The 72089-nt window shown below is 36.7% G+C and overlaps 2 protein-coding genes and 1 pseudogene across 2 annotated transcripts; all 3 read right to left on the minus strand.

The window, feature by feature from the left end:
- Positions 1 to 15656: 15656 nt before the first annotated feature.
- Positions 15657 to 16354, minus strand: LOC149163629 (uncharacterized). Its single transcript, XM_089429216.1, has 3 exons — positions 16233 to 16354; positions 16024 to 16148; positions 15657 to 15781 (listed from the first exon to the last, which is right to left on the minus strand). Exons 1-3 carry the CDS (start codon positions 16352 to 16354, stop codon positions 15672 to 15674), a joined length of 357 nt encoding a protein of 118 aa, XP_089285342.1. The 3' UTR covers positions 15657 to 15671.
- Positions 16355 to 34698: 18344 nt separating this feature from the next.
- LOC149163630 (nematode resistance protein-like HSPRO2 pseudogene) lies at positions 34699 to 35991 on the minus strand (annotated as a pseudogene).
- Positions 35992 to 47693: 11702 nt separating this feature from the next.
- Positions 47694 to 58212, minus strand: LOC149163631 (uncharacterized). The gene is made up of 3 exons (XM_089430778.1): positions 57886 to 58212; positions 49135 to 49664; positions 47694 to 49010 (listed from the first exon to the last, which is right to left on the minus strand). The coding sequence occupies exons 2-3, from the start codon at positions 49653 to 49655 to the stop codon at positions 47978 to 47980; spliced, it is 1554 nt and encodes a 517-aa protein (XP_089286904.1). The 5' UTR covers positions 49656 to 49664; positions 57886 to 58212; the 3' UTR covers positions 47694 to 47977.
- Positions 58213 to 72089: the final 13877 nt, after the last annotated feature.

Here is a 72089-nt window from a genome sequence, read left to right on the forward strand (position 1 = left end):
CCTCTCCTCATAATCCTCTAAGGACTCATCATTTCCCATGGACATCCGAAAGATTTCCCCCTTTGTTTCCTTGGACCTACAGTAATCCCGGTACTTGGTGTTGAAAGCTTGTTGCATCTGAGCCCAAGTGGTGATACTATTCCCAGGCAAGCCCATGAACCAGCGTAGTGCTACATCCTTAAGAGTGGAAGGGAAAAGTTTCAACTTTTGCTCATCTTCAGTATAGTCATAGGTTCTACAAAGGACAACAAACTCAAACAGGAAGGTATCCGGATCTTCAGTGGTCAGCCCATGGAAGTGAGGTAAGGCGGAGGGGCTAATGTTCTTCATTTTCATCTCTCCATTGGTCTCTCGGATGGGAAAGGCACCTTCTATTCTCTCATCTTCTCTTCTATTGTTAGCCATAGCTTCAGATGGAGTGGTCTCTAACTCTTCTTCTACTATAGGGTCTTTGGATATCTCAGGATGTTCACTTATAGGTTCTTCTGGGTCACTGTCACCAAAGAAGAGAGAAGGGTGACTCAGTGATGTGGTGGGGGTGTTTGGTAGGAATTTGCGTGATCTATCTTGGTTCCTACGAGGCATGAAATGGAAAAGACTTTCTTTTTCTTTTGATTGCTTTTGCTTTGCTTTTCTTTTGGTACCTGCAAAACTGAGACAGATTGATCTACAACTAACTATGAAAGATGCGAAATTAAACTGAAAGTAGGAAAGAACTATTCTACTTTGCTCAAATGAAATTGCAGAAAGGAAATGCTAGTCTACGCTTGCAGAAAGGAAATGTTAATCTAAGAAAGCAGGAAATGCTAATCTATGAAAGCAGGAAATGCTAATCTATGAAAGCAGGAAATGCTAATCTATGAAAGCAGGAAATGTCTATGCTACTTTTGCGGAATGGAAATGAAGTAAACTACTTAGCAGAAGGCAAGAGTAAGAAAATAGAAGAAAAACAACAATTACTAATACTCTGACGCTTCCCTGGCAACGGCGCCAAAAAGATGGTGGGCTCCAGTATTGTAGCAATAATGCTACAACTCCTGGAGCTTCTTGTCTCTAATTTTATCAACCCGGTAGTTCGTACAAACTTGGAAGCGACGGTGCTGTATGCACAAGTACTAGCTCTTGTCGCAGCTGTCACTTGGTCAGTTGGCACAAGTCCGCTAGGGCTCAAGCCAACTTCTATAGGCTCACAGAAGAAGCCTTATGAATGATGGACGAAAGCTAACTCAAAGGAGACTAATCTATCTGCAGAAAGAAACTGAAAGCCAACAAAGCATGAAAACCCTAGTAAACCCTAATTTGACTAGACTAGACCCTAACTATGCAAAACTGTGAATGAAACTACTACCACTAATGCCATTACTTGCAGTGAACTGAAATACATGCATCTAAGCTACTTGCATCTGAAAAGTCATGTTTTTGTACTTTTTCATTAAGTGGTTGGATTTATTGTGATGATGCTTTTGATTAGGGTTTGGTTGTGCAGGAGCGGTTGGAATGGAAGGAAAGCATGGGCAAGGTCAGGATGGCTAAGGAAGGTCCCAGAGGGTCTCCAACATCACTCCACAGAAGCCTACCACGTTCGGATGCTCAGCAACCGAGTTTGCAGGTTTCTACAGGAAGTCTGCAGGGGATCCTACAGGAAACTCAGGGGTTTCTACAGGAAGTCTGTGCAATTCTACAGGATGTTTGGCCGTGGAAGTTTTGGGAGATGGTGGAGTGTTGGAGTGGTGTGGGAGGATAGGTGAGATGGAGATGGAGCTGGTGATGGCTCAGGAGCAGAGAAATCAGATGGAGGAAGAGTGCATGCAGTGGGTTGATGGTTGGAAGGATGGGATCAACGAAAGTTTAAGTAGATGGAGCTATGTGAGAAATGGGAGAGCTGGAAGGTAAATGAGCTGGACAGAGGCCGAGTAGGGCTTGAGGAGAGATCAAGAAGAAGAAGAAGGAAATGGAATGATAAGGAGCAGCGTAAATGAAACAAATGACTTATGCACCAAAACGAGAAATTCATTAACCTATGATAACTGTGCCATGAAACCTATGAACAACAATGGAAAACCAAGAAATGAGACTCGTGCATGGAAGTGAAGTGTAGAAGTATGGTTCAATGTCAAAAGTGCATGGATGGATCTTCAACGAAAATGTCTATGTTGCAGCTTGCATGGAAGCGAGAAGAACTGCGTTTCTTTTTGGTGGTTGGTTATGGACTGCACCCCAATCCCTAACAGAGATGGCAGTGAGCTTTAACAACCTTTTGCTGGAGCTCCAATAATTTATAACTATCCTCCTATCGAATCTAAGCAACTGAAAACAAATTCACCATAAACTAATCCTATCTAAGCTCATGAAAAAGACTAAATTAACAAACTGTAAATTCGAATTGCATGTCAAAGTAAACAAACTCAAAGTGCTGGAACGAAATGCAAATAACATTACAACACCGAGGAGATCTATTGCTCTCAGGTTGGGCCCTAACCTGAGAGCTATAGCTCCCTTAGAAACTCAGAATGAGATCAAAATCTGCCTGCCTTTATTCATAAACAAAAGTCTGATGACATGCCAAAATTGGCTTACAAAAGGAACAAAAATCGAGTTTTAGCTCGTACTTCCAAATTACAAGAGTAATACAAAAGTTCAAAAAGCCCCTATCCAAGGCTACGGCCTCAGTATTTATGCAAAATGATCATCCAACAGGTGTCCTTGATTTGAGGAGCTCAGTTGTCCAACTGAAGTTTAAACTGCTGATCCTGTAGGACAATCATAACTGTTGTTCCTGTAGAACAGTTATAACCGCTGTTCCTGTAGAACAGTTGGCTGCCTCTAAGCTCGGTGGGGAGATGGATTGGAGCTCGGAGCTATGGTGGGAATCACGAGGAAGGTCCCCAAGACTGTGGACATCCTCTCCTAAAAACCAGCAGTGCCACCTCATTGTCTCCTTGTCTCCTTTTTCGTGATCTTTGCTCCCTTTTTAATGCAAAAAACCTGAAAGCATCATGCATTAGTCACGTAGATAGAATGCCTACCCTTCTTCCTACAAACAACACGAATAAACCAAGAAATGAATGCATAAGCAATAAAAAATGAATGGTTTGAGCAGAGCAAGTAGGCCAAATGAGCCCAAATTGTACCAAAAATTGGGGCTCATCAGTTATGTGCTCTGTTGTTCTCTTGTGGCGTTTCAGGTCGATTGCTCATTAAGGAGAAGGAAACAGAAGCTGGAGCAGCGCAACTAAACTTCATCAACCACCGATTTGAGGTAGGCCTCCAATGATGACTATTTAAGGGGATCAATTATTGTTTTGTCTTTGTTGTGACTAGACCCACTCTAGGGATAGAGGGGTTGCCTCTATCTGCAAAGGGAACACTTTCCTACTTCATAAGTTGGTGACTCCGCTGGGGAGTCCTTTGTATGTTTTTTCTCTTGTTTTCTCTTGTTTGGTTTTGATTTAGTGTGTTTTGAATTTTGGGGTTAAACCATTAGTTTTTTGGGTTACCTGGGTCAATCTGGGAATTCCCCTTACTACTTGGAAGGTTAATCTGATGTTATTTAGGTGATTTTACTTTGTCTTATGCTTAAGTAGGATCGTCGTTGAAGATAGCCTAACAGTCGCGATGACATCGTTGATGTTCTAGCTTTGTACCTGCGACTATTTGGCTTTCGTCTTGGGTTTTTAGTTTAATTCCTGCGACGACACCTGAAATCAGACCGTCTTTGAAAACAGGTGTACTTTAGCGACTAGTATCTAGTTGTTAGTGTAACACTTGCGACAACGTATCTAGTTGTCAGTGTAACACTTGCGACTAGTCTCTAGTTTTCAATGTAACACTTGCGACGGTTCCTGTAAAGTTTTTTTTACAACTTTACCTCCTGAATCCATTAGTCTTGTTTATCCCCTGTTTTTTCTTGTCTCTCATTAGCTTGTTTTGATTGCTTTTGGTTAAGGTATTGTCTCGTTGAGTTAATTTGAGTGAATCTTGTGTTTTTAGACCCCGTGACCTGGCTCTCTTAAGCGTTTCAAACCATTTTCTTGGGTTACTTGTCTGCCCAAGGTTCATCGACAACCGTCTTATTGATTTGCTTGAGGCCTTTTCGTTGCTTGCTTTCGTGCTGGTTCATTTTTAGTGTCGATTATTGAACCAATTTTTGATATTGATTCGATTTCTTCATTACCAAGCATAGATCACAATTGTTTGGATCGATCAGTTCACACTTGCTTGTTTGTCTCTTTAAATTCAAAAAAAAACTTAGGGATTGCATTCATTTGATATACGAAAGTGAAAGTATATGTGAATTTCAAATTTTCATGTTTGATAAATTGAAAAGCGGACTCTAAATCTTTCATTAGTAGTATCGATGCATCGTGAGATTAGTGTATTGATGCATTATGTTTCTTAGTGTTTGCATTCGCTTGTGTTTGCTTGGGAATGAACTTTCTACCCTCCTTTAAGTAGGTGTTCATTGAAATGAAAGATGCTTTACTCATTCTAGTTGCATCCTAGGGTTTTTGATATACATACAGTAGGGCCTGAAATCTGAAACCTAATTCAAGATCAACTCTAAAATTAACTGAATGAACTTAACAATGAATTGAAAATTAACGCACATTATTTAGAGGTTTAGGCTAGAGACATGCTCTGACGTCGTTTAACCTAGTCACTATTGCTTTCGCTTAAGGTTGGGTGATTCCTCCTTCTGTGACTCAATAGCTACTAGTACGGACTTATGCTCTCGGTACCGTCGAGTATATGTCGGGAGACCGCACTAGGTTACCATCCTATATCTTTAGGAAGCCGTGTTTTCCGCCTTGCAAACCGTAACGCACCGAACACAACATTCAGGATGATTGACTGCAGTACGGAAAGTCCTTGGTTCTCATATGATTTCCAAGGTGTATACGCAGTTTTACGGGTTGTTTGGTAAATCTTTTGCCTAGCTCTCCAGAGTAGTCACTTTCATTCCTTTTCGACTCCCTAAAGGAAAAGGTCCATCTGAGCACTTATCCTTTCAAGCTCATTAAACCTTGAAAGAGATAGAGTCACCTTTTCGTCCTTTTCTTGACTCTTGAAACATGAAAAGGTCCAGTTTTGTTCCTGTGTCATAAAATTTACTGCCCACAAAATATTCCTGGTAACAGTTCGAGTTCTTGGTTATGGTACAAGTGTTTTTCAGGCTCGTTCCTGATGGCAACATTCCCCAAGTCTACCAACCAAGTTCCACCCCCAGATGGAAATCTTGGTCCGTTTCCACCTTTTGGAAATGTCGGTGCTCCGTATATGGCAACATTGTCCTTGCCTGGGTTAACCATCGGTTTGCCCGTTTGGTTGTTTTCAACCTCGGTGGTCCCGAGCGTCATGACTCCTGTTCCACCGTCTCCTTCGTCTGAACCACGACATGTTGATTCCAAGGTTGAGCCTACGCCTTCTCCCCTTGTTTCTTCACCTTCATCTCCTCCTTCGCCTAGTGAAAGTTTCACATCTAGTAACCAGGAAACTAAGAAGAAGATGAAGAAGATGATGAAGAAGAAGAAGTCTGATCAACGCAAGGTTACCTGTGCCGCTATTGCTCTGAGTGCATCTCAAGTCGGAACACCCTATGCTCCTTCGCAGAAGGTTAAGTTTCCTTGTAAATTGTGCAAGGGTGACCATCTTCTTCGTGATTGTCTTGGCATCCCTAGGATCTTAGAAGTATGGTCTCACAATCTGGCTCGTTCCTCGTCATCCTTTGAAGCTCATGATGATGCTACCCTATCAACTGGAAGCGGTAAGAAGAAAGGGAAGATTCGATTCCCTTGTAAACTGTGTGAAGGCAACCATCCCCTTCACCTTTGTCTGCTCATGGATAAAGTTTCCGCCGTTTTGGAAAGTATTACAGCTTCTTCACCTCAACTTCATGTTGGTTATCAGAGGCTCTCTTCAGACCCTCTCCCTGTTGACAAAGAGATTGACTTAGATTCTTCTCTTGTCCGTCCCCCTCTTTTCGAACCTGGCTGTGCTAAGCCTGTTCCCGACCAACCATTGGTTGGAGAGAGTGTTGACTTGGATTCACTGCCTATTGATCACTCTGTTCCGAAAGAGCATCATGATTATACTACTCATGTTCTTCTCGTCTTGTTAGATTCTCATGAGTCCGAGAACGAACCTCCTATCCCAGCTGATTCAGAGAGTCCTTCTTCGGTGCCCATTGAGCATGGGGACAATTATATGATACCCCCACCAAGTAGTTCAGTCGTTTCCTTCGACTGGAGCCATTTTACTGCTTTCGGCCTTCCATCCTATGTGCCTTTTCAGATTACAGTACATGCCTATGATAAGGCAGTACCTGGCACTATCTTGGATGAGGGTGCGTCAGTTAGCCTCATGCCTTTCACTACTTGGCAAGATTTGGGCTCCCCATAGCTTGTGCCAGTCACGTAGAATCTGTTGGCATTTGACGGAGGAACCAGTCAGCCTTTAGGGATCCTTCCAAAGTTCCCTGTTACTTTTGGAGGCAAAATTGTCTATATAGACGTGATGGTTGTCCAAGGGGCTTTAGATTTCAGTCTTCTCCTTGGCTGTGATTATATTTATGCCATGGGGGCTCTTATTTCTTCGCTCTTCCATGTGGTTTGTTTTCCACACGATGGAATAATGGTGACTATAGATCAATTTTCATTCTTTAGTCCCGTTGTGCCTCCTGTACCACCATCATCGCCCATTGGTCCTAGTTCGCAACCAAGACCTTCCTTGCCACAGGTCAATTATGTGGCTACCTTCCGCCTCCGCATTTGTTGATGAGCATGCAGATGGTCTCGTACATCATGTACTGGGGGCATTGGAACCCGATCTGTCATTAGTACCTCATGACATGCATTCCTCCTAGAATGTGTTTCTTCCAACCCGCGAAGACCTCTTGGGAGCCATGTTCTCATATGGCCCATGAACAGGAGTCCCGATGATAGTTTGACCCTATGTCAACCTCGTTAAAAATGAAACAAGGGGTGTGGAGCATAGTTCCTTGTCTTGTGTCAAGCTCGTTAAAAAATGAAATAAGGAGTGCTGAGGAGAGTTCTTTTCTTGTGTCGACCTCGTTAAAAAATGAAACAAGGAGTCCCGAGGATAGTTCTAATCTTGTGTTGACCTCGTTAAAAAATGAAGCAAGGGCCTGAGGAGAGTTATTTTCTTGTGTCGACTTCGTTAAAAAAAGAAACAAGGAGTTTTGAGGAAAGTTCTTGATCTTGTGTCAACCTCGTTAACAAATGAAACAAGGGTTATGAGGATAGTTCTTTTACCGTGTCAACCTCATTAAAAAAAATGAAACCACTCCCTTTCCAAATCGAGTCTTTGCTTAAGATCTCGTAAAATCCAAGTCGAGTCTTTCCAAGATCTCAAAAGTGAACCTTCATTGCATCCACCTCGTTGAATGCAATGAATCTTGGGGGGCATGTAGCTCGATTTGTGTCATTATGCTGGGGGCATGCGAACTTATAACAAGCATAGTTTTTCGTTTCAAGCTAGTGTAAACATGAAACCGAATCCAACCAGAGTTCTCCGTGGTTTAAGCTTGTGTAAACATGAACCCATACCTAATTTACATCTCGTGATTATCGTTTTTATCTACTAAATTCTGCTAGATGAGCCTTGGTTGTTTCATTCCATCACCACCATCTCTTTGGCCGATCATATGCTTTCACTTGGTTGTTTTTCCCTTCCTAAGGAACCGCAACGATGAGTGGTTTTATTAGCCAGCCTCTTGACCATTACATGTTTTGAGTAGTTTGACCATTGTCGGAACCAGTTGCTACCCTTTATACCACTTGTTCCTCTAGGACGAGTCACCTTTAAGCTCTTTTCTAACTCGTAAAATATGAAAAGATTGCCGAGTTTTTCCCTTTTTGACTCGTTAAAAGAAATAAAAAGGCGGTCCACTTTCAGCTCTTTTCCGACCGTATAAACGTGAAAAGATTGCCGGACTGTTGTCGTTTCAAGTTCGATTATGGTTATGAAACGACGTGTCTTCGATCGCTTTTTTACTTTTTCAAATCGAGACCACTAATTACAAAAAGTACTCTTTGATCGTAATGGTCAAGCAGTTCTCGAGTATTATTTTATACTTTTTTGGGCTCGAGAGACACAAATTTATGAAAAAAGACCCCCTGGAGTTTTCTTTTTCGTGTCTTTTTCAAACTCTCTAAACATGAAAAAGTCTCCGAGTTTTCCCTGTGTCGGACTCGTTAAACCTTGATGACATTGGACTCATCACCATGACGAGACTCGAGCTTCTCCTCCCTAGGGCTCGTTAAACTATTACTAGGTTGGATTCGTCTGAAGGTCGAACTTATATTACAAGCATATGCTATCCCCTTCAAGCTTGTTTTAAAAAATAATTGGGGTACTCACCAGAAATGGTGGGGGAAAATTTGAAAGTCGTCATTGGTTACCTGCGGTAGCTAGTCACTCTTGAACATCAACACTTTTTCTTCTTGTCGGGTTGGGATATCCACACATCATCATTTGGCCTTCTGGGGTTTTGGGTTGCCATTTTGCCTCACTCCATCCGATCCATGTTGTTTCCATCAAACCTCCGATCCCTTGGTACCAAAATGCTGCCACATTCCGGAGTTGTGTCATCGATATGTTCAATAGTATAATCCTTCTGCAGTTCACACCCTTACCTCCTCCTCTGATACTCTGTTTCACCATCTACCACTTGTTCCTTATCTCGCATTATTGATGGGGGAAACATTATGGCCCTCTTGCGACAGATCGTCTCCTGTCGACACCAACTCATTATCCAGGAGATTGGTCTAGAGATACCCTTCGGTACCTTGGAGCTTGCATGCCTCAATGGCAAGTTCTTCGCGCCTAACAACAGATTTTCATCACTTGTCTTCGATTGGGTGATTCCACGAGTGTTCGACTTTAGCTCATTTTTTCACACTTAGTGGATTGTACTAGACAGTACCTTGAGAGCCATTGGCATTATTGGTGGTTTCTCTCGTGCTTGTTAACGGTTTTCATTATTGACCGGTAATCAAGAAACTTTCTATCATGCTCGACCTCAGCACATCTGTTCGCATGCTAGAATTTGTACTAAGATCGGTTAGAGTTTCAAGACGCCAAACTAAGATTACATATGTTCGGGCTGCATGGCTTGGTTCGTGATTACATACATGACTCTTTGATTGGATGGCCGTGACCATACCTAAGTCTTCATGGACGGCTGCGACCATACCTTTATCATTATATATGGTCTTATCAACTGGGTGGTTGCGTCCATACCACAGACCAAGTTTCATATGTCTTTTGGATGGCTGCGCCCATGCCTAGACTACATGTATTTCACTATCAGAGATATCAGTTGTACTTGCACCTGCAGGTCCTTTAAGGTGGTGTTCCAGTTTGGTCATGGTTTTGTAAAGCATTTCACCCCTCCCACTCTCTCGAGCTTCATGCTTTAGGGGGCATCTGTTACACAGTAATTTGTCACTCTCTTCATCTCAGTCCCTTTGTTGTGTCATGTATCAAATAAACATGTCCATGTCTTCCAACTCATCTCTCTGATGTTGCAAGTTGACCCTTATTCCCTAAGTTTCTGCCTCGTCGCAAGTAAGCCCTTAATATACGCGACGGTCCCCTGTCATAAATGGTCTCATTGCAACCCCGTCGCAAGTGTACACCTGTTTCCTGCGACAGTTGAATTTCGAGGCCCGGCGCGAGGCTGTTAATTATTTATCGCGACGATTAGTCTACATGCATTGCCTCCTTGCGATGCCGTCGCAAATACTTAGTTTACGACTAGCGACGATCCAGATTGGGTGAATTTGTTCCAACAGTTCGCCTTCTAGATGTCTCTAAACCTAGTTGTTGGGTCAGTTTGGGTTGCCCTTCCCTCCCTGGGATGGTAGTTCCGTCTTTTGTGCTACCTTCCTTAAGGATAAGCTCCCTCTCCCCCATTTCATGGAGACTCCTTCTCCTATAAAATCACTCACCATTGCTATGATCTGCTATTTCTTTTGGTTGGACAGTGCTGCTGGTGATTTTGAGTTTGGTAGATAGCTTTGGTGTGAGTGTGACAAGTGTAGGATTGCTAATAGTTTGTAAGAGGTTGTGGAGTGCCCTTAACCTTGTATTAAAGCTTGTGAGTGAGAGAGAGATATTATTGGTTGAGATACCCATCCTTGAGAGTGAATGCTTGAAGAAACATACTGGCTAGACCCTCTGAGAAGGCTTGTGACGTCAAGACTTGGTTGTAAGCTTTGCTCTTGACTCATTATTAATACAATCAATGATGATTTCCTATGTCTTGTATGCAATTTACTTGATAGCTCATGATTTCTTGACTTTATGAGTAAATAGATTATTGTTGTTCTCGGTTACGTGCTCTGTTGTTCTCTTATGGTGTTTCAGGTCGATTGTTCAATAAGGAGAAGGAAACAGAAGCTGGAGCAGCGCAATAGAATTTCATCAACCACTGATTTGAGGTAGGCCTCCAACGATGACTATTTAAGGGGATCAATTATTGTTTTCTATTTGCTGTGACTAGACCCACTCTAGGGCTAGAGGGGTTGCCTCTATTGCTAGATCAACAAATGCTCTCTGATGTTGCAAGTTGACCCTTATTCCCTAAGTTTCTGCCTCGTCGCAAGTAAGCCCTTAATATAAGTGACGGTCCCCTGTCATAAACAGTCTCATTGCAACCCCATCGCAGGTGTACACCTGTTTCCCGCGACGGACGAATTTCAAGGCCCGTTGTGAGGCTATTAATTATTTATCGCGATGATTGGTCTGCATGCATTGCCTCCTTGCGATGTTGTCGCGGATACTTAGTTTACAGCTAACGACGATCCAGATTGGGCGAATTTGTTCCAATAGTAGGCCTTATGGATGTCTCTAGACCTGGTTGTTGGGTCAGTTTTGGTCGCCCTTCCCTCCCTGGGATGGTAGTTCCATCTTTTGTGCTACCTTCCTTGAGGATAAGCTCCCTCTCCCTCATTTCATGGAGACTCTTTCTCCTATAAAATTACTCACCATTGCTATGATCTGCTAGTTCTTTTGGTTGGACAATGCTGCTGGTGCTTTTGAGTTTGGTAGATAGCTTTGGTGTGAGTGTGATAAGTGTGAGATTGCTAATAGTTTGTAAGAGGTTGTGGAGTGCCCTTAACCTTGTATTAAAGCTTGTGAGTGAGAAAGAGATATTGTTGGTTGAGAGACCCATCCTTGAGAGTGAATGCTTGAAGAAACATACTAGTTGGACCCTCCGAGAAGGCTTGCGACGTTAAGACTTGGTTGTAAGCTTTGCTCTTGATTCATTATTAATACAACCAATGATGATTTCCTATGTCTTGTCTGCAATTTACATGATAGCTCATGATTTCTTGACTTTATGAGTAAATAGATCATTGTTGTTTTCAGTTACGTGCTCTGGTGTTCTCTTGTGGTGTTTCAGGTCGATTGCTCATTAAGAAGAAGGAAACGGAAGCTGGAGCAATGCAACGAAACTTCATCAACCACCGGTTTGAGGTAGGCCTCCAACGATTACTATTTAAGGGGATCAATTATTGTTTTGTCTTTGCTGTGACTAGACCCACGCTAGGGTTAGAGGGGTTGCCTCTGTCCGCAGAGGGAACACTTTCCTACTTCACAGTATTCAACCCAAACTCTTTGTTGTTCTATTAATTGAGAAAAAACTCAACTCTCCAAGCTCACAATGAAGCTCACAAAAGCTCCAAATGAGATGTGTGAGGCAAATGAGAGGAGAGAGTGTTACGAATATAATTTAGATAAAAATAAAATAAATAAAAATAAATGTAAATAATAAATAATCATAGTAATGATTATTTAAATACTCATTAGTTAAATGAAAAAGCATGTCTAAATACATGCCCAAACATGAAGGGGCACTTGCCTAGGTATATAAGCGGGCCCTCATTGTAACATTCATCCACTCTTGTACATTCATCTTATTAATAAAAATATTACTTACAATACATTGTGTGTTTTACATATTAAAAGCACAAACAATTCTAAGTTTTGTCGCTTTAGTGTTATCAGAGCCACTCAAGCCTTTGGATGTTATTTGCTGCACAAATCTGCCATTAACTTTAGGTCATGAAAATCATGGAATTAAGTGAATATCATAAATCTAAACTGTTAAAGGAAATTGGAGAAGCATTACAACAACTAAAACAAATAAAAAGATCATTTGCAGAATCAACAAAACATCTTGAAGCATATGCAACATGTCTAACAAAAGAGAACATTGACATGAGAGAGACTAATGATAAATAATGCTTTAACCAAGGAAATGATGTTGAACATGCTGATTTAGGATCTCCTCAGGGTGACTTTAATAAGGCTGATAATCAAAGTGGAGTTTCATCAGATATCTCAAAGGAGGAAAATCAGACTATACCCAAGAAACCAAAGTATGAAACAAAGAAAAAGAGACACGGTCCAAATGTTGCTGATGTTGTGGCAGTTGAGCAAGTTGTAGTAACTACAGATCATGATGCCCCAGATGACAACCACCTACTAGAAGAGGCAGGTGCAATGGAGGTTGAGTCTGTTGAGATTAAGCCAGACGTAGAAATAGAAGAGGAGGAAGATGTGGGCGAAACCAATAGGAAACCAAAACTAGATATCCATGAAGAAGAGCGTCAGGAAAGAGATTCAAATATAGGTCAACTCATAAAGCAGAGGTCGTTCATCCCAAGAGGAATTAAAGATGTTAGTGAGACATGTTTCATAAGCGTAGCTCTGCAATGTTTCTTAGCCATGGTTAATATAAGGGAGAGATATGTGAAGCCATGGGATCAAATCTCAGATTAAAATTTTATCACATACCAAATTTGTAAGCTTTTTGCTCATAGATGTCCCATGATGGGCTGTTTCGATTTTCAATTACTAGGGCCCAATCCCTCTAAGGCACCCTCTGGGCTTCAGAATAATTTATATCCTAATCAAGAGAAGAACCATGATGGTGTAACTATGCTGAAAATCGTGAATGGGTTAGATGAAGAAAACGAGAAATCCAAGGTGTAAGAAGGTTCCAAAATTAGGTTGCTTATAAAATATTTTACTATAAATTTTCAAACAAAAGTAACTTGCTCCAAATTTCCACAGTTGTTTGCAGAAGTTAGGGGATAATCGGTCAAAGTGGATGAAATTAGAGGATCTCTTTCCATTCATAGGATTACAACAGAAGAAATATACACCTTTAAAGTGTTGTAGTAAATGCAAGTTAGAAATTTCGATTGATAAAGCTCGCATTCTGGTGATTGCATGGATGGCTGAGTGTTCCATTCATCCTGATGAGGAGAAAATGGCATAGGTTAAGTCTGTAATTCTTGATGGATTTCCCCCATCTTGGGATGGAGAGGAATCTAAAATCAACCATGAAAGTTACAATGGTAAAATATCTAAAATTGGGAATTTTGAAACCATTGCTATTGCGGCAATACTTAGCAGTAGTGATTTTGAAATCATCAACGAGAAAAATAAAATTGCAATGACAAGACTCCTTGTCCCGTTAAACCAGATTATGTGCTTGCTTGGAAAGGGTGGCATAATTATTGTTGAGATGTTATTCCTTCTGTCTCCTAAGAGAAAGGAAGAAGTGATCAAGTTGATTGAAGATTCTGCCCATTTTCTCACTCACAAAATGTTTGTGGATTAGACATCCATCAAATCAATCACACTTGTGCAATGGTGGCGCATAAGGGAGAATCCTCAAAACCGAAAGGAACCAAAAGGGATTTCAACGCTGCTATTTTAGAGTGGAAGAAGGCTCCAAATCACCTTTTTGCTGATGAGGGTATCAATGACGATAACTTTGTGGTATATCAACATCTGAACACCATGGAAAAATTACAGCTCTTCCATGCAGATACAATTCTTATCAAGTGAAAGAAGAGAAAGGATACGATTTGTATTTCTCTTGCTGATGAGACGTGTGAAGAGCCCGAGATTAGAATGAAAAAGGTTGTGCATTCAGATCTAAGGGTTCAACTCAGTGATTTTGTTTCGGTTCATCAGGGCAAGTGCTATTTCATGGACTATAGCATCATTAATGCACCAGATTGCCGTCACCCGGAGAGCCCATCGCATGCATGGATGCATGGATGCACATCTCATCACTCAGCTGCGGCAATGCCCGTTCCTGCCCGCGTCCGGCGCCGGTGTCCCTGCCCGCCTCCGGTTTGAGGACATAATCAGTTCACCAACCTATCCATTAATGGAATTAAACTCTGCCGGCGCCTCCGTAGTTTACCAACTCAACCCGCGCATTAACGGTGCCGGGATCCATAAACTCCATACGCTATCGAGATTTCAACCCACGCAATTACCGGTGCTGGGATCCATAAACTCCATACGCTATCGAGATTTCAGACCCACGAAGAAGAACACGGCAGAGCAGCCCATGCAACCAGCGAAGAAGAACACGGCTCTGCAGCGGCGAACAGAGATTGGTGATCACGGGTGACTTCCATTGCCACGGTATTAAAACCTTTACGATCATAATTGTTCAATACTTTGTGATTATATATAGAAGGGTTATATAATTCCTTCATGGTGTATGCCCTAAAATGGCTAGATGAATTAGATTTAATTTTTGGGTTTGTTTTGGATGTTGTCACTCTGATCTCAATAATATATCTCAAGGTAATTTCTTGATTAGTAAGCCATCGATCCATAATTTTTCCCTTCTGTGAAGAAATATTTACGTTGTGCCATCTGTGCTTAAAAGTTGCATAGATCATATATATATTCTTGTCTGCGTGCTTGAAAATTGCATAGATCATATATTCTGGTGTGTTGGTCTCCCAAGTCCAACACTGTTAAACCGATCTATTACAAGTAAAACGAGAAACAATGAAGAAAAGAAAAAGCACGAGGCATTAAGCTTTTGAAGAATGAAATTCTGAAAGTTTATTGAAACTAAGAGACGAGAATTTAGCAAACTTGGTTATCTTCAACCATAGCGAGGACCCTGTAACTAAGAGAAGAGAATTTAGCGAACTTGGTTATCTTGAACCATCGAAATCAGCATTAATATTCGTTCTGGTCTCTGATTTTTCGAGCGCCACGGTTCATATCGTCAAATCCAGCTTGATATCGTTCTGATCTTGAAAGCTATTATAGTTTAATGAGAGAAGACCGCTTTCTCTTGGGCATGATGTTTTTGTTTTGTTATATGTTGTACTAAGGCTAAGTGATAGATTAGTAATATCAACTGTCTCATGAAATGGATTTTCATCTTTTTCATCTTCCCATTTTCCATTTCCTTGGCATAATCTTCCTGTCAATTGCAGTTCAGAAGGGTATCTCAATGGCTCCTGGGGCTTATCCATCGCATTACTTTGTTCATGTCGCAGTAATAAGATGTGAACTAGATGTTCGACCTCATTCCCCTGTCCACGAAGGAAAAAACAAGATCAACAAAATTTCATAGTTTCACTTACAAATTAATTGTAAAATGAATTTTTGCAAAAGAACTGTGTTGGCTAACTTAGTTGGTCAAACATTTCAGTACACGTCAATAAATGTGTAACAAACTAATTATTTTCCAAAAATTCATCTCACAATAAAAATCTACATCAAAAAAATTATACATTATCAAATTTAAAAAGCTTCTTGCACTGCACAGTAACTCGGAAAATTTATCTAATTAATTAATTTAGTAAAATGAACTAATTATTTAGGGTTTTTTCGCTGACCTTCAAACTTGTCTGTGATCTGCAGTCGGAGTTTCCTTTGTTAAAAATATCAGTTGGAGTTGGAGTTTCTTCCGCGATATGACCTGAGAAATGAAAACACTTTGCTTTCAAGCCAGCAATTTAACTATTTCAAAATGTCAAACATGGTTCATGTCTAAATATTAGAGTATTTGTTACTCAGACATACATTTACAAAACAGGTTTTTATAGAAAAGGTCAAAAGAATCTTCAAACGAATGAAATAAATATATTCATCATCAAACTATGATATCTTAGAATTGTAAATTAGACTGAAAACTATTATGAAATTTTCCAACCAAGTTACCATGACGACCAGTGCCAGGTTGTATGGAATCACTCCAGGTTGGCTGCTGTTCAATTGAATTTACATGATCGAGAGCACTTCGTTCACTGGCCATGATAAAAGAGTCCGTATCTCCCATCCAAAGCCTGTAATTTTGCAGTCTTGAATTCACACATTCTTGAAAATCCAAAATTTCAAAATTAAGAAGGATTTATGGTTACAGTGCTTACCTATTATGAGTTGTTCCAAGTGAATACGCAGAGGAGCACGTAGATGTTTTTGAAAAATCAGAACACAGATCCTCTTCACCATCGTTATCTGTGATATGTTGCTTCTGGCCATTTGTTGGCATAGGTTGTTGTTGGCAGTTTTGGGTTTGGGATTCTGTAAGCCCAAAGTTGTTATTGTATTGACAAAAGTAGAATTCAATAAAAAATAGTGTAGAAAAGAAGAACTAAACTAAATTAATTACCATGGTTGCGTTGGTTGTTCTTTTCAGTACGGTACATCTGGAAAACATCACAGAATATTCCATTAAATACAATGTCAAACTTTTGTTCTGGAAAAACAATAACTCTGCAGCTTGGAATTAAAAAGCAATGAGTGCATACCTGCAGATGGCTTTTGACATGGGAAATCGTAAGCCCTCTCACATTCATCAGCTGAAGAACAAGCTTTGGGGTTGCCTCTGCAAAATATCAGCACATTTATATGCCCAGTTAACCCTCTTGCTCCATTTTTTAAAAAGTAAAGCCCAGTAATTTTTATTTTTTTTCCAAAAACTGTTTTGATACATCTGTAAATCTAAATCTCTGAAGCAATTAAAGGTTTGCAGCGCCGAAGGATTTTAAATTTCCAAGTCTGTAAATTTTCTCATGGATGCATGGATGCACATAACTCGTTTATCCCCTGGAAATATTTCAGTTTTATTTAATTATCTCAAAAAAAAAAAGTTCATGTAATTTTAATTTTCGGATGTTTTTTTGTCTTCTTTAGGGTAATTATTCTCATGGAAATTTGGGACCTCTTAGAATCTTAATTTTCAAATTTGATAGTTCTTAACATTCCATGTTTTAGTGATATAATTTGCATATTTCAAATTTTAACTAACCTGTCGTAACTGTTATCAAATCAATTCAGTTCCCCATTATTTTCAGTTTATCCATTATTCTTCGAAAATAAAATTTGTTCAAATTATGTGTCATGTTTATATTTTTATTTTGAAGGTAGATCTCATATTTATTTAGGGGTAAAAATGAGAATAATGGGTTTACTTCAATTTTATCCATGAAATCTTGGAAATATTTCAGTTTTATTTAAAAGTTGATAGTTATGATAACCACAAAAAAATATATATGAATATTGATTTTTATTTTAAAGTGTTTTTATGATGTTTTTAACAACAATATTGTTTACATATTCATTATAAGGAAGTAAGAAAATGGAGGACAATAGACATGAATGGGAGGTAACTATCAAAGGCACCAAGCAATTGTTCATTTGTCTTGTTGGTGATTGTGCGGGAAACTTGAGTCGATCTAAGCTATCTGGCCTTAATCATCATCGGGCTACCAACCACAATCTCCCACCAATTCCTCCACGTCAAAGAGGTCGAGTAAGAGATGCAAATGCTATATGGGCGGTTAAATCTACAAGTGTAGTAAAAAGGCAAAATGCCAAAATACAATATGATTTAGATGCAAGGCTATGTCATGCACGACAACAAGCATATAAAAGATTTGTTAATGAAGAAATTCTTTCAGCTGTAAGTATTTATTAGTATTTATTTGTATATGCTTTTTTATTAATATTGTCAATGATGAAATTCTTTCAGCTGTAAGTATTTATTAGTATTTATCTGTATATGTTTTTTATTAGTATTAATTTATTGTTGTGGACTAAATTCATTGAAACTTGTTTTCACAGTCAGTTGTTACATTTGATTAGCTTAATGATACTTCAAAGCAAAGGATTTGTGAAAAAATTCAACGTTGGGATCAAAGTCTACCTCGTAGATGTATGGAGACAATGAAGCGCATAGACATTGCTTTAAAAGAGAAAGCAAGGACTGAGGTTCCTGATGATGTGGGGGAAGAAAGATTAGATGGGCACAACTATATATTAAACTTTGATGAAACTAATCAAGACAATGACAACACAGTTGAGTCCATTTTTTTGCGTATATTAATTTTTTAGACATTTTAACATTAAATAATATTTATATTTATTATACTCATTGTTATTGATATGCGTAGCCTAATCAACAAAATTCCCCAAGTTCAAGCCACCAACTATTACGCCGCTCACCTAGATTTCAAGGTTTTCAAGGGGTTATTGGGCCAGTAAGTTTTTAATCCATATAACCTATTCCACTAAAAACATTAATATATAAATTGTTATGTTTTACCATAATGATGGGGTGAGAAATGTATGTTTTGTATTATATATCGTTATCCTTGATTTGTTTTGATTATGTGTGTGTGTGTTATTTCTTATTTATGGTGCAGGTGTTCCCTTTGGAACCATCACAATCAATGAAAACCCCTTGTCGAAGTCTTAAGAAGAATGGAAATGAAATGTTTCAAATGCTAGAACCATCTTCACGTCCAATGTCACAATGCAAGGTAAGCTATTTATACTCTTGTAAATTTAGCATATTTTTACATTTAATTTTATTTGATTCATACTTATATCTATGTATAATCTAATGTTCAGAGTAATGAATATACATTTCCCAAAACACCTTTGCACATGTATGATGGTGGACATGATACTCACCAAAAATCACATTCTCCTCAACCATTGTGGCATTCACCTAGACTTCAAGATAAATTAAGAGAGGTAAGTTATATACTACATATCTTAGCTCATAATAACATTGACATATATTTTTATGACTAGTTAATGCATTTTCTTTTCATATTCGTTACATGTTCCCCATATTCTCATTATATCTATATAGATTTTGATATTTGTTGATAGCTAGTCAATGCATTGTCTTTTCATATTCGTTACATGGTCCGCATATTTTCATTATATCTATGTGGATTTTGATATTTATTGATAATGTTTTAATTTCCACAGAAAACAAAAAAGATAAATGTTGATGCTATGGTTAAAAGGACCAAAATCACGCCAAAGGACTTGAAAGCACGTGGGTTCAAGTCACGCAAACAATACATAGAGCATATATGCTCAACTAGCATTGCTCTCACTAAACCCACTAGGCTTGCTACTTTGAAGGCTAAACATTCCAGCAAGTTGTGATTGGAGGAAGTTACAAGCTTGAATCTTAGAAATAAATGTTAAATTTACCTTGTTATTGAATTTACATAATATATGTATTTACTTGATATAGCAATTGCAATTTGTGAAAGAAATATCCTCGCTGTCAAATCTTTGAAATCAACGTTGAATATTTGCAAATATACTCTGGCGAACAAGCTTGTCATTGAATTTTCTTAATATGTGGATTTGTTTGACCAACCTTCGTCTTTGAATTTGCTTATTAGATAGATTTATTTGATATTTCATTCACTCCATTTGACAGAGTTGTCAACATTGTTGTTAAATTCCCAAAAAAATTTAGATTTCGGTAAACGAGTGATATGAACCCAGCACAATTTTAATATTTTCTATTTTGTAAACGATTTTAATAAAGTGATTTTAAAATATTATTGCGAGAGTTGATAATCATCTTTTTAATTTGGGTTCAAGTTTTTTTTTCTCATTCAAGTTATTCTTTTGTAATTGTGGCCAGTGTTGTGAAATGTATTATGTATATATACAAACAATTTTAATAGTTGAAAGGGTAATGATATTTTTTATTCATATTTATATAGGTATTATTTTATTTTTATTTTGAATTGTAAAATAAATTCTATAAGTAAATGGGTTATTTTGGAAATATTTTAAGAAAATGTATTTAAAAATAAATTTCTATTTGAAAAAAATTACATTATTTATATAAAAATATTTATCATATAAATCGATTATTATCAAAATATTTATGATTCAAGCAATGTTCTTAAATGTTATATTAGCTAGTTTACATTGAGTATAGCATGAAACATTTTTTTTTTTTTTATAAAAAAATGTAATGTATTATAATAAATAAGATACATATGGAAATTTGGTATCCCTAAGTTAGTTAAGTGGTTAGTGAATTACTTTAAATGGTTAACTGTTTTGAATTTTATATGGCCAGTATTGTGAAATGTATTATGTATATATACAAACAATTTTAATAGTTGAAAGGCTAATGATATTTTTTATTCATATTTATATAGGTATTATTTTATTTTCATTTTGAATTGTAAACTAAATTCTATAAGTAAATGGGTTATATACAAACAATTTTAATAGTTGAAAGGTAATGATATTTTTTATTCATATTTATATAGGTATTATTTTATTTTTATTTTGAATTGTAAAATAAATTCTATAAGTAAATGGGTTATTTTGGAAATATTTTAAGAAAATGTATTTAAAAATAAATTTTTATTTTAAAAAAATTACATTATCTATATAAAAATATTTATCATATAAATCGATTATTATCAAAATATTTATGATTCAAGCAATGTTCTTAAATGGTATATTAGCTAGTTTACATTGAGTATCACATGAAACATTTTTTATTTTTTATAAAAAAATGTAATGTATTATAATAAATAAGATACATATGGAAATTTGGTATCCCTAAGTTAGTTAAGTGGTTAGTGAATTACTTTAAATGGTTAACTGTTTTGAATTTTATATGGTTTCTATCTCCAAAACAAATGCATTTCAAGCTAATGAAATGTTACATGGTGCTAATTATTATTCTAAAAATGTTTATCCAAATGAATTTTAATTTTTATTCATATCTTTTTCCTTTTTTTCTTTTTCCTACTTTTTTAACACCCCATATAATAGGTTTTACAATGCACATTTAAATTTATTTTGAATGAGACTTCTTTTTCTTATTATTGGCTTGATTTATTTCTAAACTCTATCATAGGGAAACATAGGCAAAGTCTTCTACCCTATAAGTTGGAGAACCACATTGACCTCTATCAAGGAGGTGCTCTTCCAAATGTGTCATTTCATAAGACTACCATGATTCTCATCTCACATGATATTCATCTAGCATTTGAGATTGAGATGGATTCTTATAAACATGCCATATGGGTGGTATTAATTAAATGTTCAAGATCCATCACCAACATATGTATATTTTGGTTTAAGTAGTGAACATTCACTACAATATTTACTCAAGAAATAAACTATTGTTCACAATGATAATAAGCACCTTGAAATTCCACAAACATAGAATAGCATTATGATGAATGTTACGTGAAGTCAATCACTTATTTGTTAGTATAAATTAAACATCATGATTAATTACCCAAAGGAAAGCACAAATAATGACACTGATCTCCTATCATGGTGACTATCAATTGAATTGATGATGGTTTTGCAATTTAACACTATGGTTTAAATGTTTTCAAATAAGCTTAATTGTGTCTATACTTTATATGCATATACAAATTCTATGGAATTTTATGATAACAACAAAACATGAATAACTATAAGACAACCTAGAAAAAAAAAACATTTTGTTAAAGTTGAATTCTGTTTGTGCTACTTCAAGATTTCACATATTACCACTATTGCATGAGGAACACCATTCTCAAAAATATCAAACATGGTCAATGGGGTCTAGCATGGGTGGTTAAAGTAGTGTGTGATTTTCCTTTGTATCTAAGTTTGATTACCTATGAAGTACATGCTTGTTTCTCATGGCTAATTTGCCTCCACAAGGAACCACTTCATATGGATGGAGATCAATGCACTTTCTGGTAAATTTGGAAAAATATATCATCCCTAGCCATGATCAATTAGATTTTTTTTCTCATTTACAAGTTATATGTTAAATTTACATTCTTGGTGAATAAATTTCAAACAAATAAAATATTAGGAAACTTTGGGGTGGAGAAGAATACCATACTATAAATATATTTCTTATTTTCATAGATGACACAAATGGTAACCACATTTTTCAAATATTGTTTTCTCTGAATAACATTTAATTCAATAATTTAAAAATTGTGAAAATTTCTTGGAGTTTTATTAATGAGAAAATCGTGGGAATTAATTTTAATATATTTATTGAATGTTTGTTGACCATTAATAGGGATAATGACTATCTTATCTTAGTTGTGGATCACTTCAATGAAATTATCATGATGATACCATATAAAAAAAATACTTTTAGTCCTTTATGTATAAAAATATACTTTTAATGCATTACGTCAAATACTTATTCTATGATAAGGTGTGGATGTATTTTTGTTTACCATTAATAACTGTAACATGATTATGAGAGTAGATGACACAACTAGATTTCACCAACATTGTTGTCATTAAATAACACCAATAAGAAGAAGTGTATCACATGTGAGAAATACCATTACACCAAATACTAATAATAAAAAATACAAGAAAGAAAAAAAAATGGTTTGAAGAACTTGCTCCACAAGTAGGAATGACTTAAAAGTCTTAAAAACGTGGACAAATCCATGTTCAAAAAGGTATTTAAATGTGTAATTATATTTTATTTTTACTAATAGAAGGATGATACGAGTTAAGGGGAACACCCTATCGATTTAGATGAAAGAGGGATACTAAATCCGTAACTTGTACTCCAAATTGATTCAATGGGTAGTGAGGATTTATTACACTAATTAAAATACTAAACATGGCAATGATCTATTTGAGGTCTTATGTAATAAAAATCTATTTATAAGAAATATCAAATGACTAAAAATAAATATTATTGTTGAAAATATGAATCGATATACAAAATATCTAATCATAAACTTACTTTTATACATCACTCTCCTAATAGATCCTTGCCTCTAAATCTTGAGGGAAAAAGAGCAGCTCATGCTATATGGGGTCCTTTTCCTACCTTTTTCAAATTTTGTTTGTGTATGACCAATTGCACTTAACTTTAATGGATAAGAGGTTTTAAGATGACCATCAGTAACGAGGACAAATAACTCAGTATCCTATTATATTGAAGATGCTTAATATGGTGATAAGAGTAAATATTGCTCAATGCACATACTATGAATCATATGATTAGTAATTCCATCCCACATAAATGCAAAATATAGTTGTAACAAAGAAGATAATTTTTCTTATAGAGAATGTTCAAGTCGAAAAAGCTCAAACAATCCGATTCATGGCTTTCCTCAATGAATTCTACTTGCATTTCTGCTCACAAATAGTCATGAAAAGTGTGGATTTAGATTGTGATATGAAATATATATATAATATACACAATTATAATCCCCTTATTCTTGTTGCCAAAGATTTTTATTAACTATATCTATAAGGTCATCAGAATTATTGTTTCATAGTTAGCATCAACACAACAAATGGAGTGTTATCACCAAAAAATTGATCATCTAGCCCAGTTTTCGTATATGCGCACATCTTCCGTATATGCCCAGTTTCCGTATATGCGCACATCTTCCGTATATGCCCAGTTTCCGTATATGCGCACATCTTTCGTATATGCCCAGTTTCCGTATATGCACACATCTTCCGTATATGCCCAGTTTCCGTATATGCGCAGTTTTTGTATATGCACACATCTTCCGTATATGCCCAATTTCCGTATATGCACAGTTTCCGTATATGCGCACATCTTCCGTATTTGCGCAGTTTCCGTATATGCGCACATCTTCTGTATATGCCCAGTTTCCGTATATGCGCAGTTTTTGTATATGCGCACAGTTTCTGTATATACCCAGTTTCCGTATATGCACAGTTTCTGTATATGCGCACATCTTCCGTATATGCCCAGTTTCCGTATATGCACACATCTTCCGTATATGCCCAGTTTCCGTATATGCGCACATCTTCCGTATATGCCCAATTTCCGTATCTGCACACATCTTCCGTATATGCCCAGTTTCCGTATATGCACACATCTTCCGTATATGCCCAGTTTCTGTATATGCACACATCTTCCGTATATGCCCAATTTCCGTATATGCGCAATTTTTGTATATGCGCACATCTTCCGTATATGCCCAGTTTCAGTATATGCACAGTTTCCATATATGCGCATATCTTCCATATATGCCCAGTTTCCGTATATGCGCACATCTTCCGTATATGCCCAGTTTCCGTATATGCACACATCTTCCGTATATGCCCAGTTTCTGTATATGCGCACATCTTCCATATATGCCTAGTTTCTGTATATGCACAGTTTCCGTATATGCGCACATCTTCTGTATATGCCCAGTTTCCGTATATGCGCACATCTTCCGAATATGCCCAGTTTCCGTATATGCGCACATCTTCCGTATATGCCCAGTTTCCGTATATGCACAGTTTCCGTATATGCGCACATCTTCCGGATATGCACACATCTTGCGTATATGCACATTTTCCGTATATGCGCACATCTTCCGTATATGCCCAGTTTCCGTATATGCACACATCTTCCGTATATGCCCAGTTTCCGTATATGCGCACATCTTCCGTATATGCCCAGTTTCCGTATATGCACATCTTCCGTATATGCGCACATCTTCCGTATATGCCCAGTTTCCGTATATGCGCACATCTTCCGAATATGCCCAGTTTCCGTATATGCGCACATGTTCCGTATATACCCAGTTTCCGTATATGCACAGTTTCCGTATATGCGCACATCTTCCGTATATGCGCACATCTTGCGTATATGCACATTTTCCGTATATGCGCACATCTTCCGTATATGCCCAGTTTCCGTATATGCACACATCTTTCGTATATGCCCAGTTTCCGTATATGCACACATCTTCCGTATATGCCCAGTTTCCGTATATGCACACATCTTTCGTATATGCCCAGTTTCCGTATATGCGCACATCTTCCGTATATGCACACATCTTCCGTATATGCCCAGTTTCCGTATATGCGCACATCTTCCGTATATGCCCAGTTCCGTATATGCGCACATCTTCCGTATATGCCCATTTTCGTATATGCGCACATCTTCCGTATATGCCCAGTTTCCGAATATGCACACATCTTCCGTATATGCCCAGTTTCCGTATATGCGCAGTTTTTGTATATGCGCAGTTTTTGTATATGCACACATCTTCCGTATATGCGCAGTTTTTGTATATGCACACATCTTCCGTATATGCCCAGTTTCCGTATATGCACAGTTTCCGTATATGCGCACATCTTCCGTATTTGCCCAGTTTTCGTATATGCGCACATCTTCCGTATATGCCCAGTTTCCGTATATGCACAGTTTCCGTATATGCACACATCTTCCGTATATGCCCAGTTTCTGTATATGCGCACATCTTCCATATATGCCCAGTTTCCGTATATGCAGTTTCCGTATATGCACACATCTTCCGTATATGCCCCGTTTCCATATCTGTCCAGTTTCTGTATATGCGCACATCTTCCGTATATGCCCAATTTCCGTATATGCGCACATCTTCCGTATATGCCCAGTTTCCGTATATGCGCACATCTTCCGTATATGCACATCTTCCGTATATGCCCAGTTTCCGTATATGCGCATTTTTTGTATATACACACATCTTCCGTATATGCCCAGTTTCCATATATGCACAGTTTCCGTATATGCGCACATCTTCCGTATTTGCCCAGTTTCCGTATATGCGTACATCTTCCGTATATGCCCAGTTTCCGTATATGCGCAGTTTTTGTATATGCGCACAATTTCCGTATATACCTAGTTTCCGTATATGCACACATCTTCCGTATATGCCCAGTTTCCGTATATGCGCATTTTTTGTATATGCACACATCTTCCGTATATGCCCAGTTTCCGTATATGCACAGTTTCCGTATATGCGCACATCTTCCGTATTTTCCCAGTTTCCGTATATGCGCACATCTTCCGTATATGCCCAGTTTCCGTATATGCGCAGTTTTTGTATATGCGCACAGTTTCCGTATATGCCTAGTTTCCGTATATGCACACATCTTCCGTATATACCCAGTTTCCGTATATGCGCACATCTTCCGTATATGCCCAGTTTCTGTATCTGCACACATCTTCCGTATATGCCCAGTTTCCGTATATGCACACATCTTCCGTATATGCCCAGTTTCCGTATATGCGCACATCTTCCGTATATGGCCAGTTTCCGTATATGCGCAGTTTCCGTATATGCGCACATCTTCCGTATATGCCCAGTTTCCGTATATGCACACATCTTCCGTATATGCACAGTTTCCGTATATGCGCAGTTTTTGTATATGCACAGTTTCCGTATATGCCCAGTTTCCGTATATGCGCACATCTTCCGTATATGCCCAGTTTCCGTATATGCATACATCTTCCGTATATGCCCAGTTTCCGTATATGCCCAGTTTCCGTATATGCGCAATTTTTGTATATGCACACATCTTCCGTATATGCCCAGTTTCCGTATATGCACACCGTAAATGCGCACATCTTCCGTATTTGCCCAGTTTCCGTATATGCGCACATCTTCCGTATATGCCCAGTTTTTGTATATGCGCACATCTTCCGTATATACCCAGTTTCTGTATATGCCCAGTTTCTGTATATATGCACATCTTCCATATATGCCCAGTTTCCATATATGCACACATCTTCTGTATATGCCCAGTTTCCGTATATGCGCACATCTTCCGTATATGTCCAGTTTCCATATATGCACACATCTTCCGTATATGCCCAGTTTCCGTATATGCCAAGTTTCCGTATATGCGCACATCTTCCGTATATGCACACATCTTGCGTATATGCACAGTTTCCGTATATGCGCACATCTTCCGTATATGCCCAGTTTTCGTATATGCAGACATCTTCCGTATATGCCCAGTTTCCGTATATGCAGACATCTTCCGTATATGCCCAGTTTCCGTATATGCGCACATCTTCCGTATATGCCCAGTTTCCGTATATGCGCACATCTTCTGTATATGCACACATCTTCCGTATATGCCCAGTTTCCGTATATGCACAGTTTCCGTATATGCGCACATCTTCCGTATATGCCAAGTTTCCGTATATGCGCACATCTTCCGTATATGCTCAGTTTCCGTATATGCGCACATCTTCCGTATATGCCCAGTTTCCGTATATGCACACATCTTCCGTATATGCCCAGTTTCCATATATGCACAGTTTTTGTATATGCACACATCCTCCGTATATGCCCAGTTTCCGTATATGCGCACATCTTCCGAAGATGTGTACAAATTCCATTTACGGAAACTGGGCATATACGGAATATGTGCGCATATACGGAAACTGGGCATATACGGGTGATGTGTGCATATACGGAAACTGGGCATATACGGAAGATGTGCGCATATACGGAAACTGGGCATATACGGAAGATGTGCGCATATACGGAAACTGTGCATATACGGAAGATGTGCACATTTACGGAAACTGGGCATATACGGAAGATGTGCGCATATACAGAAACTGGGCATATACGGAAGATGTGCGCATATACGGAAACTGGGCATATACGGAAGATGTGCGCATGTACGGAAACTGGGCATATACGGAAGATGTGCGCATGTACGGAAACTGGGCATAGACGGAAGACACGCGCATATCTTCCATATATGCCCAGTTTCCGTATATGCGCACATCTTCCGTATATGCCCAGTTTCCGTATATGCGCACATCTTCCGTATATGCCCAGTTTCCGTATATGCATAGTTTCAATAAAGGTTAAAGAGGTTAAATAACAAGTACATGTTTATTAAATGGGTTGATTCTCACATGTAAAATCTATGGAATATGAACATAAACCATAAACTATAATTCATATGTAAAGAAATAAATGAATATTCTAGGGTCGAGGATGTGAAAATATATTTAAGCTGTCATATTTTTTTCGATATATATTTTGTGTATACTTAAGAGTCGTTATTGTATGGTAGCTTATGATAAAAATATCTATGGTTACATATTTGTTAAGAGACTTTGTAAGAATATTTTTAAAGTGATATTGGATTGTAATGTGTGGTTATTGTTTTTTATCTAGTATCAAGTTAGAAAGGCTTATGTATTTTTAGACAGATTAATCTTGAGGTGCGAGGTATAAGTCTTAAGATTACATTTTAAACATCAAATAAGATATAAATATATAAGTAACTTAACTTATAAACTTGATAATTTGTAAATAATAAACGAAAAATCTAGTATCAAGTTAGAAAGGCTTATGTATTTTTAGACAGATTAATCTTGAGGTGCGAGGTATAAGTCTTAAGATTACATTTTAAACATCAAATAAGATATAAATATATAAGTAACTTAACTTATAAACTTGATAATTTGTAAATAATAAACGAAAAATCTATTACAACTATTCATCAAAAGTAATGTAACATTGATAGAATATAACATCGCATCCACATAACGATTTAAAATTCAATGAAAATGTTGTCATCAACACAAGTATAAATTTATGTATTTTTATTCAAAATAGGTCCAACTATACATGTTTCTTTTTTACAAAATAGAACATCATTTCCAACATAAATAATGGAATCTCATGCCCATAAATGACATAATGGAAAAACAACATCATGATCGATCTAAAGTATGGATCTATAAGTCACCCTCGTCCCTCTTGGCACTCCCAGGTGGATTTCCAAATTGATATCTCTGCAAAAAAATACAATAATCAATTAGTTGTAAAAATTGAAAGGAATTTAATCAATTTCATTAATTCACGATGATATTTTGATCAAATACTCGTTCTCACCGTGAGGTTTTGAGGCAATGGAGAAGACAGCCCTTCCTGAGTAGATGGCGGAGCACTTGGTGACAAATATAGGCATGGTTCAGGGGTGCTAGATAAAGGCATGGTGGATGTGAAATAGGGAAAAGGTAGTGGGTGTGGGCGACAATACACCCCCACCGGTTGTACGATAGTGGGAATCACTGTAGGCCGGGGGATTAACCTAGGGGGGGAAATTGGAATGTTAAGGGTGGACGATTGAAAAGATGAGAATGGTTGATGACTGAAGGGTAGGGGTGAGCATTGGGAAGGTATTAGAGAGGTGGTTATAGGCATGGAAGAATTTATGGAGGAAAAAGGTGGTGGGTGTGGGCGATGATACATCCTAATTGGTTCAGCAATAGGGGGAGCACCCTTGGGGAGGATATTGGGGTGTTAATGGCTGAAGTCGTGTTCTCAATGCTAGATCTTTTTTCAATAGCATGTTCATCAAATAAACGAATTCGACAACTTGGAATGTTGTGAAATGTGGGTCCCTCAGCTGTAACAATAAAAATAGTTCATATAGTCATGCAAATGTGTTGAACATGCTAATATATCGCATTTAACATAAAACAATGCATAGCATGAAATTTCCATACCAATATTGGGTATAATAGAATCTTGTATTATCTCAGGCGCGTGGTCCACATTTCTTTGTTTTTGAGAAGCTGACCCCAATTGTTCATCCATTCTTTTTTTCCTTGCATGAACTCGTCCAACCCTTTCAAATTGTAGATTATCTGTCCCTGATTTTGACTTGCGACCACATGGGCCTACCGATTGCATCTGTCCCATGACAAATAACATTGGATTTATCAATATGTCTACATGTAGTATATGTTATTACAGCATCATCTGGTCTCATTTGAAGTCGTCGCACAAAGAAGTGACATTGGCAACCAACTTTAATACTTTCATGTCGATTGCGGTTTGTCTTTGGATCTGATGATGCACTCCTAATTATCCTTGTTGACTCCGGGCCATATGAACACCAATAACTGTACGTAAAAAAATTACTACAAATTAGATATAATATTTATGCATATTGAAAAAATTATACGTATCTTGAAAAAGCATATAGAGACTCACACACTGTACTCCAGGTATGTTGAGTAATTGGTGCGTGTGATATCCTCTATTCCTCTACTTCGATGTTTCTTGAGAAGAAATCGAGTGGGTGCACTTTCATTTGATTCCTCTCCACTTATGAAATCATCAAGTCGACAATATGGAATCACCGCAACTTGGTCCCCCCCAATCTCTGTCCATGTTAAGTCTTCTGCTGAAAATTGTATCATATCTTCTGGGTCTTCAACTTCCAACTCGTTAATCTTCCCCCACTTACTCATTCTTAAAATACCTGTACGAATTGCATTGAAAATAATTTAGTTTGAGTAAATATTATGGTCTTGATCAATGCATAGCGTACCACTTTGGGATTAAGTAATATTCAGGGGATCTTAGATGACATTGTACGATAAGTAAGATATTAATAAGCTTAAATATCTCTGACAAGTTTAGATTAACCATGTACAGAGAAAATTTTAAGAACCCCTCCTAAATTTATATATATAATAAATGGGCGAATCTCCATGTTATATAGGAAAAATGGAAGGCCATTTTATCAATAATATAATATGTATATATAATTTTTTGGCGAATCTCTCACCAGGCATGGCGAATATTTTACTCAATTATAAAATCTTGTGTTTATTGAATACACAAATGAAATCATTGCATTTCTTTAAAATATCTTTTGAAATAAAAATTACCGAAATTACATATCGATAACCTAGTGGGTGTAGGATAAAATTCACCCATGTCATTCACAGAAAACATGAGAGAAAACCTAATACTATATATAAAACCAATAAAAATTCAAATTCATCACTTCTAGGGACCTCATAGCCACCCTGCCAATACACAAGTACGTTCCTATTTGCAGTTAGAAAAATTACCCAAATTACAATCTGTTTACTCCAGCATGTGTTGGAAAGTTATAGAAGGATGACTAGTGCAATAGCAATCAAACCAGAAGGAAGATTTTCGGTGATAACTCTTTCTACCCTTGGTGAATCCGGAACACTAGAAGTAGGAGTAACAGGTTCAGATACGTCAGGTTCTTCGCCTATATCACTAGCAGATGAAAAACTACCAGTAAGCTCTGAAACTGCAACAGCTTCAGGATTATAACATGTTTCTAAACCTTGGTAATCCAGATGAACTACCACTGAAGACTGTCCTTCTTCAGGTGAACCTCCTTCTTCAGGTGAACCTACTCTACTGCCACTAGGATTTACAAGGAATTTCCAACCTTCGAAATGACTCGGGACCTCTTCGGGAGGTTGGCCTCGAAGTCTATGAGACCTCCTCAACAAATCGGCCACGGTGACAACTTCAGGAGACTTGCCCCGACTGGTAGGGGACTGTCTCGGTAATTCAGCCACAGTTAAAAACTTTTAAACTACTGCACACGCAGACAAAGTAGAAACTCAAATCAAACCACCTAAAGTCTCTAAAGAACCAAACAAATTTGAATCAGACGCCTAAAGAATCTAGGGCGTCAAACCATACGCAAACAGTAACCTTCTAGACCGAAAACACTGGTTGGTGATGAAATCCAACGTCGTCGAATTCAGTGCAGAAGTGGTGGGTGAAACAGTTACCCCGACAACCTGCTTAATGAATAGACTGGACCAAGTTCCTCCACTTTTAACTGTCTCGAGTGAAGTGAACCCCCAGAAAATCCAAGTGAGTCTAGCCGACGTCTGTTCCAGGTACAGTGGGATCTTCCCTCCACCGTCACCTCGGGTAGAGCCCTAAAGATTATGGTCACTAAGGTCACCAATAGCAACAAATACACCTGGGGGAACAGTCTACGATCCGATACACACGCAAGGGCAGAGTAGCAAGCTCAATCCCCTTGCCGGCTCCTTGACAATAATCCAAGGTTTACCGACAAGTGACCCCAGGCTCCTCGACAATAATCCGAGGTTTACCGTTTGTAGTACGTGTATATCTGGCGTCGTTCCCAATGAAGGAGGATTGATCCCCTCACTGGTTCGGACACGATCTCGTGCTTCTCCTTTAAGAGGAGCTTTCCCAGAGCGTAATTGTAACAATTGGATTTATCCTACCACAAGATGAGCTACTTGTTTGGTTTTACTGTCTTGGAGAGTTAATTACTCTCCTACTCCAAGACACTAGCCTGATCTATATTGGTGTTTCAGAGCCCTAGTAAATAAAAAGTTACTACGTCAATTTTACTTTAAGCGTTAATTTTATGGTTGTTCTTTAAGTCAAAAGGTAGTGTAAATGAAACTGAATGGTGTGTAGACTCGACTCAAATCCACTAAAAAATGCACCTAGGATGATTTAAACTATTTTGCCTTTTTCAATGAATATCCTAACTAAGAGAGTTGAGAGAATGCAAAATTTATAAAATGACAACTTTCGTAGCAAAGACAATCAAAGAAACAATCTCTTTATCTTTTCCGACGCATACAACTCATGACCACTAATTATCTCACGAAAATTTCCTTTTTCTTTCAAAAACTCCAAACACTACTTAAAGCAAACTTTTTCCAAAAGAATTTTTATATTTTTCCTATACTAAGAAAACATATAAAACTATGTTATCAAAAATCAATTTTAACAAATCTATGAAAATCAAAGCAATTTTACTTGGATTATGGCCACTTACTTTTCCCCTTAATTAAGCTATGTGTGAAATGTAAAAATTTTAAAGTAAAGGCTAAGTAATTGCCCTACTAATATTGATTATTAAAACAATCCGAACTATATGGAAAAAAATTGCAGAGGTGAAGGCAATTCACTAAAGTTTGCCAGTCACCCACTAAAGAAAAATTACAATGATTGTTTTTGTTCTCTGTAAACCGTGGGGTTAGGCTCTGCACAAGCGAGCAAATGGTGTGTCAATCTGCAAGAAAATGATAATTGTTAAGCCAAATTATAGATATTAGGAGAGAGAATGATTATAAGCAATATGCATTATCAATGTTCTAAATTTAAACTTATATGATTAAAGAACAACATATTTTATAAATGATACTATACTATAAATAATTTGACTAAAATTTACAATCTCACTAAAACAAATTAGTATTGAAGAACAAAATTTATTTATACATTCAAAAATCTAATTTACCCAATAAAAAATTGCATTATAAAATTTTTGAATATAATTTAATAAAAAACCTACAATCTTATAAAAAAACAAAAATCATTAAATTTTAGGCCAAAAATAAAATAAATTAATTATTATCTTCACCCACAATTATAACTATGTACATTAACCCTTATAGGCATATCTACTACCTTCCCTCCAATACCATGGTCATTAAACTCATATTTGAGGACTCATTTTTTAGGACAGTACTCCTTTTCAACCACTGCACCTATATTATAATTTAGTTGGGTTGGGATGAAAGTTGGGGCGCTTTACCTTTGGTCTCAACTATAACCGTGTACATTAACACTTACAACCATATTTGCAACTTTCTTTGAAACACCCTGCACATTAAATTGATTTACCGAGCAAGCATTCCTTTTCAGAAACTGGAAGTAATATTATACTTTAGCTGGGATGGGCGGCTCTTGGAAAATAAAAAAGAGGGATTAGATATTATAGTTAATTTATAATTTAGATTAGTTGAGGATGAGATATATGGTTAAGATATTGTTTATAATTTTTTTTTACTAAATTTGTGTTTCACTTAGACTTATATCAAACAGATATAAACACGCCCCCCCAACACACACACACACACACACACACACATATATATATACCAAGTGCTAAAAACAAGTGTGGCATTTACAACTAAAACAAACAAAAGAAATATGTCTTATGTTTGTTCGAATTCCATTGCTGGGACGTTCGGTATCCTCGTTTTAAAAGGTGCCATATAAAAGAAAAAGTATTTATTTAGAAGGATGACATAATATTTTCCAATACCACTGTTGCGTTTATGAAGTGGCATCCACAAATCTAGTTGAGCTACGTCAGTATATTCGCGGAGGTATTGAAACTTGAATTTTATGAAGCATATTAAATTTAAATTTTAGGTAGCCTTAGATAATTGTAGGAAGGCTTGATATTGAAATTAACAGGTTTTTAATTAAGGTTAAAATTTCTCTGTATTTATCTGTAGAGTAAAAATTTATTTAACCATTACCAAAACAGTGTCAAATTTTTTTGTAATAGTCTATCAGAAATAAATCTCTCTTATTGAATTCCATAACATTATCATGATTTTGCATTATTTCTCAATCCTTGTAATTCCTATTATCTAACTTGATAATAGCTATCATGAAAATGCAGGAAATGCAATTTTTTTTTACAATCATGGCCATATAAAACTTATAGTTCTTTTTTATAATTTTATTAATATAATTTATTTTTTTCTTACAATCTTTTTATATAATGAATTATATAAATATCATTAAACTCATCATAGAATTTAGGTAAAGAATTATAAAATTATAAAAAGAAACAACTCGTAAAATTTAATAATTTTAATAATTACCTTTTTAATTTTGGACAATCTTTTACAGTATTTAACAAAGGAGGAATTGCACACTATGATTCCTTAGTATCCTATCCATGTTGTAGAGGGGAAAAAAATTGTTCAAATTTCTAGCACTGTTCTATTGATTGCTCCTACTGATGGGGATGAACAAAAATTAGTCTAATCCTATATCCAATATAATTCTATGTATAGTATTCAAAACTATCAATGTAAAAAGTGTATGTATGAATTTGGGGTAATACATTGAAAAATTGAAGGCACTGTTCTTTCTCTTGTAAACTTCACTTGATTTGTCTGTAGATCTTCCAGTGTACCATCCACCATAGTTGTAACTTTTAGTGCCAAAAGTAACCCAAAAATGTCTTTGCACCATCCACACTAGGGAAATAAGGTGGTTCAAAATATATCTGACGTAGGGCATCACAAGCACCTAGATATGATGGACCATTCATTTCAGTGCTACCCATGGTTGTTACTACCAGCTGTTGATATGAGAAGAAAAACCTTTTCACCGCGGCTTCTATTGCCTGGAAGGCCAACAGAACATGTATTGTTGCAACATGGTAAGCACCTGAAGTGTCATGTGAGCGCAGTCCATGTGAATGAAACAAATGCATAAGTGCCTCCTGGAGCCTTGGTCCACCCTTTGGATCAGCCTCAACACCGATGACTTTGGGCACCAGATGCCTTAGTTCCTTGCATGCATTTGTAAGGTCTCTAAGGGGGGCAGACCGAAGGCAATATGCGCCTGCAAGCGTACTAGTGCTGCTAATTGCCAACTGGTGTTTAAGGCAAAGGAAATCATCAGGGTCCATCACTAGAAGCAAGTTCACAATTTCTGTGAGCATGTTCCACATCCTTTCAACCATCCAACAGTCTTTGGATGCTCCTACGAAATCCCCAGAGTCTATTCTTTCATATACTCTCTGCAACAATTCTTGGCCTACAAATACCCAGGCCTCAAAGATCTGGAGGACATTGCAAAGTTTGGCATCTTCTAGATTATGGAACTGTTTATGTTGTTTTAAAGAGTGCAAATATCTTGGCTTGCAGATTCTATCATATTCAAGAAGAGGCTTACCTGACATATTTGGTTCCCCCAGACCTAAAGTGAAGGGAGTCCTCTGCATATGGCCTTCAATGGCAAGCCATATTCTAGAAACCATAGCTTCAGCGCTTTTCCATCTACCCAAACGAGGAAGTAAGCTCTCTTCACTTGTTCTGCTAACCACAGGTAAAGCACCAGGTCTCTGCCATACCTCGTGGAAAACTTTCCTAGCAAGAATACCACTACTTACTGACAACTGAAGAGTGGGAACCTGCTTGTCATTTTCACAAATCATTGAAATCAACTCAATCTGGGAACTAATTAAGGATTCAAGCCTTCTCTTCCATTCCTCTTTGTCAATGTAAGTCCTTGTGTCACAGAGGACAGACGGAACAAACCGAAAAGTAATCTCCAATGACTGTAAGGCAGCCTTTACCAACCCCTCTCTAGACCAACCAGGCCATTCCTTGAATTTCCACATGGCACTGAGCTCGGGGAGATGCACATACTGCTCGTAACCCGCACACTCCATGGGGGAGGGCTCTATAGAGTCTTCAACAAAGGAAAAATAAGATGCCATTTATTTACAGGACATATTTTTTCCCTGCAAACATAACCAAGAGAGTAAAGACACTAATTCTCTCCATATACCATAATCTAAAAAGAACAACATAATAATAGAATAAACACTAAAATCCATTTTAAACACTAAAATTTTGAAAACTGGAATAGAATAAAATGTTCTTAAATCCTTGATATATTTCAAAAGTTTTATATAATATGTTACTGGATAGAAAGCATATCTATTTGTTGCAACTCAACTTTTTCTGTATACGATAAAAACTTAACACATAAATTATCTTGCGGTTGCCGAGCCTCACTTATAAGCCTTATGGCGATGTTAATGCCGTTATGACTACACAGAGATCCGGAAATAATCCCATCACCAGAAAATAATCAATAGAAGGGTATAATCAGTTCATATCGGAACTGAGTTAATCTAATGGAAACAATGCAAAACATGGCCTATATCGATGTGAGACACAAACTACCTGTTGTGATATATGTAAGCCGTGGAATTTTCTCTAATCTAGCAGAAGGACATGGTGCATCGATCTTCAAATCGATAAAATTAGAGGTGATAGGAGGGCACTCTATTGAATGGCTGTGCCATATTGCATTTTCTATGTTTTTAGTATCGTCTTATGAAGAAGATTTTTGATACGGTAATAAATTCTGTAAGTTTTGTTTCTTTATATTCAGTGGCCCTTTTTAGACTGGTTACAGGAATAGTTCTGAACAATGTGTATGTGGATGGGAAGCTTAGTATATCTTTTTATTTTGGCAAATATGGGAGAGATATGAATAGCATGTACTATTAAAATAGGTGATGGGTCCACTTGATGTATTATGTTATTTTATTAATTCAAAAAATGATTGAATCATTGGAGCATTGTTGAGAGTTCGACGTTAGAAGAAGTAGACTGAATTGAATGAGTTAACACTTCGATCATTATTTAATGTTTAAAAAAATAATTTATATTAAAATTTTGAAAGAATGGTCAACAACTTATGCATTTTTAAAGATGTAAACTGAAGTAAATGATTTAACACTTCGATTATTATTCGATTTTTAAAAAATAAATTATATTAAAATTTTGAAATTAAATGTTAATAGTGAAACGGGTTTTTATTTAAATTTATATGTATTTTTACATTTATGTAATATTGATTTAAAAAATTAATATTATTAATAGAAAAATATTTTAAGAATTCCAATAAAAATATTTAAAATAGTTCAAATTAAAAAGGAACAGAGAAATTATGTTCCTTATATAACAATAGTTCAAATATAGGAAACTTAGGGTCTGTATACCAAATTTAGAGTTCATAGACACTAAAAATATTACATGTTAAGTAAAGTATTAAAAGAAATGTTTTAAAACAAGAACACATATTGGATAAACGAGTTATGTGCATCCATGCATCCATGAGAAAATTTACAGACTTGGAAATTTAAAATCCTTCGGCGCTGCAAACCTTTAATTGCTTCAGAGATTTAGATTTACAGATGTATCAAAACAGTTTTTGGAAAAAAAATAAAAATCACTGGGCTTTACTTTTTAAAAAATGGAGCAAGAGGGTTAACTGGGCATATAAATGTGCTGATATTTTGCAGAGGCAACCCCAAAACTTGTTCTTCAGCTGATGAATGTGAGAGGGCTTACGATTTCCCATGTCAAAAGCCATCTGCAGGTATGCACTCGTTGCTTTTTAATTCCAAGCTGCAGAGTTATTGTTTTTCCAGAACAAAAGTTTGACATTGTATTTAATGGAATATTCTATGATGTTTTCCAGATGTACCGTACTGAAAAGAACAACCAACACAACCATGGTAATTAATTTAGTTTAGTTCTTCTTTTCTACACTATTTTTTATTGAATTCTACTTTTGTCAATACAGTAACAACTTTGGGCTTACAGAATCCCAAACCCAAAACTGCCAACAACAATCTATGCCAACAAATGGCCAGAAGCAACATATCACAGATAACGATGGTGAAGAGGATCTGTGTTCTGATTTTTCAAAAACATCTACGTGCTCCTCTGCGTATTCACTTGGAACAACTCATAATAGGTAAGCACTATAACCATAAATCCTTCTTAATTTTGAAATTTTGGATTTTCAAGAATGTGTGAATTCAAGACTGCAAAATTACAGGCTTTGGATGGGAGACACAGACTCTTTTATCATGGCCAGTGAACGAAGTGCTCTCGATCATGTAAATTCAATTGAACAGCAGCCAACCTGGAGTGATTCCATACAACCTGGCACTGGTCGTCATGGTAACTTGGTTGGAAAATTTCATAATAGTTTACAATTCTAAGATATCATAGTTTGATGATGAATATATTTATTTCATTCGTTTGAAGATTCTTTTGACCTTTTCTATAAAAACCTGTTTTGTAAATGTATGTCTGAGTAACAAATACTCTAATATTTAGACATGAACCATGTTTGACATTTTGAAATAGTTAAATTGTTGGCTTGAAAGCAAAGTGTTTTCATTTCTCAGGTCATATCGCGGAAGAAACTCCAACTCCAACTGATATTTTTAACAAAGGAAACTCTGACTGCAGATCACAGACAAGTTTGAAGGTCAGCGAAAAAAACCCTAAATAATTAGTTCATTTTACTAAATTAATTAATTAGATAAATTTTCCGAGTTACTGTGCAGTGCAAGAAGCTTTTTAAATTTGATAATGTATAATTTTTTTGATGTAGATTTTTATTGTGAGATGAATTTTTGGAAAATAATTAGTTTGTTACACATTTATTGACGTGTACTGAAATGTTTGACCAACTAAGTTAGCCAACACAGTTCTTTTGCAAAAAATCATTTTACAATTAATTTGTAAGTGAAACTATGAAATTTTGTTGATCTTGTTTTTTCCTTCGTGGACAGGGGAATGAGGTCGAACATCTGGTTCACATCTTATTACTGCGACATGAACAAAGTAATGCGATGGATAAGCCCCAGGAGCCATTGAGATACCCTTTTGAACTGCAATTGACAGGAAGATTATGCCAAGGAAATGGGAAATGGGAAGATGAAAAAGATGAAAATCCATTTCATGAGACAGTTGATATTACTAATCTATCACTTAGCCTTAGTACAACATATAACAAAACAAAAACATCATGCCCAAGAGAAAGCGGTCTTCTCTCATTAAACTATAATAGCTTTCAAGATCAGAACGATATCAAGCTGGATTTGACGATATGAACCGTGGCGCTTGAAAAATCAGAGACCAGAACGAATATTAATGCTGATTTCGATGGTTCAAGATAACCAAGTTCGCTAAATTCTCTTCTCTTAGTTACAGGGTCCTCGCTATGGTTGAAGATAACCAAGTTTGCTAAATTCTCGTCTCTTAGTTTCAATAAACTTTCAGAATTTCATTCTTCAAAAGCTTAATGCCTCGTGCTTTTTCTTTTCTTCATTGTTTCTCGTTTTACTTGTAATAGATCGGTTTAACAGTGTTGGACTTGGGAGACCAACACACCAGAATATATGATCTATGCAATTTTCAAGCACACAGACAAGAATATATATATGATCTATGCAACTTTTAAGCACAGATGGCACAGCGTAAATATTTCTTCACAGAAGGGAAAAATTATGGATCGATGGCTTACTAATCAAGAAATTACCTTGAGATATATTATTGAGATCAGAGTGACAACATCCAAAACAAACCCAAAAATTAAATCTAATTCATCTAGCCATTTTAGGGCATACATCATGAAGGAATTATATAACCCTTCTATATATAATCACAAAGTATTGAACAATTATGATCGTAAAGGTTTTAATACCGTGGCAATGGAAGTCACCCGTGATCACCAATCTCTGTTCGCCGCTGCAGAGCCGTGTTCTTCTTCGCTGGTTGCAGGGGCTGCTCTGCCGTGTTCTTCTTCGCGGGTCTTAAATCTTGATAGCGTATGGAGTTTATGGATCCCAGCACCAGTAATTGCGTGGGTTGAAATCTCGATAGCGTATGGAGTTTATGGATCCCGGCACCGTTAATGCGCGGGTTGAGTTGGTAAACTACGGAGGCGCCGGCAGAATTTAAGTCCATTAATGGATAGGTTGGTGAACTGGTTATGTCCTCAAACTGGAGGCGGGCAGGGACATCGGCACCGGACGCGGGCAGGAACGGGCATTGCCACAGCTGAGTGATGAGATATGCATCCATGCATCCATGCATGTGATGGGCTCTCCGGGTGACGGCAATCTGGTGCATTAATGATGCTATAGTCCATGAAATAGCACTTGCCGGTTCATCAGTGCCTCGATGTAAAGTACGAAAAGCGTGTGCATATCCTGCCTATTAATGATACCGTCAAGGGTGTTACTGACAATCTGTTCGATGCATATTTAAAGCCCTATTTCATGGAGGGATATCACCAAGTAAGGAAAGGAGACCTTTTCCTTGTTATAGGTGGAATGCATAGTGTAGAGTTCAAAGTATTGAGACGGACCGAGGGGAATATTGTGTTGTTTCTCCTGATACTGAGATCTTTTGTGAGGGAGAGTCTGTGAAGCGGGAGGATGAAGATAGATTGGATGAAGTTGGTTATGACAATGTTAGTGATGTAAGGAGGAAATGGCCCAGATTCTGAATTGGTTGAGCTTCCACTTAGGCACTCGATAATTCAAAGGAAAGCACGTGTTATATGTGATGCTAATGGGTAAACACATTTATGAGAGCCCCGACAGGAACTACAAGGCTAACCATTCACGAAAAACATTGAATGGACACGACAATACCATTCACATTTAAAAAAAAGGAAATTTAATTAAGTGAATTTAAAAAAAAGGATTAATCAATTAATAATCATAAGTGACTTATGAAATTATAATAAAGTTACTTTATTCAATTATAAAGTCACTTTATTTATTAATTTTATTAACTTACTTTTCTTAATAACATTATATATATAAAATAAAATGATATTAAAAAATGAATAAGAATATTATATTAAAAATATATATAATTAACAAAAAAAAAGGAATTCAATAACACTTCCTACACATGCTGACGTGGGTGAGTGAAGAAATTGTCAGCGATTAAGCTTTGAGGACAAAGTTTTTTGAAGAGAGAGGCAATGTTAAGAATATAATTTAGATAAAAATAAATGTAAATAATAAATAATCAAAGTAATGATTATTTAAATAGTCATTAGTTAAATTAAAAGGCATGTCTAAAGACATGCTAAGTCATAAAGGGGCACCTACCTAGGTATATAAGTGGGCTCTCATTGTAACATTCATTCACTCTTGTACATTCATCTTATTAATACAAATATTACTTACAATACATTATGTATTTTACATATTAAAAGCACAAACAATTCTAAGTTCTGTCGCTTTAGAGAGATCTTTTTAAAGGCTTGGAGGGGTTGTTTATGAAGGGAAACAACCCCTAGTTTCCCTCAAAACCACTTGAAAAAACGTGAAACAACCTTCTGAGGGGTCTGCTACTGCCCTGACAATAAATTGGTTGGTTTATGACGAAACTGACTGGTTTCATCATAAACTAGCTGCTTTATGGCCGTTTAGGCCCAAAAACTGGGAATCTGCTCCAAAAAACCAATTTTTCAACCGGTTCAATGGCTGAGGCTAATGAACTGACGAGTTTGACCGATTTACAATTTGAATTGGATGGTTTTGAATATTATGGCTACAAATTGTTCATAAAGGCTATGAGCTCATTATGGTCATTGTGTTGATCTCGAGCTAATTTCTCTACTAACAGAGTGACATGACACAACTGAGCTTTAATAAAATCAAATGGGGGAGGAAGTTCCACTTTTCTAGGAGAATTAGCCTGCTGGTCTACCTCCTCTCTAATGTCCCATTGATCCATAGAATGCATTGTCCCATGCCTCGAGGGTCGACACCCCTACGTGCATGTCATCTTTGTCTTTGCATTTCCTTCCGCATACCCCTTTCAACTAGAATTCCTAAGGTCCCACACCCCACGATCCATTTCAAGAAACCCTCCTTGCTGGCCCAACCCTTGGATCTACGTCACAGAACTGGAAACTGACCTCTGCCTCACCTCAACCCTACACATAAAATATGCTCACCCACCCCTTGCACTGAGAACCACTAAGCATACACGACATGAATCCACCCTCTGGAGTCATTGGACCACCTCCAATATAGCTTCCCCATAGGCCTAGTATCCGTTGGTTGACAACTAATCCCTTCAAAGAAAATGTTACTAGCCACAATGAAACCCAAACCAACAACTATGGCCATGAGGGTAGTGGAGCTAGTCAAATCATAACATCAGATGAAAAAGACAAAATAGGCGAAACCATAAGAATTTACCTGCACCATAGTGAATTTGGGAAACCCCCAAACCAAGCTACAAAAATTCTCCAATCTACAAAATCTATGCCTAACTCACATTGCAACGCTTTCCCACAAACCACTTCCCGCCACAATGTCCCAGGATCCCAGGTAGCTACCTTAAGAACCAACTCCATAGCCAGTGACACACTATACCGTATGAAAATGTAACCCCTCTTGACAGTTTGCAAACAAGGAGTGTGGCATGGCTTGAGGATTAAGCCATCCTGCGCACCTAAAGAGCTAATACTTGCCATAGTCTCCACCTTCATCTCTTACGACACACAAACGAGTCCCTCGACTAGGCAAATGGTGATTAAACCCCAAACATTCTCCATAACCTTCACTAGGCTCTCGCTAGATGAGGCGTTTTCAACACACTTTCGAATCATTAATGACACTTGGTGGTGGTATTATCAGCCCATCCTGAGCCACCAATCTCCTGCCTGACACCACCATTGGGGGATGTTAAATTATCATTATTATTAATTATAAAAAGGAATATATATAACAAGACTTTCAACCATGGAGATTCACCCAATTTTATCATGGAGATTCTTAATTTGTAAACAAGATTTGTTACAATACCATGGCTTACTAATACCACATGCCCAAGAAAACCATAATTCATATTCATATGACTTATTTTTAATTAATCAATTTAATTAAAAGGTAAAAAAATGACATAACTAACTTTGAGATAAATCTCAACCTTTGATTTGTGAATAATACTAAGAATATTCTAGAATATTCTACAGAGGTTAAGTCCCTACCATCTGCCTAATAATTATTGATAATTAAAATAAAATTATGGAAGCGCTATTCCAAAATAGATACATTGAGTTACCTTTTAATTAAATTGATTAATTAAAAAATGTCATGTGAACAAGTGCCATATGAAATGAATAATGATTTTTTGGCATGTGGTATTCATAAACTATGGCATTGTAACAAATCTTACTCATAAATTAAGAATCTTCACCATAAAGTGATGGTAAATCTCCATAATTAAGAATCTTGTTACATTCTTTTAAAAAATGTAAATATGTGTAACTTATCAATTAATTATTTTTACAATAATAATAATAATAATTTAAAATCAAATTATAATTTACTTAATTTTTGTTACTTTTTATAACCGAAGATATATCAAGAATTAAATGTAGTGTTTTAAGGCCTATTGGCATTTACCAACCATTTAATTTATATGACAACCATATAAATTAAATGGTTGGTACACTTCATGATACATCTCACATGACCAAGATTAAAAAATAAAAATAAATATTAATTAGATTATAACTTTATTCTAAATTATTATCATTACTACTAAGAGAATTAATATATGAGTTAAACATATATATATTTTTAATCATGGAGATTCAATCCCACTTTATCATAGATATTTTCAATTCATAGATAGACTTTGTTACAATACTATGGGCCAATACATTCTCTTAAATTAATCAAACTATAAGTTAAATCCCCATGATCCATTTAATAATTGTTGAAAAATAAATTAAGACTTTGGAAGCCCTATTCTAAAACAACACACTTATGAGTGTGATTATCGACAATTAAATTAAAACACTGAAAATCTTATAATTAGTAATTAAATTAAAATTTTGAAAATTCGATTTCAACATAATTATTATATGAAGGAGATATCATTAATTATTAAGATGAGAAGACTCATGTCTACCTTCAATGTAATAGGGAGATATGCATGTTCCCCTTTGCATAAGTAAACCAGTGTAGATCCATCTTAATTTCTAATCTATCAAATGCATTGAGGGATCAAATCCCTCAAGGTGAAAACCTCTTTTTTGAGTGCAAAACTTGAGGGGAAGTTTTTGAGAGCTTTGATCCCTCTAGACTTTTGATAGATATGGAATTAAGATGGACATAGGCTAGTTTAAATATTAATAATTATAATTATAATTATTAATATTACTATTTAATTTAATTTAATTTAATTTTTAATTTTATGTAATTTTAGTGAGTCAAAATGTTTATACAACATAACATAATTTTACAACATTTCTTCCATACTAAATTAGAGAGTGCCTTTAAACACAAAAATAATAATTATCTACTAAATAAACTTCCTATTAATAAAATTAATTAACACAAGTAAAATTTAACATCAACTTCTTTCCACATCTCAAATAACTCTTAGATTATTCTATATATCAAGGAATTTAAAAATACTTAACTTCCATAATATAATATTTTAAATAAATTTAAAAAAACTTAACTTCCCTAATATGCTATTTTGAATAAATCTTAAAGACTTTCCATAATATAATATTTTTAATAAATCTAATATACTATTTCAAATAAATCTAAAAAAACTTTCCATAATATAATATTTTTAATATTAACCAAATAAATCTTAAATTATTCTATATGTCAAAGAATTTAAAAATACTTAACTTCCATAATATAATATTTTAAATAAATTTTAAAACACTTAACTTCCATAATATACTATTTTAAATAAATCTAAAAAACTTTCCATAATATGATATTTTTAATAAATCTAATATACAATTTTAAATAAATCTAAAAAACTTTCCATAATATAATATTTTTAATAAATCTCATATTAAAATTTATATGCAATATTTTTATAATTATTATTTAATCAAATAATAACATTGCTATACAGCTTACATAATACGTAAAATAATTTTACGAATTAAATAGAATTTGGAGAAACGGAATCTCATTCGCCAACTTTCTATTTAAAAAAAAAAAATTATAAGTAATTTAAAAATATTAATAAAATATATATTTTTAATAAAATAAAATAAATATTAAAATTTTAATATAATTAATGCAATCATAAACATAATTAATTATTTTTAAAAAATTACATTCAATTATGTTCAGTATATTATTTTTTTCCCAAAATGCCAATTTATCTCCCAATATTAATTTTTTAATATAACTAATGCAATCATAAACAAAATTAACTATTTAAAAAAAATTACATAGAATGTGCTCACTATATTGTTTCTGTAATGCCAATTTATAAACATATTAAAATCGACAAGCTTCAAATCTTCACCAATTAGGGATGTTGTCATCCTATTAATCCGATTAAATGAATGACAAGTACGACTCTCTTCTTTTTATCAAAGAGTTGTACCATGTTTTTAGCATTTTTACTTTAAAAATAATTTAATGATCATGTTTTTTTACGGGGAGTTTTAAAAATTCGAATTATATTTTGAAAAAATTTGATACGGATTTTTTTTTAAGCTTTAAATTTTATAATTTTAGGTGTTTTGAAAGTTTGATGGTGCTAAATCTATTTCCACTATCAAAAAGTAAATCTAAGTAAAAACTGTCAAACTTCATAATTTTAGATGCCCTAGAAGTTTTTGATAGTGGTTAATCCATTTCCACTATCAAAAACAATTCAAATACTCCATCTACAAATTTTTTTGTCGAACTCTTTTTAATCATGGAGCAATTCCTCCACCTCTATAGACTACTCCTTTAAAAATTACTATAAAAAAATTGGTAAATGCAATTTCCTATAATTTTATAAATATTTTTTTAGAGAAAAATCCTTATCATAAATATTATCTACACTATTATAAATATTATCTACACTATTTTGTCTTTTTCATATTTTAAAATTAAATTATTAAAATAAAGAATCGTTGCTTTATCTTGTCATGATTCATTTCCCTAGGAAGAGTGAATGTCTTGATGTAACATCTAAATGATTTAGTGCACTCAATCTATGGTTAGAAGACGAAGGCAAGCATCCTCAACCATCCGTTCTTGTGTGTATCCTTATAACGAACCAATGGATTTGTGGCCATTACCGTTCTTGTCATATATTATGAGAAATATTTACATATAAATTCTTAGTAAATCAAAATTGTTCGTCAAAATTTTATTATGATTAATTAAGTTGTTATTTAAAATTGTTTATTTTTTTATAGATGTTTATTAGGTTTTTATTTATTATTACACAAATTGCTATCTCATTGATTGTGGATTAGACTCTTTTTTTTGATAGCAATGAAATTAGTTGATATTTGTCACTAGAAAGAAACATGTTAAGGTATATCATATTGCTATATTGTTCCGTTATAACAAATATTAGCATAATGTCATCATTAGTTTTATGTCTATTGAAGAGTTATGTTTAAATTTATACTCTCCATATAAAAGAGCATCAACTTAGAAGATGCACACATGAACCTTTTGACTGGTAAGTAAGTCATAATTAACTTTTTAAGTCTACAAAAGCTTAATAGTTGTAAAACAAAAGCTTCTAGAAGCTTTCTAGTGAAAATATTTAGAATAAAAAACTTAGTCATTACATTGCACCTTGATAACCCAGTGTCATTGCTTGTTATAACCTCTAACATCTAAGTATCTATAATCCATTCCACCCTATGCACTCTTCTCCAAATCCTAGTGATTGATGCCTTTTATCATGACCTTCCTCCAATCCTAGCAATACACCTTTTATCATGACTTTCCTCAAATCCTAGCAATATATGTTGTGTCATACCATTCCTATAATATTTATATTGTGCTCTATGCAGTAACGTTTTAAAAATATTTGCAATATGCTATACAATGCACTCATCTCCAAATCAAGGCAATATGCTGTTTGTGGCACTCATCTTCAAATATGTGCAATATACAAGTTATGTACAATACATCACACAAAAGCTAAAATCATTACAAATTAATTAACTACAATGTATCACACCAAACCTAAAATCATTACAAAATGATACACCATGTGTTGCACTCATTTCTAAATCTTTGTAATATGAATTGTGTGGCGAGTGAAACAATATGGACAATATTAATTATATACTATGCTACAAAGCAATTTGGTTTCTCCAATAAAAACACTTAAACACAACATATATTTAAAAAATCTAAAATTAAAATGCACAAAATAATACATTATACAATTTAAAAAAATAATATTTAAACAAAAACTAAAATACAATTCACAACTTTAAAAAAATAACACTTAAAAATTGTAAAAGATATTAAATTATGTTAATTCAAAAATTTATTTTCATAAAATACATCTTACTTTCTCAATTTCCCAACCATAAAAAAGTTTCTATAAACAAAATATTTTGAAAACAACATATCCCAGCCAAATCTAAAATATGTACAATGGTATGATACATTCTTAAACTTTTATTAGATATATTTTTTTCAGTTCAAAACCAATTACTAATTTACTTTCTTATAAACCAAATTATCAATAAATAAATAATTTCCAATGACGTTTTTTATTATTTAAATAGTATCAATAAATTAATATACATTAACAAATTACAGTACATATGAACAACAAAATCACACAAATTTGACACAGTACACCCAGTAAAATATACAGTGAGGCGGAGAGACACAGTACACCCAGTAAAATATATTGGTGCAGTCAACGGAATCTGGCAGATCGAAGAATTGCTGAAATGACAGTTCATAGTCTCTTTTCTTCAAATTGTCATATAGAACATTTACAAATTCATAGCTTCAATTTTGAACATCGAGGCATATTCATAGCTCCACAGTTTGTGTTTGAAATTTTGAACATTTGGGCAAATCAAACCCCCGCAATTTGTGTTTTGCATTTCCCTGTTCAAAAAATTTTAAACCTTGGCGTAAATTCAAAAACCCCAACTAATTTAGAATTGTATGCTGCACTTGCTGAGGCCACAGTTTTACATCTACTTGCTGAGACCACAGTTTTACATCTACTTGATGGGATTGGGGGGCGAAACCGCGGAGAAAATGGAGCAGTTTGAGTACTGTTTATTCCATGCTGCTTGGCACGCGCCTGAAGGACTGAAAGCCCTTGTAGATTCCTGCACCCTGAGAGATCGAGGTTTCGAAGGTTTCTCAAGTACCCGAAGGAATCTGGAAGTCTTCGCAGACTCTCACAGTCTGAGAGATGTAGGTCTCGGAGGTTTGACAAGTACCCGAAGGAATCTGGAAGCCCTTGCAGACTCCCGCATCGTGAGAGATCGAGGACTTCAAGGTTTGTCAAGCTCCCGAAGGATTCTGGAAGCACTTCCAGGCGCCTGCATCCTGAGAGAACGATGTGTTCGAGTTTGCTCAAGCTCCCGAAGGAATCTGGAAGCCTTTTCAGAGACTTACAACTCGAGAGGTCGAGGTGTCTGAGGCTTAGCAAGTCCCCGAAGGAATCTGGAAGCATTTCCAGAGACTCACAACTCGAGAGACCGAGGTGTTCGAGGTTGCTCAAGTCCCCGAAGGAATCTGGAAGTATTTCCAGAGACTTACAACTCGAGAGGTTGATGTGTCTGAGGCTTGTCAAGCGTCCGAGAGAATCTGGAAGCGCTCTTAGCCTCTTGCACCCGGAGATATTGAGAAATTGGAGATTTGTCAAGCTCCCTATGGATTCTGGAAGCTCTTGCAGACTCGCGCACTCTGAGATATTGAGGGTTTCGAGGTTTGTGAAGCACTCGAGGGAATGTGAAAGCGTTTGCAGACTCCCACACCCTGAGAGATTGAGAACTCGGAGGTTTGTCAATAACCCCGAATTCTTTTGAAGTACTGGCAGACTAGTTGCATAAGTAGCTTCCTGCAAGGCGGCCTTTCTGCGGTGTTTAAGCACGCATCCCACAACCTTCTCCAACAGCTTCACCTCGTCCCTGAAAATTGACAAGAAAACAAACAAACCCCATACTCATTGTAAAATTTACTACAAAACAAACAAGGTGTGTATCAATACCAATTAGATTAATAATCCAGAGAGGGAGAGTTAAGAGTTCACACCCATTATAGGTATCGAGTTCGAAACCGACTCTGTACGAGACGACTTTGAGCGCATTTCTCCAACTTTCAAGAGTTTGGCGCTTGTATCTGCCTGTCTGTTCATGTTTAGTAAGAGCTTGAGCATAGCGTCCATCGTTGGCCCATCGAGGCTCAGAAGGCTTCACCTTATAAAATACAGGAATTATGATATCCCCAGTCTTCTTCAACATAAGAAGCAACTCATCCAAACACCATCTTGAATCGGCAAAACCAGGCGACAAAATGACGATGTGGACATAGGCGCTTTCGATGGCGCCTTCGATTTGAGGATCTATGTACTCTCCCGCCTGCAATTCTTCTCTATCGAGGAAAGGTTGCAATCCATGTGCATAAAGGTCACGGTAAAGATAGCCAGCAAATGTGTTTTTAACCTCCGGACCACGATGACTGATAAAGACATCGTAGTTGTAGTTTCGGTAATTGTTAGAGGTGGAGCGGGTATCGACTGAGGAATCAATGGTAGATATTTGCAGGTCTTCCATTGAACACAACTGCAGGTAAGAAGGTAAACACAGAGTGATAGATTAAAAACTGCAAAGTAAGAATAATTAACTAATTATTTATAGAATGAAGTGTATTTTTATGAAAAAAATATTTAGAATTATAAGCATAATTATAATGAGTTGCAGCTTTGAAGTCCATTCCATCCTCAAACTGACGGGTGAACTAAAATTGTTAACATGTGTGTTGCACAAGCACTTTGCCTCTATAATCACATAAACAGACAAGAAGATAAGAAATGAAATTAAAGCAGAGCTTAGTCTTTTTGAACTCAACATACAATTAAATTAGTGGTTGATATTTGAAAATGGAACCACGAAGTTAAATGTGATTGATTAAGCAATTAATATGGTCTTCAACATCCATCAAGAAGTAACATCACGAGTTTGTTGGTATCAACTCTCGGAAATAGCACATGTTATTCGATCAAAGGTAGTGATCGAAAAATAGTTGAAACATCATCTTATAAATATTTTCGTACAAGTTCATTATTTCATGCAAATTTTGCATTACTTCATTGCTTTTTTGTCAGGTAAATTTTTGTACAAACTAATTTTATATATTCAAAATCCTGAAAGAATAACATAAAAATTTTGATCTCAATTTCACTATCTTAAACTATCTTACACATAGCTTGCAAAATTAAATTTTCTTTTCATCTTATTTTTCATACAATCGAAAATGCAATCACTTAAATTCTGATGTTTCAATCAAAACATTGTTTGTAACTTTGTACTTCACAATCCCTCTCTTCAAAAGCAAAAAGGAACACAGTAAATCATCCTTCAACCAAGCATATAGAGCTAGAGATTACCATCTCAAAGAAGCAAATGGTGGCTGTCATTTCGTTTTTCCATACAATCAAATGGAGGATGTCATATTACACAAAATCCATGCATTAAATAGCAATCTTAAAACTCAAACAAAGGGCTGGAAATGCAATTTGAGGCTTGAAAAAAAAGCTGAAATTTTAAATTCAAGTGAGCTAGAACTCTCTATTCAAGTTTGAGAAAAAAGAAGTTATAAATTAGATTCCGACATCAAGTCAAAATAGACTGGAAAATACAGTCTCAATATTGCACGTATGGGCTAAACTTTTCATTAATAACAACCTAATGAAAAAATAAAATTGTAGTCTTCAACAAGTGTGAAATTACATCCATGGATTTACAGGAGAATTGAAAATGCACTTTTAAGCCAAACTAAAATATATTTGTTTGAGCTTGGAGAAAAAGGTTTTCATTGCCGAGCACGCCCAAAAAAACAGCAAAAACCACCTTGCTGAGACTTAGAAAAGAGAGCTGAAAATGCATTCTAAATATGCAAATAGGGCAGCAAGCAATGAAGAATATTGTACAAGGCCAAAGAGGCGAAAGAATTTCACTTAGCAAACCCAACCTAATGGGCAAAGAATCCAGTGCCCACCCGAAAATTAAGGTTTATTTTTTTATAAAATCCAGCATGCAATCATTTCACTTTTAATGTCTCAATCAAAGCATAATTGGTATTTCACAGTCCCTCTTTTCAAAAACAAAAAAGAAGACGGTAACTCATCCTTCAAGTAAGCATATAGAGCTAAATATTACCATATCAAAGAAGCAAATGGTGGTTGTAGTTTCGCTTTTATATACAATCAAATGGAAGATGTAATATTACACAAAAACTATGCATTAAATAACAATTGTAAAACTCAAACAGAGAGCTGGAAATGCAATATGAGGCTTGAAAAAGAAAGCTGTAATTTTAAATTCAAGTGAGCTGGAAACTACCTGCTCAACTTTGGGAAAATAAAGAGAGAAATTAAAAAGAAAGCTGTAGTTTTAAATTCAAGTAACCTGGAAACTACCTGCTCAAGTTTGGGAAAAAAGAGAGATAAATTAAATCTACTCAAACTCATAATATTTTCAAAAAGAGAGAAAATAAATAAAAGAAACTTATGCAAATAATTATATGTATCAACTGCAAAAGTTCATCCATTATACAACAAAGAAATTCGTCATACACCACTAAATAACAAAAAAAACAAATTTATAAAATATATTAATAATATTCCAAATATAAAGTGAATTGATTTTAGAAAATTGCTAGCTTCAGCTCTCTCTCGTGAATTTCGGGTGTTCATATAATGATAATGAAACAATAGATGTAAATCAAAATTTGACAAATTTATAAAATAAAATTAATTTTATCTTACCAAAATCACAACGGTCAAACCACCTGTATTAATTTTTTACGCGTTGAATGGTTGAAGACGATCCCGTAATCTCTCCGAAAGGTTGAGCCCGTAGAAAGGTCAATTTCAAATCAAATGGAGTATGGAACATGGCATTTTTAAATAGAGGTGTATATGTATACAGGTTTTTGAATAGAGGTGTAATGCACATGTACAAAACCAATATTAGTAACAAGAGTTGCTTTGGGATTCTCTCATGGTTACAGTTTTTTTTAAATAGAGGTGTATATGTAATACAGGTTTTTGAATAGAGGTGTGCATTGTAGAGCCATGGTTGTATTTTTTTAAATAGAGTTGTATATGTAATACAGGTTTTTGAATAGAAGTGTAATGCACATGTAGAGCGTCAAAAGAGGCCAAAGAATTTTAACTGTCAGCTTTGCTAGGCAAAAAAGACAATGATGAATAAAACTTATTATTTTCAAAGCATTAATGTCCATGTCATCTTTAACTAATGGATGGATGAAACAACACCTGAATTACCAAGTAAAATTGGATGATTCCCAAAAGAATTTATAGGAAATACATAATCCAGAGTGACCTAACAACTGTGAGATACATAATCCTGTAGAGCCAGATTCAATACCGGAGTTGTTACTTCAGAGGGAATCCTTATCCGGCTTTATGGTCTCCAATTACTTCAGAGGGAATCCTTATCCGGCTTTCAATGAAAGCAAGGTTACATTTCTGTTCTAGTTTTTTTGGGTTATAGCTTCGTAGCGTCGCTTAGAAAGTGTTGGAAATAATTAGTCTTACAACACACCGCCACCACTCCACCGAACACCGCCTCACCGCCATGACTTGTTTTGCATCGAAGAGGTGCCACCGCCATACTCAGCCACGACTCTTCCAGCCTGAAGAGGCATTAACCGACTTGATAGTTTTGTATAAATACAGTTGAGCTAAGATGGAAGAATGTAGAGTCAGGACGCACAGTCCGAGTTGTAAGGCAGCTGTAGCTGCATAGTTTGTTGTTTGACCTGTATAAATTCATGTTTCATTTTTTATGGTTTATTTCAACAGCCGTAGTTGTGTTGCTGTAGCTGCGTTTCTGCTGTTTACTCTGGATTTTTCAATTGGTATCAGAGCGCTGCCGTGTGCTCTATTTCTTTCAATTGGTATCAGAGCATTGTGTGCTCTGCCCAACCTTTCAATTGGCATCAGAGCCAGTTAGTAAGCCAAAGAGAACTTATTGGGTGAGACTCCATTGCTATGCGTGGGACTCCATCGCTATGCGTGGTCGAATCGAGTTACAGAGCTGCTGGTCGAATAGAGCCAGAGTAATTGAGTGTAATACAATTGTTGTTCACTGCCCTGGTCTGAAGGTGAAGGAAAAGCAGCTGAGTGTTTACCGATCTGTCGTGTGAAAGTATATTGTTGCCAAAACACTTTGTGTCGATTGGGACCAGAGCTGCCTCTACTCAGTCATAGTGGAGGGCAAAAATCTCTAGTGCTCCACAGAGCTACGACCTCGGCAGGTGTGAGGAAGCATGTATTTGGAGTGCGGAGGTAGAGTGGCCGATATGTGTGCGGCCAGCGTGTATGGTTAAAGGAATTGCCAGCAAGGTTGAAGCGTTTGACAGCAAGTTGAAGGTTTGAACATAGATTTAACCTTTGAATTTTTATTTGAAGAGTTTTTGGGCTTTTGTAAAAGTCAGCGAAGTTTTGTATCACATTGTTTTGGGTGAATTTTGTCGAGCATCACAGTGTTTTGGTGAAAATTGTGCCTTACGAGAGGAGCTCATTTCCTGTGGTGTGGCCGGTTGATAGAGTCGTGAGCCTGTAGAGCTATGTCCATATTGAGAAGAATGGTCAAGAATAATTTATTCAGTTTCATGATTTTTTAATTTCACACATATTAAAGCATGGAATGTTGAACTGCTAGAAGTTGGAGAACCTGTTGCAATCGGTGTCTAAGTCTGGTATGGTTGTAACCTTCAGTCCCAGTTTGTTTACAACTGAAGTTAAGTCTTAAGTTGACTTTAGTTTGCGCTGTTGAAGCAAGTTCACTATCTTCTTAATTGGAACGACATTGGAATTATTTTATATGCAATTCCAAATGGCCTGGTAATATAGTTTGGCAACAACCATATGAAGGAAGGAATTTTGAATAAAATTCTATTTACTTTGGCATTGGAATTTTGTCCAACATAGTTTTGAAGGTTGATTTCTGAAATGCTGTCTTGTGAAGAAGAAGTCCTGTGAAAAAGAACGCAACTCGTAAGCAAAGGTAGAGAAATTTTGAGTTCGTTTTGGAAGTAACGACCCAGTAAAGAGCGTTGAATTTGTAGTGTTCAACCCATTTGTGAAGCCGCCAGCATCAGCATCAAAGTTTTGCCAACTAGATAAAGAAGGCAAAGGCAGAGAAGCTTTGAGCGTGGAAGTGACAGTGTGTTAAAGAGCGAACTTGTGCTTTTTTAATGGGAAAAGCAAAAAGCAAAGAGGTGCAGTGTTCTAACGGAAAAGCAAAGAGGTTGAGAAGTCTGGAAAAAGTTAGAAAAAAAATGGAAGCTGATTGGTGTAGTTTTGATCTGCTACCACCACCTATGCTTTTTTAATGGGAAAAGCAAAAAGCAAAGAGGTGTAGTGTTCTAACGGGAAAAGCAAATAGGTGTAGTGTTCTAAAGGGAAAAGCAAAGAGGTTGAGAAGTCTGGAAAAAGTTAGAAAAAAAATGGACACTGATTGGTGTAGTTTTGATCTGCTACCACCACCTATGTTTATGGGTAAATATTTTGATTTGTGGGTTATTAGAATGCTTACTTTTCTTCGAGCAAAAGACTTAATTTAACACTGGTCTAATAACCCATACGATGAAGTATGTAATGATTTAGCATTAAATTTTATAAAACAAGGATTGGATGAGAAGTTTTTGTGCAAGGTTGCAGAAGCTACAACTTCCAATGAAGCATAGAAGATCCTCGAAGCAGAATTTGGTACAAAGGGGAGTAATCAAGTTGAAGACAGTAGTGTTGTTCAACCTGTTGTAGCAGTGCTTCAAGGTGATAATGAAGATGGATTTGTAGCAGGGAATCTACTGAGAGATGAAGGATTTTGTGAATCTCACTTGAAAGTGGATCACAATGTTGATGGTGTGTTATCAATAGACGCTAATTTTGGCATAGATAATGTTGCCAATGGAGAAGCATTCGGTTCAGTAGATCCAGCTATTGAAATCAATGAAGAAGAATTAACTCATGACGAGTGGTTGCAGATGATGCACCATAAACATCTTATTGATAGGCTGTTATTTGGTGAGAGAAACCCACTTGTGTTTGAAAACCAGGTGGAAGAAAACCTATTTGCAGAAGCAAAGGTGGAGACTCAAGATTACGAGGCATCCACAAAGTTAAAGGAAGAAGAGGAGAAAGCTCTCAGTCGAGAGCAAAATGAACATAACCAATATGGTTCTCAAAATATTTTTTCATATAAACTTAAAAATGATTTTGTGTCTTCAGATTCTAGAAGCAACTGAGATGAAGCAACAAAACATGAAGAAGAATTAAAGTTTCTTGAAGCATGGCTTGAAAAACAATGTATTGATGATGCTTGCAGAGAAGTTGCAGCTATGAATATTGAAGATAGTATGGATGATATTGAAAATGAAAATGAGGTTTTCATGTATTGGAGCCCTGAAGAGATAAAATTCTATTATAAACTTATGTTGCAGGAAATTGATAATCAAAAGATTGATGATGTAGAGAAAACTATAGAAGATGACATGTGGCAGCATTCCACATACGAACAAATTTTTGAAGATGTAGAAGACATCCATGGACAACCTGAAATGATTTTCCATGTTTTTATGATAAACAAATATTTAACGATGGATGAACTGCAACAACAAATGAAGAAACTGAAATTTGGAACCCACGCCAAAAAGACAAAAATGTAGTTCAGAGGATACAAGATCTGGAAGAAAAAGAAATCTAGCAAAAGCGTCGATGTCAAAGTTTTTGAATCATTGTAAGCTTAGCTAAGACTTAGACCAGCAGGGATGTTTAAGTTTTATTAAGTCATGGTTAAGTTGTTAGTCGTAATTAAGTTGTTAATCGTAATTAAGGGGGAGTGTTGGAAATAATTACTCTGACAACACACTGCCACCACCGCACCGAACACCGCCTCACCGCCATGACTTGTTTTGCATCGAAGAAGCGCCACCACCATACTCAGCGATGACTCTTATAGCCTGAAGAGGCCTTAACTGACTTAATAGTTTTGTATAAATACAGTGGAACTAAGATGGAAGAATGTAGAGTCAGGATGCACAGTTCAAGTTGTAAGGCAGTTGTAGCTGCATAGTTTGTTGTTTGACTTGTATAAATTCATGTTTCGTTTTTTATGGTTTATTTCAACAGCCATAGCTGTGTTGCCATAGCTGTGTTTCCGTTGTTTACTTTGGATCTTTCAATTGGTATCAAAGCACTGCCCTGTGCTCTATTTCTTTCAATTGGTATAAGAGCATTGCGTGCTCTGCCCAACCTTTCAGAAAGGATGTTCAAGTCCAGAAAAGTCTTTTTACTTGAAAAAGATGAACTTTTACGCTCTTTGGAGCATTCACAATCTGTTGTTACGCCTTTTTGGTCAAGGTTCATTAAACCAATAATTTTTTAACCAAATTATCCTAGATAGATCTCGTAACAACCGGACAACTGAAGCATTTTGTTTAAATTTATCCAAGAAAGTTTCATATCCAAGTTCATAAAAAATGCATGAAATTCTACAAAATCGATGTTTTGTAGCAACTACAATCACAATTCAGTAATAGGGCATTTTGAAGCATGCCAGTTCCGTAGTAGGTTTTGCATTTGAAATGATAAAAGAAATGCTTAAATTGGGGAATACATTATAAATTTATTATTGGAGAAGGAAAAAAGAAGAATTTGAATTTTCAACCAAAACGTTACTAATGTTCAAAGAGATTATTAAGATTAAATGGAACTGTATGGCTTAAAGGAGAATATTATTATTGATATCGATAAAAGATATGACTAAAATCCCTGATCAGGAAGCCCTCTAGTTACCCAATTCCGTAAGTTCCATATGGTGACCATATACTACTTACCCTGTTCATGTTCCAGAGCGTGAAGATGCAATCAAGCCCATACACTTGCAAACACATAAAAGAACGGGAAATCCTTTAACATATTTTTGGAATATATATGTTCAGGGTAAACAGTTGAGGGCAGGACCACAAATGATCCAATGAAGTTTGAATGGAAAGCGCCTTTATGTAACCAATTCATTATATAGTCACTGGGATAAACAGTTCTACCCTGAACTGCTAGAGAAGGGCTCCCATATGCTTCAGATTGGTTGCGACACTGAGAAAGGTTGACTGGCAATGAACCCCAATTTCATGGTGGACTTCGAAGAAGAGCCAGAAGGCCCATTACTGGCTCATGAAATGAGGTATCCGGGCCGGGATTGCACATCAGACATATGATTAGTAAATCAAATTGTTGTATTTTCTGTGTATAAGAGCAAGTGGAATTTTCTCTATCAATGAGAAAATGAAGATGCTACTCAATTTGTATGTGCAACTGTATAAGCAATGTTTGTTTCTAAAAATATGAACAAAAGAAGGGAAAACCAACTTCAACGAAAAAAGAAATTAGACCGGCGAACTTGGGGGAAAATATAAGTGGTTTGTTTGGTCTCCATAATTGGTCTCGGATCTTATTCTATTTGGAGGAAAAACCAAAATTGTATTTCAGAATCCTATTTGACCATTAGGTAGCTCTACAGAAAACCATATCATTGTTTGAAATTCTGTAATTCTTCGACCAACGGATATAAATCTCTTAACATGATCACACAGATTAGCAATTTTTTGCAAGTTTCTCTCAGTATTCTTTTACAGAATTCCGACTGATAGGTTTAGCAAGTGAAGGTTTTCTATGGGACACAAAGCAAACCCAAAAATAATGAACAGTAAAGGGTTTCTTGCGCATAGTGAAGGGAATAAAATCGAACTCACCTATCTTCTCTGCTTTCCGTGTATGAAACTTTAACTTGGGCAGCTTGCAGTGCACTCTTCTGTTTGTCGAACAGGTTACCGAAATCTGAATCTTGTGGCACTCGCGCGTCTCATTTGTAAAACAAAATGGCACTGAGGGGCCAGCGGGTAGGCACACTATGTTAGTTTCAGAAAGAACCCGTTCCTTCCTCGTATATCTCCAGTCCACCTCTACAGAAGAGTAGCTGAGAGCAGATGGATTAAGCGAGTGAAGGCGAATGAAATTATATCTAGACCAAACTGAAATCTATATTCGTACTTTTATCTCATCTCTAATCTAAACACAAAATAGCAAGGAAATGGTTTTTCCTAGGCTGAGCAAGTCGGTGCAACCTGAAACCTAATAGGACCGCAACATTGAGGGCCAGTAGGTGGGGCTCACGATCTTAACTGGTGCAACCTGGATCTGCTAGCAGTCCTTTTTTCTCTGGTCCAACAGACGTAGTTAACAATAAGGTTTGGACAAGTGGACAATAATGTTTGGCATCGAACCCTGTTTCGTGCTGAATACCCCACCTCAATTAGTGCAAGGTAAAGTTTTCAACGGATAGGCAGGCGTATTAATGGGTGCAAGCTATAAACCAAGGAGTTGTCTATAATGCGATTTTTTGAGATTTTGGTGACGGAACCCGGCGGAAGAAATTGAGGTTAAATCTTGATTTGTTGCAGTTAAAATGGTTTTTTAACTGCATATTTGGATTCAGCACCCTGAAAAACTCCTGGGATGCTTTGATTGTGCAGAAACTAACTATCAAACTTGCCATTCCAATAAATTGTTGTCGGATTTTGACCGAAAAAACCCACCTGAAAAGCTTCTAAAAAGTCGCATTATAGACAACTGCATAAACCGATACGAAACCCAATATGAGTGCAACATATAAAATATCAAATATATTTACCTAAATGCATATCTAAATGCCTCTCCAAGTGAGATACTTGGAGAGTGCCAAGTACTATTCACAATATATTATTTATCTTCAACAGCGTAGTACATATAGGCTTTCACACAATAAGGGTGGTTTCAACCACTCTCTAGATAGTAGGATATGAGATTTAAGATTAGAGTCTCAATACTATCATCATCATAAAAATAATCTAATTTTAGCTTTCTCTATTAATTTCAACACTCCCGCTTAATGGAGAAAGGGTACTGAACAATAACATATGTTTGTTGGATTAGTCTCAACTAGGCTTATAATTAAAACATGAAACAATTTGGTAACAGAGGTTTTTGTTTTTGTCTTCTTGCAACAGAGCTCATACTTGTTCATCTTGAGTTGAGGCTTCATCTTTGCTTTCCTCACTATGAGGTAGTGATATCTCTTCACCTCATTTTTTCCCCAGTGATGGAAAGCTTGAATTCTTATTCTCGCCCTTCTCAAGATTGTGATAGGCTAGATTGGAGAATTTTCCCTCTCACTATTTCTAGTGTCAACCATCTGAAAGTCAGCTATGATGTCTTCATCATTTATTGATGTAACATCTTCACATAGAAATACTAATGAGATCATAACAATTTTTTTTTTTAAATTTTCTTCAGCTTTGTCTTCTTCTGCCACGTTTTTGCAATCAGCTTCATGTGGCGCGTCCAATTGATCTTCAACACTTTGTTCCTCTTCACACCCTTCTTGAAGATCAGCGCGTGAATCTTGCACAACAGTCTGTGCCTCTTGATTCTCGTGGTTATCAACAGAACCAAATGCCCACATGAGAAAAGCATTATCATCAGAATCAAAAATATCTAAAAATATAGACATGTTGTTAAAGTCGAGCTTATCTCGCTTGGAGATTTCTTTTCGACTCCACACGGTCTTTGAACTCCAACAATGCCGTTACAACGTAGGCGGGAAACTTCTCCCTTTGGCAGCTTTTCAAGTGTAGAACCTTGTAGACTGTGGCTTCTGTGCCACGCAGGTCTTAGTGCCTTCTGCTCTAGCGACGAGCAACAAATGATCTCTCACAAGCTGGAAACGCTATAAGTATCTAATTATGATGCACATATTTCTGAAAATGGGTTCAAATCAACAAAAAAATTCGCATTTTCTATGGCATATAATAATTCAGAAGAAAATTTACCCAATTGAAACCATCGCTGATTTCAGTAGTTTTTTCAAATGGGAGGGCTAGTTCCCTTTAGAAGCATTTATGGGCCCTCTTTTTGTACATATACGTGTCAGAACAAGTTGACAGTCGTCACATCGAAACTTTCACATTACAACCACATAGAAGTGTATATATGCTATAGTGCAGCGTTACATATCGGGTTCGATCATTGGTGGGGAGCATGGAAGCCGACCGCCCCGACCAATGCTCCATGCACTTGCTGATTTCAGTAGTTAAACCCTCGATTTTGCCGAATTCAGAGTTTTTCCGCGGTAAAATGCCTCTGAGAAAGAGTGGCAGATCGGGATCGAAATGGCTGGATTTTTTTTTTTTTAAGTAAGAAGACACTATCTAATTGCGGATCTGTGACAGAAATTGAGTTTCCAAGTTAAGCCTAGCGCTGGTTAGATGGATCCACGCAAGCAGAGTTCCAGTTTAAAGATCGAATAATGCGACAGTATATTCACTAACAGCATAGGCGATATATACATTCATATATGGTACTGTATTGTTCAATGCTCCGGACAAAAAGTATTTACATGCCCGTTGTGGTGAGGTAACATTTGTTGCTTGTTAGTCCACCTAACAACAATCTCGAATCCACTTCTCCAGTTTTGATTCCCGCGCCAGCACCAACTAAAGATCACGCACCTTCGAGCTTCTTGGTAGATTCGGAGGCCAAGGCGATAAAGAAAGTACAATACAAGAAACTAGACGCCTCTGAGAGCTTCGACAAACGAGCCCTTCTAAAAAATCAATATATATACTCCGTTAAGCAGTTGAGAAGCTACGAGCAGCCGTAATTCAAACAACCGGGTCCTCCATAAACCCATTTAGTGAAAGTGGAGCAGGTAGAATTAAACGACAGTCTACTCCTCTAGAGACCCAATTTGGGGAATTGGAGCAGACACTATTCATACACCATGGTCCTCCACGACAGTTCTTAGCACTATTACTCGGGGCCCTTCACACAGCGATCCGCAGCGATACCAAGAGGTTCTCAGTTGTTTGTCTAAGCACGCGGGCTTTTCAAATTACGCGCAGTCTATTTTTTTCAGCTCAAGTTCGACGTGTCTTAGCACCTTGTACTCGCGAAGGTCTTCGCGACTGTACACTTGAAATCTGCGACGACTGACAAAATAAAAAATGTGCGTAGTTCCACAGTGGGATCAGCACGTTTAGCCCTCCAATCCAAGTGACGATTTTGCCTCAGTCGTGCTCTCCACTCGGCTTACAAGATTGACAACCTTGAAGCTCTGATACCATGATAAAATATCAAATATATTCCCTAAATGCCTATCTAAATGCCTCTCTAGGTGAGATACTTGGAGAGTGCCCAAGCACTACACATAATACATTATCTATCTTCAACAGCGTAGTACATATAAGCTTTCACACAATCAGGGTGGTTTCAACCACTCCCTAAATAGTAGGATCTGAGATCTAAGATTAGAGTCTCAATCCTATCATCATCATAACAGTGATCTAAGTTTAGCTTTCTCCATTAATTCCAACAATATCAGGATAAGATTCCATGGCAAGCCTTATTTCCAACCTTATAAGTTATTTAATACTTGTAAGTACAACTTCATCCCGGCTACGGACACAGCGCATGAATGCTCACGATATCCTTCATCCAAATATGGACAATGCCATGGATGCGCATCACAATACGGACGAGAAATTCCCTACCCCACCATCAGACCATTTGAACGCTATGCTATACGATACAAGAAATATAACATACGCATTTAATGGCACCCTCGTTTGAATTTGAAAACCTGCCTAAATGATATTTAAATTGCTATAATTATGCTCAACCGATGTTTGATGGGAAGATAAATCATTTTTCAATTACTACTAACAATGTAAACTTTGAAACGGGAACCCATATTGTTACCTGTTTTGTAGAGATAGCAAAAAAAGTGACCCGATTTCGAAAAGGGGCTATGCAGAACACACGTATTTTTTAAAGCTTAGTTTTTGGCACTATAATTTTTTTTATATACATTGCGTTTTATAATGGTAATGTTTTTTATGCGGATTTAAAAACGTGGTAATTTTGCACCAGACTCTTTTTTTAAAAGGTTTTTTTTTTTTTTTTTTCCTAATCTATAAAATGTAAATAATTATTTTGTAAACTTAATAATTTTTTAAGTGGTCTTTTTTTCATATTTTCTTGTTTTTATTTTGATTTTAATTTTTTTGTAATGAGGGTTTTATTGTTTTGCATATTTAAAAAAGAAGATTGATATTTTGAATTTTCAATATTCTACATATTTATACATTATTAATTAATTTTTCAATCCACAAGAAACAATTGTTTCTAAAAAACAAGATTTTCTAACAATTGACATAAAAATAGCCATTTTTAACATAAATATAATTAAAAAACTACACGTTTTGATAATTTTTTGCTACAATTGACATGCGAAAATCACAATTTTTATACGAAAATTTTAACTAAAAATAGTTAAATAATAGTTTTTTTATGAATTTCATATTAAAATAATAATAATAATAATAATAATTTTTTTTTTTTTTCCAAAAAATAATGGTTAACTTAAAAATTAATGCGAAAATCACATATTGCAAATATTCAACGCATAACAACTTTAATTGAGTGTATATTCTTCTTATAAAATGTCAAAGTCAAAACATTGCAAGTACATCTACTTAATAGTTACAAAAAATGAGCTTGATTTCCAAGCATAACTTAAATTTAATCAACAATGTCACGTAATCCAAACTCTTCATCCTCTAGAGTTTCATCATTATTTTCTTCCTCAATATTTTCTGCTTCCTTTTGCTCATTTTCGTTTTCTGATGGATCTTTCATGTTTGCCAATCTCCTAATGTATGTCTTTCTAGACATCCCATGTAATGGTGATTGACGTTCCTTTGCCTTTTTTGTGACACGTGATTCGCTAAAGTCCCATTTTTTCAACCCAATTTCTTGCATTGCATCTGGAAGAAATTGAAGAGCATTAATTCTTTGCTGAATGAAATTGCATTGTAATGGATCTTTTTCAATTGCAATGCAATTTCTTCCTTTTTGAAGGTAGCATGCTAGTGTTGTACTTAGTTATCAAGCACAAAAGAAATAATGAAGTAAATTAGTACAATGACATATTAATTAAAAAAATAACATATTGGAATTCAATTCTATATAATAAAACTTACCTGAGCCAGAAAATAAATCCAGAACCCAATCTTCTTCATTTGAACATATGTCTATAAGATAGTTAATCAATAATTGTGGTTTTTGATAAATGTTAACTATCTCTCATTTTGCTTCTTTGTCTTTATATGTTAGTTTTCTCACAACAGCATCATAACTCGGTATTTGGCTATGACTCTACCGTCCACCCAATTAAAAATCATAGACATACAGCGATCATCTTTTGCCCAACTATCAATATGAATAAACTCACAATCATTTATAAATACTTGATCATCATGGTTAAGAAGATTTGACTTTTGCCTGTAACATGAAATAGTAAAAGTTCAATCAACTTGTACATAAATGAATTTTTCAACATTAATCACATATACATTTTAAATGTCTTACCATGTAAGTTGCATCCTTGAATTTGTTTTCTTTTTGAAGCTTGACAACATCATTGCCAATTGTGTGTCTGAATTAAATATTACAAATCTCCATAATGGTGATGACGTGACTTCTACAAATCCTGCAACCAATTTACTAAAAGCTTGATAAGTATAAGGGTCACTATCATAGTCAATATTTGGAACATTGAAACCATGGGGAATATCTGCAATAACTAAGGCATGCTCCCTTTTAGGTATGAAGTCTTCACAGTTGCCTAGTATTACTTGATATTGAACAGTGTCTAGCCCATACCAAATGAAATGAGTAAGAGTTGGATCAAGTTCAACATTCTTAACACATTGCTTCCTCAGTCTTTCGGTCTTTATTTTTTCAATAAAGGTTTTGAAGCGGTTTTGAAGCTAGTTGACGCTCCATTATCATCCTTCTTCATATTTTATAAAATAAACATATATATGTATAAGTTATAAATTAAAAATAGTGCACAGATGAATAAAAATGAATGTGTAAATCAAGATACATTTTTAAATGCAAGATAAAAAGCTTTTAATGTTGATGTAGAACTTGAATCTGGATAGTTGTGTACGACATCATCCCAACTATCTTCATTCAACAATCTAACCATTTGTTCTTGAATTTTCATGTAAACTTTGTGACTACATAGATAAACTAACAAAAAGTCAATATAATGATATGTATAACAAATACTACCAAGAACAACATGTTTTATTTAAAAGAAAATTATAATCTAGAAATAAATAAAAATAATTCAACAAACTTACTTTTAAAATTTCTCGGACATTTCCTCCAATGATAATTCTCTTGACTTCACACGAGATAATATTGTTTTGACAATTTTTTCATCTTTCACTCCTTGCATTGCTCTCCAATGTGTGATAGTCATATCTTCTGGAAGTTGCTTCAAGTCAGGACCTAATTTACTGCCACCACATATCAATGGCTTAGACTTTTGAACCTTCTGGTTTTTAATGTCAATGTTTTCCCACATGCTAAAAATCTCATCAATCAAGTTCCAAACATCTCTAGTTCTAAATGCCAATTAGAAAATGTTGTCAACACCTCTGAATATGTCACTAGGAAGGTTGAATTTTCCACCTTTTGAATTGGGTTTCTCTTCAATTTGATAGCATATTTCTATACAACATTCCCTTCAGAAATGTGCAGTAACATTTATCCTATCTCCACCACATTTTTCTTGAAATTCACTATGAATAAATCTAACCCTTTGGATGAAAGTCATAGACATCCTATATTCATTATCTGAATTATGATCCCATGCCACTAACTTTGCTTCTATATCCGATAAACCAGCGTAAATGATACATTTCATTATTTCAAAACATGGGTTATTGGGATATTCTTCCATCAATTGTCTTTGAGCTTCTATAGAATGGCTCCCCCCAAGCACATAATAATTGTATTCAAAACATTTTGACTTATCAAATGCTTATTTGTTGGAAACTTGAACTGGATCAACAAGAAGCACATAATTAACCACATGAGCATATGGATTATACCTCATCAATGTTTTCAAGTTGTGAACATGCAGATGGTGTAGCTTTCTGACTTGATATTGACATTGTTCTTCACTTGCCTTATAAGTTTGTCTGACATTAAGTTGAAATGTACGACCACCATCAATTAAGTTTTTCTTTGTCAAATTCTGTCTAATGGCATTTTGTTTTGTTTTGATAATGTCATCCTCTAAATCAACTCCTGGTGTAATGATTTCTCTGCTTTCTTTTGAAGTTTCACTAGCATGTTCTTGACTTCTGGTAATGACTACTTCAAAATATTCAACTTTACTTTTCTTGTCATAACATTCTCAACAGATTTATTTTTTGGCGTTGTTACTTTTGGTCTTTTACGACTCTTCTCAGTTCCAATGTCATCTTCAGTAACGGCAACATATGCTTCACTGTCTGTTTCAACTTCATTTCCATCAAAAGTAACTTGTTTACCCTTGCTAGATTTGTCCGCTAGAGGCCTTTTTTTCTGATCATTTGGATGTAGTTTTGTAGCATCATCAAGTACTACATTTTGCTTGTTTTCCATATCTTTTTCTGACACTGAGTAAAAACTGCTGACAATTTTCATAATATCATGTTCTATGAAATGAATTCCTCTCAACCTAATTGAAAAACTTTCAAAAAAATTCTGCCAGATAAAATATCATATGTCAATAAAAACAAAATTAAAAAATATAGCGAGACACTTTCAAGAAAACAAAATACAAATATAAATGACAATACTTACGATGTTTTGTTTCATCTCATTTACAATTTGTTGACACAACTTTGCAGATACATCTCTCGTGTCATACAATGAATATGTTAGTTTATATTTAATCCTTTCATGTGACTTGGGAGCTTTTGTAAGTATGTAAACGACTTCAGTGTCTGGTATTGAACACATATCTGACTCTTCCCATCAGCTCAAAAATTCCATTTTCATTCAGTATATCAATATATATATATATGTTCACACTTTGACTTTCTTTTTCTTTCACACACCATATTATTGATGGGAATTTCACCTCTTTTGAATTCTTCCAGTCTGAAATCATCTTCTTATCATTTGAGGCACTTGAAAGATTTGTAGCCATGACTTCAGGTGGAGTTCGTTCACTAATGTTTTTGAAGATGCACCTTTAAGTGTCTTTGGTCTAGACATATTCACAGAAATCTTCATTGATGCCATTTTCTTGAAAAATAGGAACACAAATTAGTAAACAAAGAAAACATATTAACTTAAATCCATCCTAAATTTTTAATTTGTATAATCAGATAATTGAAATTAAAAAAATATTAACACTAAGAAATGGCAGAAGCCCACTGACACCACCCTGTCCATCCATGGAGTGGCGGGCGATTTCCCCACCACTTACCCCGCACGCCCCCTACCCCTCTTCCCCCTTAATCGACCCACGCCACCCCACCCCGCAATTGAACGACCATCCAACTGCATCCTTGCCCCCCTTCCACACCTCCCCCTACTCCCACGCCACGCCACCCCACCCCCCAACCACTTCCCCTCCACGCCCCACTCCAACCCCTAGCCCCACTACCGGCCCACAACCTCAATGCCACTCCACCCCCTTTCCGCTCTCCCCAACCCCCAACAACCTACCCCTTTCCCCCCAACGTCTACCAGCCTAGCGCACCCTTACCCACCTTCCACCTATTCCGCCTACCCACCTCGCCCCCAACTGAACCACCTCTCCCCGCAATCGAATGGCTACCCCAGCCCACATTTACCCCTCCTTCCCTCTACCCCTTAACCCCCTCCACCCCCCCCACCTCACTCCCCCCGGACTCACCCCTCATCCACCCCTCCTCCCTTCCTCTCACCGCACCCCTCATCCCTCCTCCCCCCATTACCTGCGACCACCCCTACCCCTTGTTCCCCCTCACTCTACCCGGACCCCCCTCACCCCTCACCACCTCCTCCTTCCCAACCTTCCCCCTCACCCCTCATTCCCCATCATACCCCCTCCCCCCCTCACCTCACCTACCCCACCCCCCCTCACTCTACCTCCTTCTACCCCTCATCCCTCCCCCTCACCTCACCCCTCTACCCAGGTTGCCCACCGTCCCCCTCATCGCCCTCACCCCTCGTTTCCCCTCACTCTAGCTCCTTCTAACCCCTCATCCCTCCCCTCACCTCATCCCTCTACCCAGGCCCCCTCGTTCCCCTTCATCCACCCCACTCATTCCCCCCACTCCCTCTACCCGGCCGCCCCCGAACCCTTAACTCACCCCACCCACCCTACCTCTACCTCCCTTAACACTCTCAACCCCACTCCCTCCACCTCACCCTTACCCCTCACCCACCGAACCCCCTCCATAACCCCCCCAACCGACCTCCATAACCCCCCCATCCCCTTGGCCCTCCCCCTCTACCCCTGGGACCCTACCTCACCCTCACCTTACTCCCCCTTGGGCGCCCCCCACTAAATCTACCTATCGGTACCCCCGGCGGTCCCCCCTTAATGCTACCCTTGCCCCACCCCCTTAACCCCCCTCCTAAAGCCCTTAACCCTACCCCATCCCCCCCCCAACCTACCCCCTTAACCGGCCACCCATACCTTTTGCCCCCTGTTAACCCCCTTCCCAAAACCACTCCCCATTAACCGTACCCCATCCCCCCATCCTCCGCCACCCACTTAACCCCTCCACCCAACCCATACCCAAACCACCCCCCGCCCCCCCTTAACCTTACCCCATCCCTGCCTGCACCCACCATACCCCCCTCGCCCCACATCCCCCGTGCCCCCAACCCATACCCCGCCAAACTCCCCCACCCGCCCAACCTAACCCCGCCCCCCATACCCGCCCGTCCGCCTGGCCAACCATACCCGCCCGCCTGCCCAACCCAACCCCGCCCCCCAAAACCCCCCGCCCTCCCACCCAACCCAACCCCACCTCGTCCCGGCCCCCACCCTGCCCACTCCCATCCCCGCCCGCCCCTCCCCCTCGCCCTCCCTCCTCCGCCTCGACCTCTCGACCTCCTCCCGCTCAGACAGCCACCCCGGCGCCGGGGTGGCTGTCCGAGCGGGAGGAGGTCAGGAGGCGGAGGAGGGAGTGTGAGGGGGAGGGGCGGGGCGGGGCTACGGGCGGCAGGTATTGAGGAGGGGGGCGGAGCGAGTTAAGGGGGTGGAGGGGTGAGGTTGGGGGGGCGGCAGGGGGGATGGGGTGAGGGGTGCGGTGGGGTGGGGTAGGTGGGGGCGGCAGATGGGTTAGGGTTAAGGGGGCTTGTCGGGGGTACGGGTAGGTTTAATGGGGGGCACCCAGGGGGGAAGTAGGGTGAGGGTGAGGGTAGGGTTCCAAGGGTAGAGGGGGAGGGCCGAGGGGATGGGGGGGTTATGGAGGCGGGCCAGGGGGTGAGGGGTAAGTGTGAGGTGAAGGGAGTGGGATTGTGACGGGGGGGTGGAACAGGGATGAGGGATGACGAGGGGGAGTTGGGGGTTGTAGTGGGGGGTAAGGGGGCTGTAGGGGTAGAGTGGGGAGAAACAAGGGGTGAGGTGAGGGGGAAGGGAAGGGGAGTTGGGTAGGGGCGTAGGTGGGTGGCTCCAGGGGAGTGAGGTAGGGGGCCGGGTAGGGGTAGGGGTCGTGTGGAGTAAGGAGATCGGGCGGAAGGGGGTTTGAGGGGTGAGGAGGAAAGGGATTGTTGAGTTTGGGGAGGGGCCCAGAAGGTTATGCAGATGGAGTGGGTGGCCGGCTAATTGCAGGATGGGGTTGCCATGGGCCAACCATGCTCACGTCGAAAATATTTGTTAATTTGGTTGACAAAAAATTTTAAGTTTATAAAAAAAAAAATCTAGTGGTCGGTCGATTGTAGGGTGGGGTTGCCCTCAGCCGACCATGTTCATGATTGAAATATTTCTTAATTTGGTTGACAAAAAATTTTAAGTTTAGAAAAGAAATCTACTTCGTTAAACTAATTTAATATGAGAAATTTCAAAGAAAAAAATTTAACTGACTTTTCAATTGCGGAAATTCTTCGTTGAATATGTTGTTGATCCCAATGTAACTGCTCCACAAATTCACTCCAATTCTTTTAACGAACCTCAACAAGCCTTGATGTAACGTGAGTAATAGTGATAATGGAATATATAGGTGAAACTACGAAGATGTTTTATCGTATGGTGAATGCGGGATTAATTAGTTTTAATAAATTTTAACATGTTAATTTTGTTATGGCGATGAATGAAAATATGATAAAGCGAACAATTTGGAATTGTTTTATAGCAGGATGAATGTGGGATTACCTTGTTTCTAAATGTATTATAAAAATTTAAAAAAACATTCAAATGTTTAGTAAAAATTATATACTTTGGCTATTAAAATAATTTAGGTAGAAGTTGTAGTTTACAATTTTAACTTTAATGATTTATTTCATAAAAAAATTAAGTTTACATTTTTCATTAAATTGCATAATAAAATAATGAAGTGAAATATATCTCACAAACTTTTAGGAGGGAAATATTTTCGCGAAATTTTTTGGTTGGAAAATTTTTGGAGGGAAATATTTTCGCGAAATTTTTTTGGAGAGAAATTTTTGAAGGGAAAATTTCATTCTCTAAGCTATATAATATCTTTAAGAGACTCTCTATTTGTATCATTCAACATCTTCTATTTGAAAGGGATGGATTGTCCTCATAGTGAAGTTTCGATTTATACAACATCAACATCTTCATCGCGTAACAACTCTATTCATATGGATAAATATAGTGGGAATTCTTCCACTATGAATAGAAAGTCAATTCTTCCACTTAGTCCTAATCTTAACGACTATGAGTGCAACACCGATGAAAAAGGGGATGGAGAATTTCAAATAAATAAAGAGTCACAGATTCCACTTAGTCCGAATTCGAAGGACTATGAAAGCAGTAATGATGATGAGCTTGATGAAAAATTTCAAAAGAATGGAGTCTCACGGTGTCCACTTAGTCCTAATTCTATGGACTATAAAAGCAGCGATGATGAAGAGCAAGATGGTGAAGTTCAAAAGATTGGAGTGTCACGGTGTCCACTTAGTCCTAATTCTATGGACTATGAAAGTAGCAGTGATGAAGAGCAAGATGGTGAAGTTCAAAAGAATGGAGTGTCACGGTGTCCACTTAGTCCTAATTCTATGGACTATGAAAGCAGCAGTGATGAAGAGAAAGATGGTGAAGTTCAAAAGAATGGAATGTCACGGTGTCCACTCAGTCCTAACTCTAAGGACTGTGAGAGTAGCAGTGATGAAGAGCGTGATAACGAATTTGAAAAGAATGGAGTGTCAAAGCGTCCACTTAGTCCTAATTCTAAGGACTATGAGAGCAGCAGCGATGAAGTGCATGATGATGAATTTCAAAAGTATGGAGTGTCACGATGTCCAGTTAGTCCTAATTCTAAGGACTATAAGAGTAGCTTTGATGAAGAGCAGGATGATGAATTTCAAAAGTATGGAATGCCATGGTGTCTTGTTAGTCCTAATTCTAAGGACTATGAAAGCAGCTTTGATGAAAAGTGGGACGATGAATTTCAAAAGTATGGAGTGCGACGGTGTCCAGTTAGTCATAATTCTAAGGACTATGACAGTAGCAGTGATGAAGAGGGGGATGATGAAATTCAAAATAATGGAGTGTCACGGTGTCCACTTAGTCCTAATTCTAAGGACTATGAGAACAACAGTGATGAAGAGCACGATGATGAATTTCAAAAGAATGGAGTGTCACAATGTCCTCTTAGTCCTGATTCTAAGGACTATGAGAGTAGCAGTGATGAAGGACATGATGATGCAATAGTCCTAATTCTAATGAGTATAAAGGTAGCAGTGATGAAGGACAAGATGATACACTTAGTCCTAATTCTATGGACCGTGAGAGCAGCACTGAAAATGCACATGAGGAAGAATATCCAACAAACATCGAGTCAAAATTTCCATTGAGTCCGAATTATATGGACTATGACAGTAGCAATGGAGAAGTGGAAGATGAAGAATATCCTCCAAGTCAGTATTTGAAAAGCACAGTTGATCATAGTGTGGATAACATTCCTCTTAATGATGATAAAAATCCTTATACAAATGATCTAATGATGGAGATGTTGCCAAGAAATATTGTATCGAGGAGTAGGACCAGACCTTTTCGTATCAATGCAAGATGTTCTAGTTATAGAAGGGGTAGAGTAGAATATCTGACGAGAAGAAGTTCTATCAGCGCACTCATTTCAAGTGAATGTTGCCAAAAAGATTGCTTGAAACATATGGATTTTAAATTTGCATTTGAAAGCGGGAAGAGATATTTGTCAATGAATAAGAGCATGCAAAATTCATATTTAGTCGGGTGCATGCAATCTACATTGTCAGGTTATGATTATCATATTAAGACTTTATTTATCTGTAGAAAATCTTTAAAATGTTTTATTCGATTGAGAATTTTCGTCTCTTGAGAATTCAAGAAAATTTGGAAAAGGATCCCACATTTTATTCTAAAATATGTCATAAAAGACAGTTTGGGCCATTATCAAACATTGCAATGTCATGGATGAAAGATTTATTTTCAAAGCATGGAGAGTGTATGCCAAATAGAGAGACAATACATATTCCAGATAATTTTTCGAGACGTGAAATCTACAACTTATACAAAGAATATGCAGAAGGTGCTGAGGGACATGGCTGGTTTATTACATATCAATATTTTGTGAAGATATGGAAGAAAGAATTCAATAATGTCCATATTCCTAAGAAGACAAGGATGGGGATTTGTAGTACATGTGCTTCTCTTAAATAAAAAAGGGACAAATGTGAAGGGTCAGAAAGAGGTAGGCATTCATAACTTTAATTTTTAAGATTGTATATTCATCAAGTATGAAAACATATTTCTTAATGGCTTTCTTTTATGTTGTGTAGATTCAATTGTCAAAGAACTTCAGGAGCATCGCGAACAACAAACAAATGAACGGAAAAAGTTGTACAAGCATCG

This window comes from Pinus tabuliformis, chromosome 5_1, assembly GCF_031772625.1.
Source record: "Pinus tabuliformis cultivar Carrire ecotype Pingquan chromosome 5_1, CPIR1, whole genome shotgun sequence".
Lineage (NCBI taxonomy): Eukaryota > Viridiplantae > Streptophyta > Pinopsida > Pinales > Pinaceae > Pinus > Pinus tabuliformis.

Excerpts from the sequence above, each read along its gene's own strand:
- LOC149163631 (XM_089430778.1), bottom strand. The coding sequence starts at position 49,655 with ATGGAAGACCTGCAAATATCTACCATTGATTCCTCAGTCGATACCCGC. Across the intron at positions 49,011-49,134 it reads GAACTCGATACCTATAATGG|GGACGAGGTGAAGCTGTTGG; the intron begins GTGTGAACTCTT and ends GTCAATTTTCAG.
- LOC149163629 (XM_089429216.1), bottom strand. The coding sequence starts at position 16,354 with ATGCCAACAAATGGCCAGAAGCAACATATCACAGATAACGATGGTGAA. Across the intron at positions 16,149-16,232 it reads CTTGGAACAACTCATAATAG|GCTTTGGATGGGAGATACGG; the intron begins GTAAGCACTGTA and ends GCAAAATTACAG. Across the intron at positions 15,782-16,023 it reads ACCTGGCACTGGTCGTCATG|GTCATATCGCGGAAGAAACT; the intron begins GTAACTTGGTTG and ends TTCATTTCTCAG.